The sequence below is a fragment of the Coturnix japonica genome, chromosome 2, assembly GCF_001577835.2.
Source record: "Coturnix japonica isolate 7356 chromosome 2, Coturnix japonica 2.1, whole genome shotgun sequence".
Lineage (NCBI taxonomy): Eukaryota > Metazoa > Chordata > Aves > Galliformes > Phasianidae > Coturnix > Coturnix japonica.
In genome coordinates this window covers 101,783,513-101,855,601 of record NC_029517.1, presented here as the reverse complement: position 1 = coordinate 101,855,601, position 72,089 = coordinate 101,783,513, and the positions used below count along the sequence as shown (strand labels likewise).

Here is a 72,089-nt window from a genome sequence, read left to right as displayed (position 1 = left end):
TTTCATTTTCTGGTCTTTCTTTTCTTTTTTCATCATCTTTATCCATCAACCTAATGGAACACCAGGAAGCCAAAAGCTTTCCAGCTTTGACCCTGTTCATGAACCACCCCCATCCTCAGTGTTTTCTCCTCCAAGCAGCCCCACGTAGGCTGCATACAGCAGCATGTCCTGAGCTCTGGAAAGAGCACCCTCTACTCCCAGATGTCCACACCATCTTCTGGAACAAAAGTATTTTGCCCTGTTTGGATGGCTCTGACAAAGATTTATTTGACCTGTCTGAGGGTAGTGCTAATCTCCATTTCTCAGATTCACTTTTGGAAGTGTCCATGCCACATCTGCTCTGTGCAGAGCCAAAGACAGCTCGTAGCTGCCTGTGGAGGATCAGGTGAACATACTTTCTTAACTTCTCATCTGGTGAATGAAGGTGAGGAGCAGGTATTGGTAGGAAGTCAAATTTTATTCCTGCTCTTAAACAGAGGAAAGCATCCTGCAAACAGGCCAGAAGAAGCAAATGTGGTAACTATGGGCACCTTGCATCTGTATGGGTAGCCTGCCTTACTAGAATTCTCTGCTTTTGCAGAGGAGTTGGCTGTGCTTCATTTACTGCTAGGACTGACAAACTGCATTGATATAACTCCCTCTCCTCTTTGACAGTAGGTATTAAAGAAGTTAATGGTATCAGTATCCCTGTTTCAAAAACATGGAAACTAAGTCTCAGAGGAAAGTGACTGGCCAATGCTTTTTTCACCAAAACTGAAATCCAGGCTTGTGAGACCCATTACAGTGCTCTAAACAGCAGTTGGTTTTTTTAGCACTGCCCCAGACTACTGTGTGGTTATTATTGCCACACTCAGTTACAACGTTAAAAGAACATTTTGTATCCTAATGAATCGTTTGAGTGAATCCATCTCTTTTCCGATTCTGAAGCAATAGCTGCTCCAAAATGATAAACATATTTCAGGGTTTTGAGCAGAATAAACTCAAGTTCGATTTCCTACTTGCTTTATGCCAACTTACATTGACTTAAAGTAACTCACGGCCTACTGTGGAGTGAGTGGAAATAGGATCAAACCTACTGGGTGAATGGTTTTTAAATTGCTTGTTTTCCATTCCTTGTCTTTCAGTTCCTATTTTGTTAACCTCGTGTTTTAAAGTAACTCTATGTTATATTTTCAGAAATTCACTATTGGATATATTCTACTCAGAATGTATACACTTAGCTCTTCCTAATACCAGTGGAAGTCATGAACATGTACTGAATAATACAATGCAGTCTGCATAAATCCTAAGGGGAATCCAAGTTCTGACTACAAGAAAAAGAAATCACAGTATTTCAAAGTGCCAATTGTAACATTGCAATGAGTTCCAGGCACATGTTTGCCAATAATGAATGAAGGGGTGCAGATACAATATTGGAACTGTCTCCTGCAGAGTGATATCATATATAATCATACATACTGTCAGCCTGCTTGATTATGTTCAGGACTGCAACCGGTTCTCCCAAAAACAGGGCAGAATATCTTATGTCCCTCAGATTTAGTTTTCATGAAAGATGTATGGAAGAAGATAATCAGTGACTACAGCAAGGAAAACAAAAGCTATATTTGCATAATAAATATACCTTTGTGAATTCAGTTTAGAAAGATAAATGCACTCTCAGATATATTCATTTCCTTAACTTAAAATAAAAATGCTTGCAGTATTAAAGCTTCATTCTATCATTTTAATTCATAGCCACAATATTTTGTTTAATGTACAGAAGCAGCCCACATTACTAATCCTCTTAGTTTTGCAAAATCCACAATCACAATTCAATCACTAATCAATATATCAGAAGCTCGCTCCATTATCTGTGGTTGGCAACAGGGCATCTCAATTGATTAGGCTGTGGATTTTTGTGGGTCTTGTTTTATAAATTGAACCTAGTCAAGTAAACATAACATTTGGTAATAGTCTTCATAGCAACTGTCAAAATGACTTATTGTTTTTCCAGTCCTGCATTCCTTTAGAATTAATAATACCTTTGTGCCCTTTATAACACTTATTATTAAAGCTATAAAAGTTCTCTGTGTTTAATGAGTGGATGTTTCATTATATGTATGGTTTGCTTGACAGACTGAAAATTTTTCTAATGTGTTTCTCTTTTCCTCTTGATTGAAGGATTGTAAATATGCAATTAGCAGCTGGAGTAGAAGTAAAAGCAGAAAATGTCAGCTGTCAAGTAGCTCCACTGAAAGACACATGATGCTTCGAGCTAAGACAGAAAGACAGAAGCATCTACAACAAGGATGAAGGCTGCAAAATCTCTCTTAAACATTCCATTAATCTCCTCCAAGAAATAAATACAGTCAATACATCCAGGAATGAGGAATCCACTATCAAAACTGCAGTTCACTTTTGCAATAAAGCTCTATGCAGTAAAGCTATACTCCATTACCAGCAGACATTCTGGGTCCCATCTCTGTTATAATTCACAACATATAGCCTTTTATATAACACATGGCCGGCCATATCACAGTAACATTGCTGATTTCCAATAATATACATGTGAAAAGAGTGCAGTGTATCATTGTACACCAGAGAATGTTTTCCTTCTAGACCAAACTTCTAGCTATGCTTTCAAACAGTAGATTTCTTTTAAGTTCTCCGTATTAAAAACACAGATGTGTCTTGGCTCTCACACGTGACAGATGACACTACTTTAGAATTGTGGAAGGGGAATGCTGAAAGAAACTAAGAGGCACATACAGAAATATTAATATGTTACTTCATAAGACTCTATAAAAGGTTTATATAATTACAGAAGACTCAATTCTCCAGACACTCCTAGTTACCCATATTATGAGGAGAGGTTTGTTGTGAGACAAAATGAATAGAATAAGGCTTTTTTTAACATACAAGTTTAAAAACATTGCCAATCCAAGATATTCAGAGAGATGAGATCTTACCTGTAAAGCTGCCCTCTTAGACCACCATATTAGCTCTGACTTAATCTTCGTGTATTTTTCTGCTGGTTTAATACTGTTAAAAATAAAAAGGTTGTTCAATGTGCAGTTTAATATTGAAAGGATGTGGGAATAATCTGCCTACCAACTATAACACAAGCTTTTGGTGACCAAGTGACTAGTGACTCAGTTCCTTTCCCCCATCTTCTTCTTTTTTTTTTTTTTTTAATAATCATTAAAAAGGTAAAACAGGTGCTTTTATTAATCTCACGTGGCAAATTTCCACACTCCACTGCTTATACACATTCAATTTTATACCAAGTTTTTACAGTTATTAATATTTTAGTTTTGCCTGACATGTATTAGATAACACATCTGTTACATTTGAGGTATATAATGTAAAAATGACATATATATTCTGACATCTGATGGGATGACACATAATGAAATGTTTTAAAAAGCATCTTTACAATTTTAGACAGCTCTAGTATGGATCAAAACAGAAAAGAAATGCATGGATTTTGTCCCCATTATATTAAATATAAAAATTATTCCTGGAAAACCCATTGATGACTTTTTAGTGATTCAGCTGTTCCACACTGGTAGGATAGATGAAATTGCTGTGTTGCATGTGCCACAGTCTCCCATGGGAGCAATCGCCAAGGTCTATGAGATGGACATAGAGAGCACAAATATACTGCCTCAGGTGTGTGCAGCAGCTCTACTGTTCTCGACTCCCAGTGTGCTTCTCTAGCTAACTTCATCATAGATTTTGACAGAACTCCATTATCATAGATGTTTAGCTTTAAGTGTGCTTCTATAAGAGCATGTGATAGCTAACACAGAAGAGAATTGGCTTTTCAGAAGTATTCAATATTCTGAACTCAGCAGTTATAAGTTTCCTGACCTTTGTAAAATTTGAAATATCTGTCAGAAAGTGTATTTTCTCAGTACTTATTTCCCTCATATTGCCTAAACAGTGGACAGAGGAATCTGTTTTAAGGTACTAATAATCACTAATCAAAACACAGAACCTTATGGTTAAAAAGTTACACACTTTAGAGGGGTAAATGGGTCAGAGCTATAATCCATTTGGTTCCAAATTATCATTAGAAGAGAATCAAGCAGTAACGTGTTGCCAGGAGCTAAAAAAGACAGGCCAGCAGCAGGATCCATGCACCTGCAGCCAAACACCATCATGGTGGCCTCACATACAAGAACAATGTCCCACTACCCTGAGAGTGGTGGGTAGGACAGGAGCAGGGATGGCACTCAGGGCCCCCTCAATAGAAACTGGAGGTCACAAATAGGGCCAGCATCATCCTGTTTCCTTCATCAGGTGGCCACTGAACTGGAAAGAGAGAAGGCTATTTTAGAGCAAGTGAAGGCTTTCTGTGATGTCTGGTTCCACACACTGCACGAGTTAGCCAGAAGTTGACATAGTTTATATGAAACAGGAGAATAAACAAAGACTGGACTATAAATATGTGCCAGTGGGGAAAGAATTTTGTGAACTAGTTAATGAACTCTGCTGGACTGAAGAGTCCAGGATTAGGTATGGGAGAGAAGGCAGAATTTCTTCAAGACAAGGTGCTAAGCTGCCAAAGTTTGTACCCAAGCAATAAGAGAAACCTGGAGGGATTACAGGGCTAATATGGTAAATGATCATCTGGGAATTACATTAGTAAAAATGCCTGAAGGAGAAGAAACCAGGGGTCAAGAAATATAGACCTTTAGTGCTAAAACATGCAAGTAAACCTGATTTACTTTGAAAACAAAGAAACAAACAAACAACAACAACAATAAAAATGCTAAAAACCAAGAAGTTCTGTAGGTGTACAGCTAAATTTCCCACTGAAAAGTACTGCTACTTTGCAAGAGTGGTTAGACATCTTTAGACATCTGTCTGAACAGCTCAAAGTGGTCCTCAGGAAAAAGTGATACTGTTCGGGATATACTTACTGATAATAAGAGTCTCCTGATCCATCACAGTTTCAATAATCTGAAAGTGACATTAGGTGTAAGTCCACTTTGCCTATTAAAGATGAGGAAGAATTCTGGTACTGATAGGTAGGTGACTCCCCATTTGTTTCTTGTTTCTTCTGTTATTGTTAAGTGTCAGACACTATCAATTCTCGGAGATGAAACCAAATAGTCTAGAAACTAATGCAGAAGGTCCCACATAAAATGTAGCTACTTTGTTTATCACTGTTTAAACAGGTCTCTTAATCATGCAGGTAAAACAACATTCGGATTGAAAAGCAGCGAAGTAGCAAATTTGACCTACTGTATCGACAGAGGGGGGCGCTAGTTGTGTGCAGAACTACTCTCATTATTTCTATCTTGGGCTTTTATTTTTAAGGAAAGATTTCTGTTCCTGGACAGAAGGCTAGATTGGAAAGATGCTCTGCTTTCCACAGTTCATCTTGTCTATTTCCATAATTAAAAGAGAAAGGTCTGCAGAGGAATCCAAGTTCCATCAAATTCTCTGAAGACTGTATTCTCCAGTAGGTAAACTCCTGCACATGACACGTGACTTTGTCTAGTTATTTTGGGATTATTTCTAGGATCTTTCATTTTAAAGCATGAAGTGAACAAAGAGGAAAGTAGGACAAAAAGAAAGAAAACTAGTCTAAAATGATACCTGAGGGAATTACACTTTGCCTTTTACTGTAGTATTTCATCTCAGGAAACTGGGGAAGGACCTTAGTCAGTCAAGCATTTGAACAAATGTTGGTCCCATCTCTGTTGTATGGCCTTGATGGCAAGGATCAGCAAGTTAGGCAGTGCGTCTCTCCTTTATCCACAGTCTTGTTTTACCCCACACCACTTAGGCTTCTACACCATATCCCTTATTTTACCAGGACAGAAGTAAACAGGGAAGAACTAGTAAGTAAGGTAAGTAAAGTAAGTAAGTAAAGTAAGAACTAGTAAGAACAGAGGTTCACAGGAAATGATGACACTTTGATGCCACTAAGAATTTGTTCAAGTATTAAAGAATTTCGAGGTCAGATTTCAAAATTCTGGAGTCATTATTCAATAGAAGAAATACTACTTTAGGCCAAAAGATTAGGTTTTCCTTTTTCTTTCCTCTAAAAGAATGCTCATTTTCTACATTCTATTGAATTTTGGATTGCACCACTTCAGTATAATGTGGACATTGCCTCCAATTCTGATAAAAATAATTGTGGACAAATTATTTCTAGATGGATTCTCTGCTTCTAACTTCTTCTCTCCCAATAGGGACTTTTGTCTACCTAATAAATAATGATTTAAATAATATTTTAAAGGGCATTTTATTTTAAACTGATAGAAAATCTGCCTTAAACCAGGAAAAACAAATGTGCAGTACTCGAAGAAAGATCTAATTTAAACTAGAAAAGGGAAATACTGTGATTGTAGGATTCCAGAATGCCTGACTACCAAAGATATGAGCATGAAACAAAATGTCCTTTGTCTGACTTTCTATTGAGCATTACCACCAACATTGCCAGAATCCCCACTATTATTCATAAACACAATTCTCCAGAACACCATATAGCTGTCATACAAACATTACAGATTATATTATGTCACAAGTAATTTTCTCTTTCTATAACAGCTTGGCACAACCTTTCTTTGTGTCTGACTGTGCTGCCCATTTTCGTACAAATATATGTGGAGAAGAGAAGAAGCCAACACCTGTAGCCACTAACATGCTGAGCTTTCACAGCTGCAACACCCATGTGCCAATCCTCAGAAAAGGTTTTTCCCAGGAGTGGCTGTAATCTTGGGACTGACTGGTTCCCTACTGCCTTCTTTGTTGTGTGTTAATCCAGTGCTCACGAGACCCCACCATCAAACACAAAATGTTACCAACATACTGATAACCTTAGTACCTTATCTAAATTCATCAAGCCATGTACTTCATTAGCAGGAGAGAGGAAAGTCATTATTTAACTGTTTAAAAATGTCTTAAATCAGTTCCTGCCTACCTTTCTGGAAAGACTTCAAAAGCTTTAGGAAATGGATGACAGTCTGTAACAAGACCAAAACCATATGAATCTTCCATCTGACACTTACTGAACTGTTGACAGCCAAAGCCAGATGAAGTTGTACAATATTTAATACAGATGTGTATTTCACATTGAAAGGAACAGCTGCATTTAATTTAAATTTAATTTTACAGTGGAGTCAGAGATTATCAAATGCCATTCCCCATTCACAGTATTATGTAGATAAAACCCATGTGAGGTGGTGTTCTTTGCTGTTACTACTACACATGGGGGAATGTAAGGATAAGTGAGAATGGTAGATGAAGAATTAGGACACAGTGAGAACAGGCTGTATGATGGTAATCAAAGGCTATGTGAAATCATAGAGCATAAGATCAAAGGTCTATCTAGCCTACTATTATTTCTGTAGTAGAATACTGTGGAAAGATTGAGAGAATCTGTATGTGAAGAGGGATCACTCCTAGCTTGCAAGACTTAGGAATTAAGGTTTTCTTGAGTCAAAGAACTATCTAGGTCATCATGATTAACACTGTTATTAACTGATGGCAGAAATACTATAAGATTTATAGTATATGTGTTGTGATATGCTAAAGCATTCAAATCTACAGTTTACTGTTTTAAACTTCCTTTGCAGCTCCTGGCTTTTCTCTGTGTCCTACAACTCAAGGCCTTTCCACAAAGAGACGTTAAAAATAAGGCAGTAAGAATGACAGCTGCATGTAATTACTCTATATATTACACTACAGGTGTAGCTAATTTCTATCCTGTCACATTGTTGTCTTCTTTTGCCTGAATGTCATTTACTTATATAATGAATTCTTAACAGTAAAGACGTTATTTTCTGTCACATACCTATTGACTTCTGTTAGTAGAAATAAAATAATAACTAATAAGGACAAGAAGACAAAACTCCAATCTAGTTATTTGGTCAAAGATTAAAATGAGATCAGGTAAAAACTTTACTGAACTCTCTGATATAGTGAAGCAGAGATACCTAGATTCAGTGTTTTAATTGTAAATCATTACATCTGCTTTATTTCCTCAAGGATTCAGGATGCGGTCTCACTCAATATTTACACATTGGAAAATAATATAATTAATTGCTTGTTGAAGGAACACTTGATATTTGCAGACCACATTTCTTCAAGACAGTCTTGAAAGCATGGCACAAACTTTCTTGATTGATGATGGATGCTATATAAATGAAACTTTGCTCATCTGAGTAAATAAACAAAAGATGTTAATTTGTTTTGTTTTTTAATAGAGAGTGTTATGAGTGAAAATTTAGGGAGTCCATCAAAAGAAAAAACAAGCTATTTGGTTTTGCCATTAATAGAATGTGTAACTGTAATGAAATGAGGGAAATTAAATAAATTCACTCACTGCTTCTTACTAATGAGCATAGAACAATGATGAGCAAAAAGTTATGCAAATAAGTCTAATCATAAACAGTTTGCTTTATGACAAAATTCTGTGAATCCAGGAAAAAATATTTTGTTTCTAATCTTTTGTGTTCCTGTGCTCACCTTATGTGATAAAACTGATGATAAAAGAGGTAGTAGAAAGTATGGAAAAATATTTTCAGTTCGCTGCTAGCAAGAGTGATGAAAGAAGAACTGCTAATAAAGACCAGAAGCTTTAAGCTCTGAGGTTTCTGAAAAGCCTAATAGTCTCTGGCCTTTGCAGCTAATTGAATTTCAGTGGAAGCTGTGCACTATTTAAAGTCACTCACTACATTCCGTTGGCAAAATTTTTATTTTTTGCTGATAGAATCTTGTTCCATTGATGATGCTTCTGAATGTAAATCTGTGTCTACAGAAGTCAGGTTTTATATTTGCCCTCAAATGTGTGTTTTCTCAAAGAAATTATTACGTTTTACCTTGGAACAAACCTAGAAAAGACACGCCAAAAACATTAGAAACTGTATATAAATACTTGCAGAGTAAAAAGAAGTTATTGTCATAGTAACTTGGGCCGCAGATTTGCAGGACTACTTATACTGATATAACCCAGAGACACTCCACTCTCTGCCAGGTAATGTATGACACTGGCAAAACACAAAATCAGGATTTAGCCCAGGGACCTCACATCAAATTTTAATCCCCAGTCAACCTTTACAAATGTCATGCAGAGAAGGATAAGGATAGTTTCACAGAAGTTACATTTTACATTTCATAACGAATCACTTAAAGAAGAATCAGAACAACAAACGTGTCCATTGAATTAGTTATTTTAAATTTTGGTACATCTTAAGACTGATTAGTATTCTGGGGAGGGGTTTTGGCACTTAGGTGAAAGCTGATTCGTTATATAAGATGAGCAGCATTCAAGTGCAGAACACTCTATTCATCTATTGTACTCTCAAACCCAGGAAGTAGTTGCTGATAATGATTTTAGATGAGGTTTTGTCGGCCTCATTTTATAACAGTTCTTCATTCATAAACAACAACTACTGATTAAATAACCCTGAAAGCTGGAAGAAAAGAAAATACTGCTGAATCTTCAAATTCTGTAAGAGCTGGAAGGGGTAAAAATTGAAAAAGTGGTTTTGCCTTGACAGTACTAGAATAATTTCTTTTGAAAGGAGCAAAACCCTTCAGAAACAATAAAAACAAACCCACAAACAAAGCACTGGTTCTCTGTGACCTGATTATGAAACAGCCCTGTACTTACCTGCTCTCTAGCTTTCTCGGAGATAAGAGTTTCAGCCTTCATGGGCTGACAGAGACTGATGGGCCAGAAAGGAACCTGAACAAGTTGTACACAAAATTCAGAACGCAGCAAGTTTAACAAAATGAAACTCTTTTCAGTGAATATACAATTGGCCCTGTGAACTCCCAGTGTATATTTTTAAGCAAGGCAGAATAACACCCACATAAGACAGGATACTTATCTTCCATATAGGAATACTTAGCACCCAGAACTAAGATGTAAAAAGACAAAATTATCCAAACTCCAAATGATTCATTCTGTATTTCAGAAACTGTCTGTGCTACCAAAGTAATTTCATGACACTTTATGTCAGGATTTCATATGTCTATCTGTGAATCAGCTAAAGCGTCTGATACAGTCACTGTGGAAATAGGAAATTGGATAGATGGACTACTGATGTATTTCTGTGTGGCTGCCTCTGCATTCCTGGGTTCTTTTTTTGTATCTGAGCAGCATTCACAATGCAGTCAATAGAGGCTCTTCACTCGGGTGCTTTGAGTGACCATCTGGAGCTTCTGTTGACTCAAATCAGATGTCTGGAGCTGGGCACTGCATTACACATGTTAAGTCTGTCTGTATTTTTTGCTGCAAAAGGTAAATGGGCATACATTAAGGTATTATTTATTTATTTATTTATTATGAAGCATTTCATTTCTGAAATGAAAATAAAGAGAGAAAGAAGGCAAAACTGACTAGTTTCCTGCCTTGCTTTCTGGTGAGAAAATTTTGGATCAAGCTGAAAGTGAGACATGAAGTTTAAATTAGACACAGAGACACCAGGGCTAGAAAAAACCCAGTAAATGCAGTCATTATTTGACTTGATATAATGTGTTTTCAAGTTTACAGCTATGGGATTTCCACTTCAAAATAATGAGAAAGGAAGTGGATGCAAAGAAATTTAACTGTAGAAAGCTGCCAGGAGAGCCACAGTTTGATGGTGTTTTCCCCAGAGAGGGTACTCATATCATAGTGAAAATACAGAGCAACAGTTCTCTAAGTGTCAGCAAGGCCAGACAGCATTAGAGATTTATACTGAGACAAAACCATTCTTCATTTAATTCAGAAATGAATTCAAAAGCACTCAATTTAGATCTGTGATTTGAAATGTTCTTTCAATGTCAAATCTTGTTAGAAAATTAGGACCTGATTCTCATTTTGTATGAGAACATAAATGAGAACATAAAATGTTCACAAAGGATAAAATATATTTATGAGAACACTAAGGTTAGGGACTTATTTTTTTAAACAATTCTAGAGTAACATGAACTGGAATACACAGAGTCAGGAATCACACCCATGAAAAGCCTGAAACATCCAGGATCAGGAGCATAGATATGTGTTATGGAATTAAAGCAAACTGAACTGACAGTGTTAGGCTGTTATCTTCTGTAGGAACAAGTGCAACTTATATACTCTCATCTCATGCTCCTTCTTAAGATAACTCCTCTCTAATGAATAAGATCTCCAGATAGCCATAAGGAACAGCATTTTGTGACCAACCTCAGCTATACTCCTGCAAAATCTATGGATATGAAATTGGATTGAAGGTGGGATCAAATCCATACAGGAAAAAATGTACTGTCTATGAGTTTGGCAGTATAATGTTAGTAGATGTGATCTGACTCCATATAATGGCCTATGGAAATCTATCAAAGCTAGTGTGCACAGCAGTACGATTTCCCCATAATAAATGTAACTAGCAGACCAGTGAGGTTTTTTAGTGTTACAAGCAACAGCAATCACCAAACAGGACAGACTACATGCATATTAAGAAGCTGAGCCCTATTTGGATTTTTCCAGTTTTAATACAAAGTAAGTAGTGTTGGGGAACAAAGAGGTTTCTTAAACCAAAGAGTAGAAACTCTTGCAGAAGAAGAACACAGAGAAATCATTAGAAATCCTCAGAGAAACATGTAGAAGAAACCTGAGAAACATCTATGACTGAAAGAACTTGTGGGCAGAAGTTTGTCTAGGAAGAGCTGTGGAATGGTGTCTGAGTACACTGTGCTCCCTTGCTTCAATCCTTCTGTCTACAGAAATCTTGAACCTAAACAAACATTTGGCATCACTTAAAGTCCTAATTTGAATTGGGAGCAAAGTCAGCTCAGGTTGAGCAACCTGATATAGTGAAAAACATCCCTACCCATGGCAGGGAGATTGAACTAATGATCTTTAAAGGTCTCTTCCAATCCAAACCACTCAATTATTCTTCTTTCCCAAGCCCCGGTGGCTATCTTTGGGTCAGAAGAGATACTAATGTATAAGCAATAATGAAAACAGGCAGAAAGAAATCTAACTGCATAAAAAATTTCTGCTCTGCTGATGCCCATACTAATTGTTTTCAGTGACATTCATTTCTTTCTGGAATTTTCTGTCTCTATTGGCTGTTGGATAACATTTCAGTGGAATTTTATGTAGCTCACATACATGAAGTACAGTAATGGGAAATACAAAAAACATATTGTCTCTGGTAGCTGGTTCTGTGTGTAGAATTATTTACAATGAGTAAGCAATTTTCTTAAGATCAGACATGCACAAAGCTTCTTACACTTCTGAATATAGAGGAAGTGATCTTTTTTATAGTTGCTTCTTCTACCTAAAATGAAAAACAATGCCATTTAACTAAACATAATAACACTGAGTTAATATATTTGTGGAACATTTTAATGAGAGAAAAACATATTTTTCTTTTATTTTTTTACCTTCAAATGTGTGTTTTATTTTGTCTCTACTTTTGCATTCCACTCAGTGAACACAGTTTCAGAAGTTGACTTGCTGTAGAAAACACAATTTAGTGATTACACTAAAACTGTTTTTGTCAGGAACAGATCTGTGAGAGAGTAACTTTGCAGTTCTGGTCTTTAAGATTTCCTTCTTGTCCATTACAGACTGAATTGCAGGCACAAATCTGAAACCTCCCAGATACCTAGAAAATTGTTCTGTGGTTTGAAATCATAATCAGCGAAAGCTCTTCATAATTTACAACCAAATTTGTCCCAATTGTAACTTTGTTGGAGTCACTCAGTCACACCTGGTCACTTATATAATGTAGATAGTGTAGCTGAATAAGATTTTGAGGCATGGAGAATATTTGGAGAAGCGGGATATGAGAAGCTCTTCTTTCTGTATGAAAGCTTCTCCTTAGGAAAAAAACAACAATGCAACACAACAAAACAAACAAAGCAGAACAACCAAAGACAGTGTTGATGTTATGCTACATACTCAAGTCAGCACTGTTAAGCATTTTACTTAGTTTCTTCACAAAATTAAATTTAATATCTAGAAAAGAAACAATGCAAAGCAAACTGATATTCTGTGTGTTTGATGCTGCCCCCTGCCTTCTTGTATGCCATCCCCTCATTTCTCCATTTCTTTCCATAGAGATGGTAGAGCTTGTAGTCATCAACTGAACAGGCTGGAAGGTGGTAAATGAGCTGTTTTGCAGATTTATTACAAAATTGACTTCTTAGGAGCTATTTTCTATACCATAAAAAAGCATCAAAAATATTTTTTGGTCCTCAGAGGACCTAATCGATGTCTTCACAAACCGCATTGCAACCACATTTACAGGCAGCAGTTATGACCTCACTGAGGCCTAGGGGAAACTCCAGTAGAATTTGTTGGGGTCGTGATTTCATGTGTCATTGCTACCCTTAGGCTATTTGCACCATACCAAGCTAGGCCATTAGTGTAAGGGGACCTCAGTCTTCGTAATTTCTTGTGCCTCACTTTATCAAGTGATCCATGTAGAAAAAAATCATGTTATTGCAAAGATGGTATCTTATGTGTTTGCTGTTGCAGAATGATTTCATTTGCTTATTCACTGATGCATGTGAGTGTGAAAAGGACCTGAAATCAGACCATGAGTTCGTGAAGCAAGCAAACATGGGAAGAAGATAGTAATATATATTTACTATCAAGAGTGGTAGCAAATGTTTCATGCTTAGAATTACTTTGAGTGTGCCAAGTGGACTCCTCCACAGCAACGCAGTAAAATAGATATCATCAGCAGTTCTCTGCTCCATTCATATTCAAAAGGCAGAACTGCAGAAGAGGTGAAATTACAGACAGACAAAAATTTACCCTGGCATGAAGCAATATTCCATTTTGCCACAGCAAGAACTGCGCACTTCATGCTAACAGGAAGTATGTTAAGAAAAAGACAAACAATAAAAATGTTTTTAATGCATTTATTATAGTAAACATACATGCATTATATTCAAACACTCAGTATAACTTACTTACCGCCACAGGCCAATTAGATCATCTCCAATCACATGTGGAAAGAGCTCAAGCTAATGTAATTTGCCCAAGAATGCTCCATTTATTTCTGACTTTCTGATGTTTTTATACTATTACAAAATGATCACTAAATATGCCCTCCAGTATGGAGCCTCCATGCACTCAGAAACTCAAGTTCAGAGGACCATCTTTCTAGCTAAACAGTGATAACCAACTGTACTTCTTAATTATGTTATTTAATGGTCAGTAGATATCTGGTACTTAATAAAGGATACTTGACTACCTGAAAAGTGATACTAACATTCATTTGCAAATAAAGTAAACTATGTACTTTTGATTAGAGGAAGAAAAAAAAAGTAAACATACACAAAAATCCACAGAAACAGGCAAACAGACAAACAAAAACAGGAACAACCCACAAGAGCCCCAGTTTTCTTTGTTTTGTGGCATTTGACTTGCAACAGTACAGATCTATGAAGTGCATGTGCTTATTCACTGGTTGGATTAGGCTGACTGGTTGGATTGGATAATTCAGGAATTTGATGGTAGTCTACATGATCTTTTAGTTCTTTGTTATTTATTCTAACTCCAAACTGCATGCCAAATAATCCAAAGCTGCAGAAAAATAGAAAAACGGAAAAGTGCTTGAAGAAGTCTACAGTAACACTGGGTGTCTTGGCTTCTTTTAATATAAGAAATGTGGGCTCCATTGTAAAAATGGCAATGGAGATAACATCCATGGCACTGTACTGAATTGTCCTTAAATCCTTGGACATTTAATGGTTGGAAAAGTTGTTATAGCCTTGGAAAATCCAGACAATGACCACAAATGAAAGATCCATCTTTTAATTCTAATCTAGGCAAGGAGTATACAACACCATGTAAAAAGGTGAAAGCCCAGGTATTATGACAGGAAACATTTTGATTCTTCACGATTCAGGAAGGTTATGTTATCTCATTATTTCTATCTAGTGGCATCAGAGTTTATTATAGAGATAAGGTTAGCCCACAGCAATCTGTTTTTACTCCTTGTTATCTTCACTGGTAGCACTCAATCAGTATACACACAGACTGAAACACTTGGTTTAATCTGGATATTATTTTTCTTCTAATCATACGTTGTATTTCACCGTCATCTGGAAGATTTCCATTCAAGTTGGTCTAAATATTTTGTTGATAAAACCAAGGCTGGGATTGCATTCATAAAAAAAACAGCAATATTTTCTGCAATGTGAGCAGCAGTGTTCTACAGCTGTAGTTGTAACTGCATTAAATGTCTTCAATAAAACTGTATGTTTCCTTGGGATGATTGAAGTAAAACATTATATTTTAGTTATATACTGTGTGTCACATGAAATCTAATGATCTGAACTTGCTGTATGTTAAAGCTCTTTGTCACAGTACAAAGTGAACAGTAGGCAAGGTCTAGTGTATGTTACAGGACATTAAAATGAGCATTCAACCAAGAGAAAATCATAAGCTGTCTGTCATAAATCTTGTGCACCCCTGGTGGCTATTAAAATCCCACCAAAATTCACATATTAATGATGTGATTCCAATCATTCCAATTTATCAACTTTGTGGGCTGATTAAACTTATCACACCATTATGATTAAGTCATTGCTGCTACTGGAAATGGAATTTTGCAAAAAGCAATGCCAGGCTGAAGCTTTGGCTAGCTTAACACTGAGAATTTAATAGGGAACTATAGACTTCAAGGAAACATTAGGCCTGTTCATAAAAATCTCAGCACGACTGAAAAAAAGCTCAGCAAGACTGATTTCTCTTCCTTTACATTTCTACAGTATTCATCTGCTTGTGCAGCTAACCAATTTATAGCATAAAAATTAATACATGCTCTTTGAGGCTAGGAGTGTTTTTATCCATCCCAATCCAACCTACTCTGCTATGGACTTCAGTCTCCTGTTTAAGAAAATGGAGAGGTGTCCATTTAAAGACAGGGAAACAACTCCATTAATCAGAGAAAGAGATTCATTATGTTGAAAAAGGCGTGCTCCACACTTTTTCCACATAAAGATGTGATATTCATGTGGAAATGGCCTGAATTAGTCTTTATGAATAGGGCCCTTGGTGACTAATTCTTTTCTGGGGAGTGTAACAGGCAAATGTTATCCAGATGAATTCCTCTGGAATTATTCCCAGTTTCTGGAAGTGAAAACTACTGTACCTGTAGTACAATACAGAGCAGTCAGTGAAACTTGATATCAGCATAAATAGTGCAACAGTGTTCCCTTCATTTCTCGTCATTGCTGTAAAAATCTGACCTGTTGTAAACATCTACCAAATACCTTCCAGTAACTCAGTAATACCTGTACCAATTCACACGCACATCTGTGTATGAGAGGGGAAAGTTACTCTGTAAAGTAATCCGCCTCAACAACGGAGTCAAACAAAGCTCTTCTACCTTTGAAAGCTTTCTTTGGCCAACAAAGGGAAATATGGGAAAGGGGATGTTTACTAAGGCTACTGAAAGTGATTTTTATGACTGCTCTGTCCATCTGCATAGATAAGGTCAGAAGAGAAACTTATAAGTACAGCACTACAAATAATCACAATGAAACAAACAAATAAAAACGCTCATGTAATATCCTTTTCATGGTTTATTCATTGTGTACTACCTTTCAGACACAAAGACTAAAATACTTCAAAGGAACAGTAACTGCTCTTATACTCAAGGCCTGGACATGGGGCAGGAAGATGTGAAGTGTCTTGCACAAGACATTCAGCAAACATCTCCAGTGGCAGCGTCAAGATTAGCAAAGTTAAGCATTAATAAATCCTTAACAATGAGTTCTAAGTACGGATCAGGCTCTTGGTTTGTCTCCAGGGCAGAGATAAGTGGTTTCTCGTACCTGCTGAAACTGTTTGAGAATACTCTTTCAGAAATGAAATCAAACACTATGGTCGTAGTACACTGTCCAGCTATTTGCGAAATGAGTAAGAAAAATATCATATTCCTGGTGTAACAAAGCCTATTTTTAACCCTGCAAGAGTTACATGTTCATATGTATTTTGATACTTCTTTGAAACTACCAAGCAAGAGGAGATAATATATTTTATATCCTGTCACTCAGACAGTGACTATGCTCAATAATATGATGGTTTACATGAATTATACATCATCTTTGTGTCTGCAATGTTGTATAAGATACAGAGATTAAAGAAAAGTAGATTCTGTACTATTTATTGGCAAAGACAGTAAGATTTTTGCAGTTATTGTGCATAATTGAGGCTAGAAACCAACTACAAAAATTTTGGAGCACATCTAGAAAGAACATGTGGTTCCCTTTACAGTTTTGTTCATAGAATCATTCAGGTTGGAAAAGACCTCCAAAATCATCTAGCTTGATTTCTGACTACTGGGATTTTAAATATTCCTAGTGATTTGGAAAAGGGCATTGATTAGTGCTAGTCAGTTACTTAGTATATTTAGATTGGTAAACCAAATGTTCACTTAACATTGAAAGATAGGTTGGAATAGTGTTGAGAGATTTGAGAGATTCTGAAAATTATATTTAAGAATGTGGAGACTTGTGTCCATTTTTTTTCCTATTGATCTCTGCAATTAATAATTGTGAAAAAAGTAAAAAAAAAAAAAAACAACAAAAAAAGAGTGCCATTTTCAATGCAAAGATAATGTCCAATCATTTATATCCTTGTATGCTTTTAGCAGAATGCAGCATAGCTCAGGAAAAAGTCTGTTATATGTATATGATCAGGAACTGTACCAAGTAGTGTGTTTTTACATCCCTATTTTTATGCAGTAATCTAAAATTAACATATAGTTCATAGTGTACAGTGCTTCAGTATTGTCTATCATATCAATTTCTATCAACAGCGACTATCTGAAACAATCCAAAGTGTCCAGCTGCTTATATGTAACTCCAGACATCCCCTCCCTCTTCTGCTGCACACTCTGGTAAACATCTGCAGGAAGTAAGACTTTTATTTTTCAGTATTCCTCACACTGCAAAGCAACGCTTAAACACTCTATCACATCTATATGATTTTACCAGAGAACCATCTAGCGAAATGTGTAGGTGCTCCTTCACAGAATACGTCTAGGTTAATGCTCATCAGTAATAATATTGTCTCATATTTCTGTCATATTTAAGGGCCTGTATCTTATTCTTTCATAATGAAGCATCTTTAGAAAGAACCTAGGTAGCTGTCTCACAGTGGAGGCCTACCTTAATTCCCTGGTTAATGGAAACCAGGCACTGGGGGCCTCCATGCTCTTCCAGGCTTCTTGGTGAGATGCTTGGTAAGAGAGACATTTCACTGACCCAAAGCCAGAAAATAAGATGCTCATACAGATTAGAAAGTCCATGATATAGCTCAGTAGTTCATATGAAGTTCCAACATAGCTTTGTCATTAGGAAAAGTGTGAGAATGTCATATTTGCAGTAATGTGCTGAGATGGTACAGAGTTAAGTGGCACTTCTCTGAGAAAAGCCACGCAGCCTTGAATCCTGATTGCACTAGCTCTCAATAACATCTAATTGTCAGATCTTTGTATTAGACCACCATTCTCTGAATGCTGAATATCCCAAAACATATCAGCAAATCTCATCTGCTATTGAGTATGTGCACTGATTTTGATATACTCTTTGCCCTCTCCATAGATAGGCATCTGCTCAGACTGTGTGATTTAGATGAAAATGTAAATATTTATGATTTGAAAAGTAAATGATTTGAAAAGTAAATCATCTTTTATTCTTCCTTACTATGTACTTCCTATATAAAAATTATGTTCAGATGTTTTTCATAATGATGCTCTCTAAACCAGGAAGAGATGTTTTCTGAACAAACAGCAGTCAAAGACATTGTTTAGAGCTCCTGCTCTCTAGTACATAAGGATGCTTTGAAAGCTTCAGAATATATCAGTTTTCCTGGAGGATAATTGATCTAATGAATTTAACCACACAGCAATTTATTGTGCAGGTTCCAGTGGCTTCCTTTTTTAACAGACCAAGTTCTGGTCTTCTGTTAATACACACAGACAAGATGCTTCACAGCCTGCATAAGAAATAGTTATTGTGTTCAGGCACTGTTAAATGGACATGCATTTTTTTACAGTGAAATAGAAAAAATGGAAATTTGTCTTAAATCAGATTTTTATTCACCACAGTAAATAGCTGCTCTGTATTTTGCAAAGTAAGTATAGAAAGTATAGAATGGAAAGGCAAAAATATAGTCTGTACAAATATCAATAATCCTGCCAAACACTTAAACAGAGGTGTGGTTCTACTCATGAAATTCCTTTTCATCATGTGCTTAAGTATTTGCAAAAGTTAGATCTTCAGATAAGTACAGTTGGATTTCCAGTACTTAATCCTACTAGGAGAAAAAAGCCTGTGGGTTTTTGTTTTGTTTTGTTTTTGTGTTCTTGTTTTGTATTTGTTTTTGTGTGTGTGTTTTTTTGTTTGTTTGTTTGATTGTTTTTAATCTACAGCTCAATTCTCACAAATATTATCTCATGATATTGGAATAAATTAATTTAAATTAATTTATATGTTGGAGTACTGAATAAATTCCCAACTAAATGCCAAACTGGACATCTCAAAAGATAATTAAAAATCAGAGTGTTTTGTAGCAACTGAAAGAAAAACCTCCTGCCAATATATATTTACTTCATTTCTCTATATCTTTTGCCTTGTTAGTATGCTGCATTTATTTTGTTTTTAGGAATTATAAACTAACAGGCTTGTTTCTCTGATCAGGTGGTTACTGCAGACATAGTCATCTGGGCTGTAGAAAATCAGCTGTCAAATATGCTGTGGAATGAAGTAAGGGTTTAAAAAGGCCTTATAAATGGATTCGCTACTCACTAACATCGAAATGGATTCCTCCCCTTCTCTGACTTAATATAACCTGAATTTGACCTGCAGGGCATATTGCTGGGCTCATCTTTTTCCACTCTATTTGAAAATGGGGGTATACAATAGCTATTGTAAAAGCAGGGCATTGATCGAGCAGGGAGGAAGATCAGTGTGTGAAGAGATGCTTCTTAAATTGCTGTATCGGGAGGTATTTTCAGATTACATCGGTGGCATTTAGAACATATGGAGAAGTTGCTTTTTCACATTTGGAGGAATCTAAATAAGTAAATATTCTTGGTGCTTTTTTATTTGCACTGCTTGTTACTAGCCTGTACAGCCCTCTTCCTACAGTTGAGATTTCTGGGGTCAGGCAATAATCCTGGCAGTGAGGGTACAATGCTCAGTTTGCCAGGGAATATAAATAGGGCTAATTCACTAATATACAGTCCTTACTTACAACTAAACCCTTTTCTTTCTCTCTCTCCCTCTCTCTGATTTGTTTGTTTGTTTGTTTTATTCTGAGCTGTCAAAGTCCACACCTGCCTACAACAGCGAGTTTTTCTTCTTTGTATAATGTATACCTTTTATAACTGCTGTTTGCTTGGCTCTGCTTGTTGAGTGAGTCAGGCACTACTGTCACTGGTCACCCTGGAACTGTCAGTGGCTAACTCTTGTTACTTTATTGCTGTGAAACAATCATGATGTACTGCTAATTAATGAAGGACTGATGCTAATCAAATAGCATGACTCAGAGGTCTATGCACAAGGTTAAGTAATGCCTAAGCCATAAGCCACTATGGAATATCCAATGAGCAAGTCTGGTAGCTCTTTCCCTCCCCACAATTCAAGATGTTCCGTCAGTTGTGTTGAAACAAACCAGGAATGCTCAGGTGCTGTGTGAGCTAGTAACAGTACTAATCACTCCCATTTCAGTGTTGGTATTAAAGACTCTATTCATGCCCAAAGGAGTGCTATGCAGCTGCTCTGTGCTTTCTTATAGAACATGCATGTGGGAGGCAGGTTGCATAATGAGACATAGCCCTATATTATGTCCTCATCTGTATGTGGGAGGGCTTGAACAAGCAGAAGCACATCTCAGTTTAAAAAAGGCTTTGAAGAAACACCTCTTTTGGCTCACAGAGCACATCACATGATTATTTCAGGATGTGTCAACAGCATTTCCAGAACAGCAAAACCCTTGATGATTTTTCTAGCAAAATGGAAGAAAGTTGCTTCCTGGAATTTTGTTTCACCAAAGTAGAGGTCTGATCATCAAGAGGCAGTGCTGCTGCTTAACAGTAGCCATTTGCCATCTGAATCTGCGCTGATAATTTACTGATGATTTTTGTGAGATCAGTACATCCAAAGAAGGACTAATTTCTATAAGGGTATATATGCTGGCTACACTTTCTAGACCAGGTATGTATGTGTTAATGTCCTCCTTAATGTGAAAAAGATTGAAGCAAAGTAAGGTATCAGTGGGCATCAGAATTGAAATCTTGAATAGAGATAAATTCCTGGTGTTGACCAAAATGCACAAAGGCTCCTCTTTCCTTCCCTGCAGAATGTGTTTTCAGGTGTTTTGTTCTCAATGGACTTTGCTAGACAATGCCTGTACCTGCATTTTCATTGCAATTCACTCTGTTTTTCAGATTCCATTTTTTTTTTTTTTTCAAGTATGTCAGATTTTTTTTCCCTCTGAGGCCTCAAAGACTGAATAGCTTTCTTTCAGATCTCTTTCAGCGTGCACTGAGAACCACACATCATGGAGAAGTTCTTGCAGGGTAATCACATCATAAATGGTGAATTGGTATGGAGTTGTACCCACTGCCTGTTTGCTCACCATAGCTGTTGTGTAAATTCCTGCCTAGTTCTCAGAAGCAAACAACAAAATTTCATGACAAACAAACAAAAAGAGAGAACTTCTTAAAGCACCCTGATTCCTGATTTGTAGCACATCTTTTGTTTTTTGAGTCCATATATTTTTTTGCAGGATATCATCTGTCTTAATTTGGGCCAGCAGAAGTTTGTGTGTATATTATGAAAGAACTGTTTTTGCAGAGGAGAGTAGTCAAGCATTGCAATGGACTGCCCAGGAAAGCAGTGGAGTCCTCATGCCTGGAGGTATTTAAGAGACAAGTGGATCTTGCACTAAAGGACATGATTTAGTTATGAAGCTCGGTAAACCAGGCAGATAGTTGGATTTGACCTTGAAGGTCTCTTCCAGCTGAGATCATTCCACAGTTCTGTATACAGCTGAGATAATCCTTATATTAGGCGTTTTGGAAGTCAAATAATACTATATAACCTGACACCACAAAATAGCTTAGTTTTCAAAATTTATGGAATGATTCTGATAAACTTTGGAGAAGAAATAAACCAAAACCATTCCTGATTTTGTTAAACACACATCCATGGAGGATAATAAATCACTTTCTGTTTACTTAAGAACCAGATTTGTATTTCATATAGTTTTTGTAAGCTTTCCATGGAAATGATATGTTTTACAGTATTATCTCTCTCAAAATAATCATTTTCTATTGAAAAACCTTTGAAAAAAAATAATCAAGGTTTTCCCAGTACTGAATCTGATGAACCTTATAAGAAAAGTTAAAAAACACTACTGATATAATTAGAAATATTCCTATTCAATATTTTAATTATATGTCTATTGTTACCTTGACCCAAGATGTGTGAGGTTTCAGAAAAACGATATACATATTTTTTCTCAACAGGAGGAAGAAAGGGAGAAAATGATTTTTAAGAGATTTCAATGCCTTCTTTAACCTCTTAGTTACCCTGTTCTTCAGAACAGGGTTTGGCCCCAAAATAAACCAAAACTTACTGCCTTCAGGATTTTGGAGGGGAATTTTTGTTTCTTCCCATTCACTAGTTTTACTAAGATCTTCACACTGCCTCAAGAAGCACCCTCCTACATTCCACATTCCCTCCCACAAAATATTCAGCTACATGCACATCACCTTGGCTGTGGACACAAAGATATTCCCTGCCTCAGTGTCCTCTGACTTGGTACTACATAATATGGCCTCTAGGGCTAATGCAGAGCTGCAGGCAATACTACATGTCTTGTGTGCAGACTTCAGGGCCCAAGTCTGTGACTGAGGCATCTTGGGCTTGGTAAGAATATCAAGTATGCTTATGTAGGTATACAGAGGTGTTATCTGCTTTTATAATTTGTATCATCATTTGAATTAGCCAAAATGCCCTCAATAATTTCATGCTGAAATTTTTTCAGGTAGTTGGCAGAAAATACTAGATGATTTTAATTATTGCTATTTAGTTTCTAACAAGGCCATTGATCCAATATATATATGCCATTAGTATAGCTTATTTAAATAACATTGTCTGGTTCTGCAGACTATCATAACATTGGAAAATAATCTGCATTGAAGAGCACAACCTCTCAGCTGTCACATTATCAATACCTTGAGTTCTTTATGAATAATTTTCTATTTATCTCTTCTAGAAGTAATCAGAAAGGAGTCACTTTAAATAAACTTCTCTCCATACATGATTGATTGATTATAGAAAATGTAATTTCCTTTCATTTCCAGAGATCTAGTTTCATATGTAACTAAACATTTAACTGTATTGGAAGCAAGCTGATTTTACTGTTCTCATGACAGAAAGGTTAAATCGATGACTTAGAGTTGAATGCTGAATCCTCTCTTATGTCAGGTGGAGTTTCCTTTGCAAGGACTGGGGATAAAAAAACTAGGTAAACACATAGCTTTTACTGGCAATTTCATTCAAAAATATCTGAATGGAGAAAGCAAGCTAGTACATATGCATGTGCATCTCTATAAACAAGGAATCATTGTGACGTTTCTAGCCCAAAGCAATACAATGTTATGTAATAAAATATGTTTATATTGGAAATAACATGTTCTCAGCTACACTGGTACATCCCATTGATAACAGTGAGGCAGCACCTATATAAATAAGCAAAATGTGCCCCTTTACTGCTTACTATGCAGGAAGAAAACCTATGGATATTCAGCAATTTTCAATATGTAAAATATGTGAAAAATGCAGAAGTCTTGCTCTGCTGTATGGGCCAACCAGCAGAGTACTCTCGGGGTGAAGCCAACTGCTCTTCCTTGCCTCTGCTCCAATTCTGGAAACAAGCCAGCCCCAGAGCAGGACACTTGGGCCCAGTGAAGCCAGTGATGACAGTCATCACAGCATGGGGAAGGCCGGTGTCATCCCAGGTTGTCTGGATTAATTTGTTTGTTTATTTGTTTGTTTGTTTTTCTGCTGGGACATCAGAGAACCTATCCCAGCATTCCTTTCACTAACATGTTTCACAAACGCATCTAAAGTGATCCCTTCCATTTTTAACAAATATCTTGGGTCACTGAGCCCTCAGTTTGCAAATACTATGATTACATTTTGATATGCATTGTCAACTACATTGAGGCAGGACTTTATCTCACAGTCTAAAATGGTTACAATTGCAGTTTCTACCCATAGAAGTTTTCCTGCCAAAACTGAGTAGATTGTAGCTCAGACCCTTAGAGAAGGGGAGGGATAAGCCATGCCATGTGAAGAAATAGCCTTTCTTTGTCAAACATAGTTGGTTTCAGTTATGACTCAATATGAAAAGACAGGTTCCTAAAGAAAGTTTCCACATTTTAGTGCTATTCATAAATATTTTAACTTGCTTTTACTTAATGCACGAATGAAAAAACCATAAAGAGGATTTGACCTTAAACCCTTAATTGACAAAGACTAGTTTAAATCCTCTGCAATAGCCGACTAATGCAGTACCATTATGAATCATAAGGAATCTTAGCATGATGCATTCCCATTGTCACTGAACTAGTTAAAGCCAGTGAAGCATGACTAAATTGTTGTGACATTTTCCCAGCCCTACTATTACCTGTCAGATGGGAAAAAATCAAGGCGTCAGGACAAGCTTCCATATTGATGTGCTTGCTGTTGATATTAATTGATGTAAATGGATAAGCTTGTCCATCAACAGTAACAAGCACATCTGCTCATTGTAAGAAAAAAAATCTTCTTAACCTTCTGTTCTTACCAGACTCCTTTGATATGAAAAAAGACTCAGTTCTATACTCAGCAAATATGATGTCTATTGTATTTGTTTTTATATTCTTTTCTAATTTGATGACAAAATGAAATATGAACTATTCTGGTATTTCATGTTTTTACTCACAATGGATTGAGTTATATAAAGTAGGACATGGACAAATTACAAAAGCCAGAACAAGCAGAGTCCCTAATAGTCTTATATAACTGCAAACAGTCTGCATCTGCTTTAATCCATCATCTTCCTTATTGCTCTGTAAAAAAAGAAGGAAAGAAGAAAAATCTTTTTCTTTCTTTCTTTGTCTTCATTTTAAGTTTTCCATAGAATAAAAGATTAAAAATTATCCAGAGAAGTACTACAAAAAATGATAGTAGGGAATCTTTTGGTTTATTTCCTGAGTGAATTTACTAATTCCTGAGGAATACTACATGGTGTGATAGAAATAGAGCTCTTCTAAAGATCTCATTGTCAGCACAGTACTTGTGACAACAAAGCCTGCTCATAGAAGGAACGCATTTTTTCCAAATGTCTTCCTCTGCTTTATGATTACTTTTGTCTTCTTCCTGGTAAAAAAAAAAAAAATAATAATAATAAATAAAAGAATTAAATATATACTATATATAATCATGCCAAATTCTGTGTATTTTCATTCAGTTATGATTTGAGTTTAATTAGAAATGTGGTGTCTCCTAGCAGAAATAAAGTATGCACTGAGCATCGTGTTTGTTGTTTTGAAATCATATTAATGAAGGCAGCTACTGCTGTAGACTATATTTAGCATTTCTGTTGATAGAAACAGATAATAATTCAGAAATATCTTCATGTTTGTGAAATATTTACTGGAAAATAAAACCTAACATACTGAGAGAAAGGTAAATGGAAATGTAATCAAGGTAAACAAACAATTTCAATATAGTGCATAAGGAATTTGAGATATCTGGAAGGGAAGCAGATTTAGATGTTTTTGAATACCTAACTATTGCCATCATCTGATAAATATGTTCTAGCTATTTTCTTATGTTTTATCTAATATAACTGTCCTTCAAAGTTTGTCTAATCTGAAAGTAATGCTGATGTCTGAAACAGATGTGAATACCGATTAAGGGTAAAAACATGCTAAATTAAACCTCAACTAATATCCTCTTTGTTATAAACTATGTTGGCATATGTCTTGATCTGGAAAGATCTTCAAATTCTTCCAGTACTGTGCCTAAAAATCCAGACGGTATGCATTTCTTGGGAATAATTTAAACAAAGAGAACCAATTAAACTATTGCAAAATTTTCTTGGTTTTGCTTTGTACCTCACTATGAACTACGAACACACTTTTCCCCACATAATGAAATCTCATTCTGAACTCTGAATGTTCCAGTTAGTCACTATTTATAACATTTACATATAAGACAAAATGTAGATAATTCAATAGTGTCCAGACTACGCTCTGGCATATTATTGTCTTTCTGGTACAGCTAATAGAAGCAAGTTACTAGGAGGATCTTTTCAGTTGTTTGAGAGTTATTTAAAAGAGCTGGGAAAATGTTAACTAACATAAAAACACTGCAGTGTTCGATGTGATGTTAAAATTTATTTGACTAATTGTTCTATCTCAGGACAGATAAACAAATACAACACTGGAAATGTATTTCTTTACTGCATGTCTTTTCTTCTGGGTCCCATGGGAGTGTTTTAATGAGGTCAAAATTTTCTGTTGTAAGCAAATGAAAGAACAATGAGGAATGGCATTGATGATGCATATGACATAGCCCAAAGCCTTTATGAAGTAACAAGTGTACTAACTATTAATTTCCTACATTTTAAAAAACATGATTGAAACAATAATAAAGATATATTGATATTACACCTCAGCAGGACACACTATTCACTGCAGAGGTATAATCCACTTGCAGTATTAGTTCTGTGTTCTGATTCTAATGGTTTTAAGGTATAATTTTTTTTTCCTTATAATTTAAAATAACACTGATCTGTAAACCTTCCCAATACATCTAAAGTAGTTTAGGAAATAATGAAAATAAATATCATTGATAGGAAAGAACAGGAAAAAAAAAGTAAAAAAAAAAAAGTAAGGCATAAAAGAATGGGAAAAAAAATGTAGGGCAGAAAAGGATAATTATGGAATCGTAGAATCATTAGGGTTGGACAAGACCACTTTCATCCAACCACCTTTCCAGCCATCAGCCCATCACTACCATACGCACCAAAACATGTTTCTCCGTGCCATATCTACATGGTTCTTTAACTTCATCCAGTAGGAGGGTTACCTGGTCATAGGAGACCTAGGACTAATTGCCTGGTAGTCCTACACATGGTGTTTAATCTCACTTAAGATGTTCTGCTCCATGACCTGCCCTGTCAGGTCAACCTGAGAAGCTGACTGTAGTTTCCTGCATGCTCATTCTGCCCCTTTTTGTAGATGGACAACGCATTGGCAAGTCTTCAGTCATCAGGGACATATCTGATTGACCAGGACTGCTGACAAATGATGGAAAGTATCTTGGCAATCATATCTGCTAGCTAAAGTGGATCTCATTCATTCCCATGAACTTCTGTATTTCCACATGGAGTAGTAGGTTACTAATTGTTTCATCCTGAACTGTGGATTTTTTGTTTTCTTTCTTTTTTCTTTTTTTTTTCTTTTTCTTTTTCTTTTTTTTGTTTTGTTTTGTTTTGTTTTGTTTTGTTTTGTTTTGTTCCCCATTCCTGTTTTTCAGCTCAGGGGTCTGACTGGGATAACCATTCTGACTTTTAAAGACAGAAGTATAGAAAGCACTGAGAACCTCAGCTTTTTCCTCATCCTAAGTGATGATATTTCCTGCCTCACCCAATAAAGGATGTAGCTTCTCCTTGGTTTTTGTATTGCTGCTAGTATATTTGTAAACATATTCTTAATTATCTTTAACAATGGTGTCCAGATTAAGTTCTTGCTGGGCTTTTGCCTTTCTGATTTTCTCTCTGCATATCCTAGCAACATCCTTGTACTCTTCTCAAGTTGTCTGTCTCTTCTCCCAAAGATAGTGTGCTCAAATAAATAGTTATCAAATAAAAAGCAATAGATGGCTACTTTTTATATCTAAAAGTTGAGATCATATTTTATGTTTTATATATCTACATTAGTAGTAACCATGTGTACAATGCTAACAAACACTTGGCCACATTTCAAGAATTAACAGCAATTGTGCACAGATACTACATTACACATATAAACTAATCAGAAATGATTCCTCACAGGATTTTATTTAACCTAAATATAAATTAGATAAATTAAGAAATATAGAAGGAAATAGCAGGTTCAAGATCAGTAATGATTTTTAGTAATTATTGACATCAACTGTATTTTGACTTAAAGCATTAAATTGAATGCTGCCTCATTTCCCTAGCTGTCTAAACAACATCTTGAAAACAGAAAAAAAACTAATGATAGTATTTAATTTCTATCATGGAAACTGTATTTTGAAATATGAAACAAACACTGCAAATAGTCAATGCAGTAATCATGTAGGTGTTCTTGAGTACTCAGTGGGTCGTGTCAATATCTCAGCTCTCTTAATAACCACTAACACAATAATCTAAACCTTTAAATTTTTTATTTTGAGGCAAATTAATTAAATTTAGAACAATTATTTAGCTCTGACCTATTGTAGCTCAGAGCAAGAATTGTTCTGCTCTTTGTGTGTATTTGTGTGCATGTGTTAAGAGCCTATGAATGGAAGCATTACTTTCTATTGAAGTTCAATCTACTTTTTACACAACCATATGGTTCAAGTCTTTAAGATTTATGATAGCTATACATGCTAAATGTCAAGCAAATTAGAAGACAAAAACTAGGGATGAAAATCTTCCTTACTTAGACCAGAAAATTTGGGGGGGTGGGGACCTGGGGTGGGGGGAGAGGGGGAAAGACAACTATGAAAGGATCTGTAACTTTTTTTAAAATGCATATTTCAAATGATGAAACAATCCACAAATTCATGCATAATTTATCACTTTTTTCAGTAAAAACATTTTTAAAAGTCAAAACAATTCACTCTGACATTTTCAAGTGGAATGTTTTGATTTTTTCATTTCAAAACAACCCTTCGTTTAGAAAAAGATTTACCAGTTTTTATGATAATCCCCTGAAAATGTAATACTCAGTCTGAAAATAATTTCTCAGATCTCAGCTCTTTGAGAATATGAAAAAAATTTCAACTTCTTTTTAAAATTAATTATTCTTTGCCCACTTGACCACAAATGCAAAACACAGAGGTCTTCTGTAAGATTGCCAAAAAACAATTATGATAGGCCTAATAGTAATTTCAGCTCCAGTTAAGGAACCTGATTTAACTGTTTTTATTCCAATCACTGATGTTACTGCTCTGTAAATGTAGCTTTGGCCAAGAAAGGACTCTGAGCAGGAATGCTGCAAAAATCAATTGCAGTAGGTGGAAGCAATAAACTAATTCCAGTAAAACTCGTGCATTCAACAGTTCTTTTGCCAAAAGCTTAATAGGAACAAAAAATAATAATTAACTAAACACCGACAAAAATAAACTAAACTAAATAAATAAATAAGAAGAAGTACATATATAGATAGGGATATATTGAATGCAATTTATATACTAGGGCTATTACACTACTGTCTTACTGTGACTCACAGAGCTGAGCTTGTAGTCAATGGGTGTTTCTGTTCTCTACTGGCATTTAAATTTCTTAGTACAACATTTCCAGATAAAGAGTTAACACCATTATACTGCATGTTTTGGACTTCGTTGTTTTTTAGAGTACATGCTGAAGTACGTTGACAAAGCAAATCCCAAACACTTCAGGTAGCGGTGATTGAAAGTGAACTAAACTATGTAAATCTGTTATCATTCCCCATGTCTCTGAAAGTCAACACCAAAGAAACAAGGAGCTTTTCTCTTGTTACAGCTTAATCTGAAGTGCCATGTGATATGGTGTGAACATCTCTGTGGAGGTGGGCAGCTCTCCTGGATTTGGATTTGAGGGCAGGAAGTGGAGATACAGCTTAGGACATTAGCAGTATTCTCACATCCTAAACAATCTTCAGACTCTCCTTATTGTTTTTTTGTTTGTTTGTTTGTTTGTTTGTAAAATTGCTGAAATTGTTTCTACATGTAAAAAGCAAAATCAAAATTTTGCAAAGATCTGCAGGAGACAATGAGTTAAATCCTGACCAACTGAATCAAAATTCAAAAGAACCATTCACCTTTGCTAACTTGAAATAAGATCATTTCAAAGCTTGTAAGTGAAGTTGATGCTATTCTTTAATGTGCCACTAAACAATTCATAAAGTTCATGGCTGGAGTTGACCCCTGTTACTGTGTTTCTAGGATAAAACTATTGCACTGCAGTAGGAAGCTCAACATGGGAGAGCAGAGGTTTATTAGAAACAAACCAGTGATTACCATGATAACAATCATACAGATGTGAGCCCAACATTACACTGCATATCAATATCTACAAACCTGGAATCTTTTATAATGGGAGATTTTCAGATTTCTATTATCCCTGTAATCAGACTCTTCATGTTTGTTTTTTGTTTGTTTGTTTTTTTCTTAAATTGGATATGGAAAAGATTTTAAAATCATATGAAATTACACTCATGTAGTGAGTATAACAATGGGTTCCTTTGTAATTTATTCTAGTGTTTTTAAACCAGATTTATTTTATGCCAGGGAGCATATTGCTATAATACTTGTGCCAAAGCAGTTGGAAGTTACCAGGTTTTAGAGATCGATCTGCCCTTTCTTTTTCTGTATGCAGATCCCACTTGCTTATCAATTACTTTCTATTTGATAACTGGGGAGCACACAGTTTTTAGGGAAAACAGATAAGACATTTATCACTTTTACGATGCCAAGAATATGCTGAGCCAGTTTCAGGAAAGGCATTGCCTGGAGCAACTGTGCCAAATTGTGAGAGCTCAAATTCTGTGGGAAAGAAGGTGATGAGAAGAGAGCTGTACAACAGATATCCAGGCTTCTAGAATTACAGCAGATGCCTAAGCATAGCACAAAACACAGAATGTGTAAGGATGTTACTCTCTCTCTCTTACAGTCATTGAAGTACTTTTACTGTGCTAATGAATAAACACAAGTAATTCCAGTGGCCCTTCTTACACTTAATGGTTCAAATGATTCAAATATTTGCCTTGTGTATTCAGCCAGAACAGAGTCTGTCAATACAAAACCTGAAATCAGCTTTGAAAGCTAATAGTATGCTCATATCTAACTTTGTCCATATCACCTTGTGGAATGGTACCCTATACCCACGCTGCTTGGCATTACAATGGTACTGATGTGAGCAGAACTGTGTCCACTATGGAATAACCAATTAGGAAAGAAATCAGCCCAGAAGTTTTCCAAAACACGTTCCAGCTTGTGCCATTAAATTCATGAAGAACACAACACACTGTGGTATTAAGAATGACAGGTAAAACAGAATTTGTGTGCAAATCTCCTGGCACAGTTAGATAGCATTATTTAAAAGCTGGATTTGGGGGCAAAAAAATTCATTAATGCAGTTAAAAAGCCCTATTCTTTATTTTCTTTCTACTGGATTCTTCTCATTTTTCTCTTTTTTGTACTTTTGTTCACACTCCAGGAATATCATTGTACCAATACCAATAGTGATAATATTGTTGTGACAAAACTTGCTGTAGGTCTGAGAATTTTTAAATTGATTTCAAATTTTTTGATCTATTTTTGTTCAGTTATGAACAGCTTCACTTCTGTAGAAGTGCTTTTCTGCATAGTTTTTAGCATTGCCTGAATCCAGCTGTCAGATTTCTATAGGGTCAATGGAAAAAATAAGCTCCTCTAAGAATTGATATAGATTTTAGGCAGGTTGAATCATTCTGTACATGAGCTTTTCTTTTCCTATGGAATACTGAAGAAGCCTAGGAAAGGTATTCTCTGTTTAATTGCCTCGAGTAGGTTGGGTCATTTCAGGATTATGGGACAGATTAAAAAGTTCAGTCCAGAGCTGAATCAGAACCAAATTGCCCACTGAGTTATATCCAATGAAAGTCTGTCAATAACAGAAAAGCAGTAGACAGTTTGAGAAAAGGAATATGGTTATCACCTGACTAAATATTCAAACAGAGTATAAATATGATATTTGCATATATTTGCTTATATAGATATAATTGGTAATGTAATTCACCATCTTGCAAGAAATAACAAATAATGGAATACAACAATAGGCTGCACTTATTAGTTGATGATAAAGGTGACAGACTTTGAAATGTAATGTGAATAGTGAGAGTTTGGTCATTAAACATCTATTTTCTATCCTCTCACTAGAAATCTGTTTCAGTACCATGAACTTTATCTAGCAAGTGATCATTATATTCTTTTAGAGGTGGAGTTTCAGGCTAAAGCTTTTGTGTATGTTTCTGCTAAAGAGAATTGTAACTCCAGTTGTCAGCTTCTAGCAGCCAGTAGCAAACCTATGCACTTGGAAATTTCTCTGATTTTAATTAAGTAATTCATATACTAGTAAGGGTATGTGCTGCACTTAACTATTATTATGTCTGAATTTGTGTTCATTGTCTTAAGATGTTGATGCAGTTCTATGCTTTTACAATAAAACACAGGAAATAAAGATTTTATTTTTCTCCATCCAGTTTTCCAGTATATCAAGATTTGTTTACTTGCATGCTTTTTCTCAAGCATGCATCTGTTAAGGAAGATATCTAATTAAGTCTGAAAAAGCCTTCTGCAAACTTACCTGCAATGTTACTCTACTACTGTTATTTCATATTTGTGCCTCTGCAAGGATACATATGTACTTACACATATGGCTGAACATATGTTTAGGACAATTAAAAGACAATATGAGGCAAAAACAAAAAATCAAGACACCTCTCCCTTTTTTATGTTCTTTTTAACACGTGCTTTAATTTGAGAAGGATATTTTGCAGATAGGGTAACCAAGTAACTTTCCAGGCAGTAGTCCAGTGGTCTTCATAAGGTCATTTTAATAATTCATGTCTTTTACAGGTTATATGTGAATGGTTAACACTTATGCAGCCAAAAAGGTCAGGGAGTGCAAGTTTAAAAAAGCTTGAACACATTACATTTAGAGCCTCCTCCATTTGGTATTTCTAGTTTCTTATTACCCATTCTTTATTTTTTTTCGCAGCTCGCCCTTCATGCTGGCAGTAGGAAACTTCTCCGTAAGTATGTCTTAACCCTGGACCTATGTCAAACATACCAGGACAACAGTGCAAGTTTCCAATCACACTATAGGAAATAGCTCTCTGAAAGTGTCCATCATAGCATGTCACTTTGTCACATTTGCAGGCACACAGCTATCCAAGGCACCCCCAGGTATGTATACATAATTGGCATTATAATTCTAATCCATTGATAGGCATGAAAAGTTTTATTTAAAAAACTAATTATCATAGTGGAAAATTGTATTTTTATCCGGTGAGCTGGAAATCAAACAGAGGCTAAAAATTGTGGTTCACAGAGAAGCTAAGATTTTCTATTTGAAAGGAAAAAATTGTGAATATATGTTACTGATCTACATCATAGATGGTTTAAGACCTCTCACATAATTTGATTCTTTGAAAAAAATCTATGCATTCAATAAGTAGTTTGTAGTAGCAGGAGACTCGTCAAGAATAAAGAGTACAATAAGAAGAGTCTGACACTTGAAAGGTCTTTGACAGCCCATGGCCGACTGCTGATAGTCTTTAGAATAGACTTATTATCACTGCTGGTATATCTTATCAGAATGAATAGACTTGTCCAAAAATTAAATGATATTTAAAAAAAGGCTCACACCTAATACTTTTAAGTTTTGCATTAAAATTCAGACTTCTACAAATTAAAAGAACGAAAATATTTCTAATGCTTTTTTTCTTTTTTGTTTTCTTTTTTTTTTCATTTTCTGTGTAGCACAGGCGCACAATCAAACCACAGCATTACTGAATTGAAAAACTGAATAAAGATTTTTATTTAAAATAAGGAGTTTTGCAAATGGGAAGAAAAATACAAACAATTTTTTTTTAACCTCCTTTTGTTTGTTCCTTTGTTAATATCTTGCACTGCTAGGTTTACAAATCCTAAATAAATAGAAATTAGTGCTCCTTACTTTGCAGTCCATTTGCTTTAGATGTTTGCCTTGAGGGACATTTGTGTATTCTACTAATGGCTGCAGCAGAGTGCTGTCTCATTTTCATTCTGGCAAAAAAAAGGCCGTTTCCATGGTTACAGTTTCATTTGCTAGAGAGAAACTGATGGCTGTTAGTGATCCCATCATAAGCAACTTCTGTCAGATTTCTTATCAAGTAGACATATTTTGACAAAGTGAAAGATAACACCATAATAAGAGAACTAAGTTGCTACTCCAAGTAATGAACCATTTAGCATTAAATGAAATGTGAAACCACATTCTTAAGACTGAAGGTGGAGAGGAAAAGGTAATATTTATAATTTACGAAAATAAAAATATTCAGTGCTGGAATAATGATAGTCTGCTTGCTTTCTGTTGTCAAGGTAAATCTAGTAGCATAAAATTGATTTATATTTTAGGGTCAGATACAAACATTTGCCATCATCTGTTTCAAAGAAAGATTGCATGGAGCTATAATGAATTTTAGGTTTTCCTGTGTTACCCCTTGGAATGGCCCAAGCCTGAGTTAAGGTCTAAACACATGGATAGGAGGTCAATACAACTCATCCTCAATCCAGCATATAAAAATTCGTGTTGTATTTTGCCCCACAAATGTATGCCATCTGTACTCATCATTTCATCTACAGGCATTCTAGGTTCATTTTATCTGGAAAATCTAAAAATCTTGCAAAACAAATCCACAGAAGAGACAAATAAAATAAATTGAAACATTAGAACAGCAACAAAATAAGTGGTTGTGGAAAATGAATGAAATAACAAAGAAAACAATTGTCAGGTAAAATTAAATACTAACACACTGTACATAAGGTAGGGTCTACTTGAAGATTTGTTAAATGTGCTTGTATTAATGCATATCAGACTTCTGTTCCTTAGATTCTACTACATTTAACCATCAAAATGCAGATATTTAAAATTCAATCTCACTTGAAGCAGTATATCAGGTAATTATCAGCAATTGTTTTGTGTCGTCAGTCAGCTTTACAAAGGATGATAATGCTACCAGACTAAAATGATAGTGTTTGATTTTGTCTAAATTAAAATTTTATTTATTTTAATATATAAACATACACATTTATACATATATATATTTTTCCAGCATGTTTGGAAAAAAAGATGTAACTCCTTAATCAAGTAATTTATTGCTTTGCTTTGGAAAAGCATTTTGGAATAACTAGAGGCCAGTAGTGGCTTAGATATACTTTGCAATCAAGATGCATTCTGGGGTCAGGGCTGTACATGAATTTGAATTGCCTTCAAAAAGCCTTCAATGTCCCAAAGGCTGTTCTGAGATACAAAAGCAGTTGATGTTCTGCAGATTCATCTCTAATTCTCTGTTACTGTAAATGCTGTATAATCCATGGAGGTTTGAGAGTGTTTACTTGCCCACTCTGACTCATACTATCATTTAGTAGAATCCTTCCTTTAAACCACACATTCAGCACTTCATGTTGTCTTTGTCATTTCAAATGTTGTTTGTAGCCACAGCATGTAATAGTCTCTGGAACTGTAGGCATCAGAAATCAAAATGAATGACACTAAGCTCATTCTAACAACATCTTTCACATCCTGATTCTGCAGTGGGACTGTTAACTCATCAATTCCTGGAAACTTTGAGCAGCAGAGCCTGTGTCAATATGCCTGGATTTGTGATTGAAGCCAAAGTTTTCCTCTGAAGTCCTGTTTCTGAGCCGCTCTTTCTTTCACAAGAGACAGTCATTAGTATTTTTCACATCCAAGGTCACCATTGACTTGAATCTAGAATGAGTCCCTTTGTAGTCTTTCTTTCAATTATCATAACAGATTAGATCTTCTACAGCAGTTGGTGTTGCCCTACTTCATGTTCTACTGAAGTTAATGACAAAACTCTCTCTTGTTTGAACTTGAGGAGAGTTAGGTTCATGGTACATGCTTTTGAAAAATCCTACTCCACATGGTTTCTAAAGAGTTAGTGATGAACAAAAGGCACCGAAGTAATCTGTACCTTTCATAAGGGATTTCTAACATACATATAATAATATCAGTGACACAGGAATTGTATGCGTAGCTCTCTATTAAATTCCAGGAGTGATAATGTCATATTTCTAAAACTGAGGGAATGTTCATATATATGTTTGCTCTGCAGCTGGGCTTTGCTACCACCTTGAGAATATATCTCTTTATGAATTTGAGTTAGATAGAGGCAGGATGAATGCATCCATAGTGTGAACGGGGGCTGAATGAAAAAGAATGTGTGGCCTGCATAACCCAGGACCTGTAACTTCAATGGGAAATACTCCTTGGAAGAGATGCAGCTGCCTTAACACCTCTAATAATTTTAAATCATATGTACAGAGAGAAAACAGATAAATTATCATAGTTACTCTAGAGTAACTTTCTTTGTACATCAACTTCTGGAAATTCTTCCTTTTGGAAGAAAAACTTTCTTTGTTTTTTTGTTTTTTTTTTTTAGAAAATTTCAAACTATCATGGTTCTGCCTTTACTGAAGCTGCTGCAAGGAACACAGATGGATTTGTCCTTCTTCTTTTCATCCCATACATGATGTTTACCACAATTTACACAAAGACTGAAATAGTCCTTTTTCAGAATAATTAGCAAAAATAACTTAGCTGCATTGCCAAGATGACCAGAAATGGAAACTTGAGATGAGCCTTTTTGATAGCATAATCAAAATACCTAATGACACAGACTCAGAGTTGCCAGTGCAGTTTGGTCCTACTTTCAGTATCTAAATAAATGACCCATTGTTAGGAATACTTTATCACAGATTCTAATCTGAGCAAAAGTTGTTCTGTTGTCAATTCTCATTAACAGGCAAACCTAACATTTATGTGCTCAAGAATTTTATATGTTTGACTTTCAGTGGGATTTGAGCACCTCATTGCCATAACTCTTTCTAAAAACCACAGACAAGGTCTGTAATCATTCCTCATTCTTCTCAAGAAGAAACGTTCTTGTGTATATATATTAATTTGTTAGTGTCTCGGTGAAAGATACTGTGTCACCTCCTGGTACCAAGAATCTTCTTGGGCAAACTGACAGCCATGAGCAACAGCTAAAACTGACTTCATAACCTTGCCAAACATTAGGAAAAAAAAATAATAAAAAATAAGGCTTTTCACTTTTGCCCAAGCTGCATAAAGGACTTTTCATAGCCCAGTATCCAGTTTGCTACTACAGCAGGAAAAGGAAAATTCCTGACAGAAGGCTTTTCCTGTTTAAATGGGAAATAATACAACTAAGTCTTGTAGCATTAAAAGTATCCTAAAAATCCTGGATCTGGAAGATATGAGGCTGGTGCAAACAGAAGCAGTGTAGCACCTTCCAGCTTATATGGTAACTAGTAAGATTCAATTTGATTGTTTTCACTGGGGGCAGGGTATGACACAGGCTGGTTTCTTTGGTGTCTTTTAAAAAATGGATCTCATTTTACATGGAACTTGAAAGAGGAAAAAAAAAAAAAAAAGAAATCTGTGTTTAAGACATTCTTGATGCAATGGTGACAGTTCTACAGTAATTTGCCATGCAGCAAAGGCTATGACATCAGTTTTCACAGGACATGTAACAAAGTAAGATGAGCAAATGTAGAAAAAAGTCACTTAAATAACTATTTAAGGTCAGACAAATACTTCTAAAGGCTGGCTTCTTTTAAGGTATTCTTGATTTTATTAAGATGTTACCTGAAGTTCTAAAATATAATTTTTTTTCTATTCCAAATTGTTCCCACAATGGATGCTTTTAGAACTATCAGGTATATATAATATAGAAATAGAAATAGATAGAGGAGTAGGTGGGTACATAAGTAAGTGGGTAGGTAGGTAGGTAGGTAGGTAGGTAGGTAGGGAGACAGTTAGAATCATAGAATCATAGACTCATAGAATGGCCTGGGTTGAAAAAGACCATAAGGATCACCTAGTTTCAACCCAGCTGCCATATGCAGGGCTGCCAACCAATAGACCAGACTGCCCAGAGACACATCCAGCCTGGCCTTGAATGCCTGCAGGGATGGGGCATTCACAACCTCCCTGGGCAACCTGTTCCACCAACCTCTGTGTGAAAAACTTTCTCGTAATCTTTAACCTAATCCTTCCCTATCTCAGTTTAAAACCATTCCCCCTTGTCCTATCACTATCCACCCACATAAACAGCCATTCCCCCTCCTGTCTGAATGCTACTTTCACGTACTGGAAGGCCACAATGAGGTCTCCCAAGAGCCTTTTCTTCTCTAAGCTAAACAATCCCAGTTCCTTCAACCTTTACTCACAGGAGAGGTGCTCCAGCCCTCTGATCACCTTAGTGGCCCTCCTCTGGACCCACTCCGAGAGCTCCACATCCATCCTTTATTGGGGGCCCCAGGACTGGACAAGTACTGCAGGGATGATAGATAGATAGATTGATAGATAGATAGATAGATAGATAGATAGATAGATAGATAGATAGATAGATAGATAGATAGATAGATAGATGATAAATAGATAAGTAATTCTAATATCAAAAGCAACAGACATTTTGTCCACGAGGATGCACAGAAGACCTGCTAATTTCCCGGCATCTGAGAACACATTAGGTCAAGAGCCAGGAGAACAAAAGTTTTCAAAATGTTCCTGCATACTGGGACAGATAAAGTTTCCTTTATACTTAGTATATAGCAATCAAATTTTGGAGCAAAGGTGTTTCAAAATCTTTCTTATTGAAAACACCATCTGTGTCATTTCCACACTGTACAAATTTCTCCCAGCTCTCCTACCCCTCACCCCATACTTTAAGAAAAAAAAAAAATATTTATTATTCAGGATTTTCAGAAAAACCGACTCCTTCAAACAAATTGCAAGCTTAGAATTTTCCAATGAGAAAATGAAATTTCCCAGGTAACTTTCATGTATTTTCTTCCCTCTACTTCAGTCACTCCTGAAGTGGAAAGTAACCATCTAGATATGTAAAACAGTGCTACGCAGTACTTTAGTGACAAAAAGTGGAAAATCATGTATCTTGTGGGGAAATTACACAGTTAGCTAATTAGACAGTGTATTGTGACATATAATTAGTTTATGTTTGCTTGCTACTTAAAAAAAAAAAGAAAAAGCAAAGCTCTTTATAAATGTTAACCATTAATATTTAACCTAGGCATATATAATTAACAAAAGCCTGTTCTAGGGAAAGCTTTAGCTCTAATTAATAGCTCTACTTGCATGAGAAGTATTATCACATCCTGAGATATTATGACCTTGCTTTTAAGAACAAAATGCAGAACCTACACAGTGCTCTTAAATAATAAAACAGAAATTTAAAGATGGGTGTGGTTTTTGTTTTTGTTGTTGTTTGTTTGTATGTTTTGGAGTTTCTTTTTGATGGAAATGTACTTCATCAACTATCATTTAGCTACTCTTTGAAAGGGTAGATAATATCAGGACAAGGGGAAATGCTTTTAAGTTGAAGGAGGGAAGATTTAGGTCGAATATCAGGGGGAAGTTCTTTACTATGAGAGTGGTGAGTTGCTGGCACAGGCTGCCCTGATATGTTGTGGTATCCCCATCCATGAAGGCACTGAAGACCAGGTTGGACGGGGCCCTGGGTATCCTGGTCTAGTATTAAACATGAAGGTTGATGGCTGTGCCTATGTTGGGGAGGCTGGCGCTTCATGATCCTTGAGATTCCTTCCAGCTCAAGCCAATTTGTGATTCATTGATTGTATGAATCTAAGCACTTTTGTTTGTGTGTTTTTTTGATTGTTTGTTTGTTTTTGTTTTTGTTTTTTTTTGTTTTGTTTTTTTTTTTTTTTAATGATTCACCAGTCTTTCTTCTAAAAGTTGATGAGAATACATAACAGAAGAGTTTGGCAACAGTCTAAGCTGCCCCCTCATCCTCAGTTCATTGTCAAATATAAACAATCTAAATCTACAATGCTGGTGTGGTCACATCTGCATCAACCATAGAAAATGAGAATTGAGTCTGGCCTATCACGACCAAGGGAAACAAGAAACTTGGGAATTTGGGATATGACTTAGGTAGTGAGGTGTTACGGGAGATCTTAACTGTCTTTGCTTATTGTGAGGAAAGAGGAAAGTCTTTTTTTTTTTTTTTTCACTTCTACGACCAGAGTTCAATTCAAAAGGCAGGAAAAAAAATCCCGATCTGCAAAAATGAAGTGGCGAAAGTGTCATGTGTAGGAGTTTTACGTTTAAGCCAATTTTTTTTTTTTTTTTATGATATATGATGTTTATATGAAGAATAATGGCTTCCACTATTTCCATCTAGCTACTCTAGCTAGTTTTGTTCCACTGTAAATTCTTCTTGTTAAATGAACTTTAACACCACATTTAACAATAAAAATGTTGTGCACTGGCGTTTTTGTTTTGCTTCATTTCTTCAAAAAATGCTTTAAATTTTTATTTTCTTTAAAAGAAACAGAATATCATGTTCCAGTACAAAAAATTAGTCATAACTAAAATTAAATGTTGTGGTTTGTATGGTATGAATTCTCCTCAAATAGAAAGGTATTACTCTGCTGGCCAAAAGGTCCCTTAATCCACATAAGATGAGCAGTACATACATATTTATTAAATACTGAAATAATAATAATAAAAAAACAATTTAGCAGAGTCTTCCTAATCAGCAGGATTAAAAAAAGAATCTCAAAGGATTTATATGCATGGTATTTTACTGAGAAATTGCACAGAACACCCTTAAAGTGGGACAGCAACAGAAGAAAACAGAGTGTAGCAAAAAAAAAAAAAAAAAAAGGCCCTCCATGACACATATTAGTGCAATGTGAGAAAATAAAAAATGCAATAAACAAAAATAGATTTTGAATGAAATCAGTGCCTGGAAAGCTAAGGGAACAAAATGTGCCTAATGTCCGTCCTGCAAACCTTTACTTAGGGAAATGTTCTCTGCTCATGCAAACAGCTCTATTTTTGTTAGCTGGACTGTCCCTGTAAGGATAAAATTTTGCAGCTGAGTTGCTAAAAGACTTTAAATATTGCTCATGTCTCATTAATATAATGTAATCTGCTACTTCCAGTTCCTCATCCTGGGATACTCAAACAAATCTGAGTATTAATTTTGGAGATCCATCAGCAAAATATGTTTGCTACATATACACTGGGGCAGAATTTTCAGCTTGTTTTAAAGAGCACTTATCCAGCTCTTTTTTTCACCAAAGCTGGTAATTGAGGACATGACCCTTTAAATTTCTATCCATTGAGTCTTAGAATCAGAGCAGTTTTATAAACCATTTCACAAAAATAATCCAGCTAATATCAAAGAAACCTCCAATATATTCAAATTTCCAGCTTGATCTCTGCAAGTTTTGCATCTTAAGCCCTGAGGAATGCATAGCAATGTTATTTTTCAAACTACTGTTTCAGTTTTTTTGGAGTTATGGTAACTTTAGATAAATGTATACTTTCATTCCAGCTGATAAATGATCTTCCTTTAGTCTGAATCTGAATTCATTACAAAGTATAGATATATGCAGAAAGTGGAGATAGAAATCAAGTGGTCTTAACAGATGTGAACTCATCAGGGTTCCATTTGTTAAAGGAAATTATTGAATATTAACTAAAAGTTAATTAGACCTAATTATGAATTAGAAAGAAAAGGTAATTTGAAACTAACTACTACCCATTATTACCTTCTAGAAGCCTGGATCTTGAGGAGGGTCCTTGAATATGCTACTTTTCTATTTATTCGCCTTATTATGCTAAGTCCTCTGCTAAATTCTATTTCACTGAATGAAGTCTTGCAGAACATGGTACTTCCTTTACCTCAAAAATACCAACAGAAAAGACAATCAACTTGTCTTGACATACTTGAAATACTGAAGTACTGTTGTTTTTTAAAAACACGATGGTAATGATATCAAATACCAACCAACAAAATTGCATCCTTTTCTTCTAGCTTCGCTTCCTCCATTGTTCATCTTTTTCAAAAATAGGTGAAGTGATACCATACTATTTCAAGGGCACAGAGTATGTTGAAAGTGAAGGGACTTGGATATGTCCAAAGGTAATATTCTTGCTAGTAATGGAGTGGACCACAATGTGTATGCGTAGTCCAGTTCCATCAGTCTTTGGATTCCTGACCATTCACTATACAGTCAAGATAACTTACATGCATGATGATAATAGAAATGGGAAGTAGGATATGGTGTCTAGTGAGCACTGAACTGAAAAAAACCCTCACAAACAAACAAACAAACAAATACAAGCAACCAAAAAACAACCTGGAGAGACAAGAACTCTTTACACATGCTCTTCAAGTACATGTAGGAAAATAAAATACTGTGACAGCAAATGTACCTGACAAAGAAAGGGCAGAGACTGACAAGGATGCAAATGAAGGCCACAAGGAATCAAGCTCAGTCCGCAACTGACTTCTTCATTGAGCTGTTCTGATCCTACTTTCAAAATTAGTGTGTGATAGAGTTGCAGAAGAATTTCCATTTATCTCCTGTACTTCTCTCGGTTCTTAAAGAAAACTTGAGGTAGTCAAGCTGACACAGTCAGTCAGTGGGAAAATAACGCAAAATGTCAGATTTAGAAACTTGACTTTGGGGCTTTTCTTATTTTATGGTATTTCATATAATAATTCAAGTATTGCTGCTTGACACATACATACAACAACAACAACAACTAAAAAAACCCACTGCTTTAGCTTTCCTGCTCCAGTAAGTTTTATAAAGTAGGATATGTGATAAGTTTAAATTGTCCTGAAGTCCTGTGATTTGAAACGATGTTCGGTGAGTCAATGCAATTTGCACTTTAATTTACAGTTTAAAATTATAAGTCAACTTCTACCTGTTACTTGCCATTTATAGGCACTCAAGATACAGACACCTTTCAATGCAAAAATCCACAAAAATCGTTGTACTCTCTTTTCCTAAACCAGTTTCAGCACAGAAAATTTATCACCACTTTAGTGAAACATCAGCTGTTACCCCAAACATTAGGCTGGTTTAGAAATATCTATGACCTGCTTGAGAAGGTGGGTTGGACCCAGTGATTAACTCTAGAGGTTCCTTTCAATCCTCACAATCCTGTGATTCTGTGAAGGTATTATAATATTATAATTCTACATTTTCTAAAGTAGGATTTGATGGATGTCTTTGGGCATTTTTGAATAACTTTACATTTTGGATCCACATTACTGAGTTCAGTTTTTATTAAAAAGAATTATTAGTTCTAGCCTTAATACTGCTATGGGAAACTTTTAAAACAATGAATAGAAATTCACATCTCAGGTTGCATTATGATATGAAAGACCCGCAGATGGAAAGGTGACGTGCAAGGTCTGTCCCATATTTCTGCGTATTAATAGAATTTCTGACTTAAGAATCTGGGGAAATATTTAATATTGCTTTTTAGAATAACAAAGAAAAAAATATATTTTTGAGATCTCATTTTAAACTGACTGTCTACGGTCTGGACCTTTTCCAGTTCCACAATGAGCTTTCTGAAACATAATATCTATTCTTAAAGGCAAATTCCTGTGCAATTCCATAGAAACCACAAAGAAATTCTGTGGCAAAGAATCTAGCCACTTCTGTACTTGTTTTATGGCTTCTGTGTATAGATACAGATAAAACAGCAAAGCATCAGTAAGAATGAGATCAGCATTAGAAACAATACTTAGAGAAATTGCTGGAGAAAAGTAGGGGCAGCAAAAAAAAAACCATCTATCAATACATTACAAGAGATTGCCTTCCAGAATCTGTCTGGTTCCATAAATACAAGAAATACAGAGATACATTTGGTCTCTTATTCTTCTGTACTTTTCTTTCATGCTCTGTGACCTCATTCAACACATATTTACTTATCTGAGTCTGAGTAGTTATGTTCTCTGTTGATCAAAATATCTCAAGAAATCACAGAGTATATTCTAATAAAACTGTTTCATATTGCAGCAGTATCTTCCAAGTTTTTTGTTTGTATATGCATTTTCTTCAAATGGCTCATGTTAACTAAAAATTGATATGGAAAATGAAAAGTAAGGGTACAAAACTTTTTGTTGCATAAGAAAATTTGTCTATGGAAAAACAGTGGGTGAGTGCTATTGCTTAACAAATTTATAGGTACTATTTGAAAGAAGAAAATATATGTGACTATTTGTAAAAATAATCCTAACATCTCGCAAAATGAGCTACCAAACAACCTTGTGTGGAGCTGTGTAGATACATCTGTAGTATCAGTATTCTTACTTTTTTGTTTGTTCCATGCACGTTAAGCTTCACAGATATTTTCCAGTCTCAGAATTCCTAAGGAAATTCTCAAGCAACCAAAATTTCAAAAATATTTTTTGTTGCACCAAATGAGGAAAACTGACTCCTTTTTTTTCTTGTTGTTGTCAGTCAGTAAGCACCTGTCTTGCCAGAAAAAAAAAAAAGAATCCATTATCTATTAGCAAAATTGCGTCCATGACAAAGAGGCTTGCATATATAACTTTTTTTTTGCTCAAATAGTCATGACACATTGGTTAGGACAAGTTACATGTAACAGAGAAGGTGAGAGAATGTAGACATGAAGAATTAATTAATCAATTAATTTTATTTTTTTCCTTCTGGCTAAATTTCTATTAGGATTGAGTGACTACATGCTCACATGGTATTTTGTAGTTGAAGTTATACTTTCCACTCTGCTACTTAAGCAATATAAAGCAGAATAAAAGTTTAAGAAATATCTCCCTCGTGAGCTTCTTTGTTTCTCAGGCTATTGCTCATTTATAAATTAAAAGCATTTCAGTTACATTTTGTGTGCTGCAGTTTCCAGTATGTAAGTCCAGTGCTGGACTCAGTTTTAGCATAGCTGCTGAAGTGATGTCCAAAGGGTCCAAGGATTGACAGGTGGATATTTTAGTGCCTAAGGCACAGGTCAGCTAGTTAAGGAAAATTTAAAATAAAACCAGGGTTTTATGGCTTTGTGTAGAGCTCACTAATGTCAAAGGGAAGATTCCCATATGGAAGCATTTGAAAACACCAGATGATATGAAGAAAGTGGAAGGTTCTTCGGCTCCTAAAAATAAAACATCTATAACTTAGACCTTACCATTGGCAATAAATATGAAAGAGATGTTCTACTGAGAATCTTGATGTAGAACTTAAGATGGGATGAGTGACAAAAACTTATCCAGCAGCGCAGAAATTCAGTATAGGGTGAATGCTAAGCTGCATTTTAGCTCTTTGGGATCAAATCCAATTTTACTGTTTGCTTTATTTAGTACCCTTTGTTTTTGGGCTTTCAAGCCTGTTATTTGCATTTTGCAGACAATTTCAAATTGCTACAGATTTTTATGCCCATTGAGTACTTTTTTCTTTTGATTACTTTTCTTTTCCTTTATTTATATATTTATTTTAATTTGCTTTCTTTTCCCTAAGGTAATGAGGCTTGACAGCATGATTCCCTCTTGGGGAAATTGGACACATGTAGCTTTTAATTCCTTCTGCAGAAAGGAACAGCTAAATTAAAAGTAGCAGGATGTTTCTCACAAAAGGAAAAATTTTGTACCCAGATTGAGTTGTGGCTCAACTTGAGTATCTTTGTGGGAGAAACCACAGTCCCTACTGGGCCATAATTACCAGTGGCTCAGCACAATCTCAGTGGGCAAGTCAATTTAGTACAGTTTCCCTACACCTTAATTCCAGACTTAGTAGAGTCACCATTGTGATGCAAGAGGCTTCATGTAAGATGGAAAGTCATAGTCACTCCAAGAAGAGTGCTCTTTGGGTGAATAGTTTATGATCTAGCTTCCAAAAATTCCAAAATGATCTTTGATAAGGCCTTAAAGAAAACCTTTGATTCCAGGTTCACTCTTCACTTTTTGTATGGCTGTGACTGAGTCTCTTTAGTTTCTCCATGTTTCTGATGATACCATCAAAACTTTCTCTTACAGAAGTGTTCAGATGAGTTCATTAATATTTGTGAAGCACTTAAATGCAGCACTCACTGAAGTAGAAATAATTCAGGGCTGGGCACCTGGCTGCACATTATTATTCAATTCTATTATCAGTTATTATTCTATTATGCATACTATTACACAGTACAATCCAAACCAAATCCCTAATTGGTTTGGAGCACTGAGGAAATGTTCTTCCATGCTCCCCAGATGGCGGAAAATCTCAGTGTACACAAAATATCAATAGAACAAGCAATAGAGCTTGAAGCAGAAACTTTGACGCTGTGCCTCAACTTAACAAGAACCATCTGCTCATGCATGAACAGTAATAGAAGACTTGAGAAGCCGCAAAGCAGAGTGCATACACAAACACAGGTTATATAAGTATCAGTAGCATTCACTTCATTGCAAAGAGGTGGGAATAAGTTTATCAGGCATACTCAAGAGTAGGCAAACAGGGCCAATTAAGAAAAAGTCCTCAGCAAGCCTGACCCTACAATTAATCACAATGGCTTTCTGAAGTAAAAATTAACTGCAGTATAAATGGTAGTCTGAAGAGCAAGCAATTTTCTGGGAGACAAAATGCATAATCTGGGAAACCAGGCTTGTGAATTTAATCATTTCTACCTGCAGGTAGTAACTCATAAGATATCTTTCACATGTACTGCAGAGTCAATGTGACTGGCCCAGTTATCTGGCCCTGAAAGACCTTTGAAAATCAGGCTCGCAGTCAGTTTGAAGGGATACACATTATTTGCCAAACATTACTAGAGGGGAAAAAAATTGAATTTTAATATATTGTTCAAAAACCTGATATGTTTATTACAATTTTTTTTTTTTTTTTTGCATTGTCTTCATTGTTGTAAGTCTTCAGTATTGAATTTACAAAGAAAAAGTACTTGTGGGGAGTGTTCAATGAATGTAACCAAAAAAAGTGTTCTAAGTTTTAGGTGGATACTCTTGAGATGTAAGTGGCAAGTGGGCTTGAATGAAATGAATAGAGAATTTGAATCATGTACAATTTATTTCAAGATTCTAGCAATATTGTCAGTGTTCTCCAGTACATTTGATTTCAAGTAATATGTTTTATATTTCATTATTCTATTACACTAGAACAGTTACTCTACAATTAATAAGACCTGATTACTTTCTCTAATGAGTCATTGTTTACCATCATAGACTATTGGTTTAGCTTAGGGTCTTGAGCCTAAAAGCAAAATTTTTGCAAAACACTTAAAGCAATCATAGAGTCCATAGAAGCTTTCTGTGTAACCTATTTTACTGACAAACAATTACATTTCAGATTGAAGAGGTGAAATGATTAAGAATATTTGACTTAGTTGCCATGACAGCATGCATTTTTCATCAGGCAGAGTGTAATTACTACAATTTCAATGATGTAAAATCAAGAAAGATGATAACAAACAGCAGAACCATGGAGATATTGCCATTGCAACCACGTTGCCATGGCAACAGTGATAATAATCTCAGTGATAGATGTTTTCTCTTGCTCTTTCCATTTTGTACGGTTATAACATTCAGAGCCAGTTTTTACCACAGCTTTTTATAGTTTATTAGACTGTCAAAATAGTTTATGAGATGTTGTTGCAAAGGAAATGACTGAGTTCCGCAGCCTAATAAAAATGCCAAATACTCTGTTTACATACTGCTCCAGCATTTAACAAACATTAAAAAATTGTATGAAAAATGATTTGATATTGTATCTGTATTAATCAATTTGCAAGGCATAAGCTCTGTCACTGAAGGTCAAATGAATACCTTCCAAGCATTACTTTTAGAGAGCTCTTTTAAAGTTTATTCTTGACAGTATTCTGCCAAATCCTTCTACCTGGGGTGGTGCAAAACAAGCAGCTCACAGAAAATAATTCATAAGAAAAATAGTGCTCATGATTTAAATAATGTAGATGGTACATTTAATAACACAATACGAAAGAAGTTGACAACAAAGATTAAAGAATAATTCAGTTACCAGAAGTCTACCATGAACACAGGAGATAGCACATCAAACAGTAAAATAATGTATGCATGCTATACATTTATATATATATGTATATGTACCTATATGCAAATATACTGTATGCATATGCTATTTCATGTAATGTTTTCATAGTGTATCTATGAAGACAGGATAAATAATATGTTCACAATGTTATCTTCTAGGCTCTAACGGCATCAGTACTTATTAGGGGAAACACTGAAATTTCCTTCTGAGGCAGAAATAAATTCCCTTTTTATAGTTCTAGAGACTGAATTTCTAAATCTGGAACAATAAATCTCTCAAAAGCAATGCAATTTTAATGGAAGGTTTTAGGATTGTTTGTACAGGAAAAATTTAAATAAATTCCTCTTTTCCTGTTTTTCCCTATCTTTTTGTCCCTAAACTTAGAAACAGCCACCTTATATGTTAAAAAATGATAGACATACTCTGATGTACAAACATATCTAAAATATGAATATTGATTAAAGAAAAGTATATATATATATATAGAAAACATACGTATATATTCTTATATATATATATATATATTGTTCTTAAGTGGCATTACCCCAATTTTGTTTGATTATCAGAAAGAATTGCTAGAGCTGTGGCTTTTCCCACTGTTCAGTTTGGCCAGCTACGTTATGCATCCTCTCTGCGCCAAGAGCTTCAGTGCAGAACAAAACCCAGAGAGAGATAGGGAAAGATTCTTGAAATGTCGCGGTTAAACAGGTGGGTAATGGGACAGGAGGACTGAGAAAGAACATGAATGATTATTCAGTGCTTTGAGGTGCTAATGCAGATTTGAGAACCAACATGGGAGTCTCGCAGCAATATCGAGACACTGTGGCTGGAGGTATCAGTTTCAGTCACATTGCTCCCCAAAACAGCTCTGACAAGGGGCACAGCCCCTTCATTACATGGTCTTAATTTTGCTTGTCCCATAACACAGATACAAATGTACATACTGTTTTCTCCAAGCAAGGAAATTAATTTCCAGTTTACAGAGCAGTGAAGAGAATGGTCCTAGAATTGTTTTTTAAAATATTGGAGACAACTCTATTCCACATTTAGCAGTTACGATCTATAGTAACAATCTAGGTTGCTTTTATTTACAATAATAAAATAAAATAATAAGATGAAGGAAAAAAACTGAATAAATTGTATCATATCATTTGTTAATAGAGCACTACCAAGTGTTACTCATAGCTTATTTCTTTACTGTTTATACTCTTTGGTAAACTGGAGTATGTAAAATTTTAACTCATGCACATGGAAAATAATAAATTAATGGTTATTTCCTGTTCAAAACAACTAAAATTTGAATTCATACGCCTCATTACCACTAATGGATAGCACCAGTTTTCTTTGTCGCATATGTTAGAAATGTATACAGTGTGTGAGTGTGGCAGGAGAGTCACAGACTCCATTGCTGGCGCAGAACAAAGACCTTTACTGTATGTGTTTACAACCTTTTCTACTCGTGCAACAACCCCTTGGTCACATGTACCAATCAGGTGGCTCATGTGTGTTTACATCTGGTGTGAGTAGCTTTGAAGCTTGTTTACTCATTTGTAATGACTTTGTCTGTGTAGATAGGAGAAGTTCTCTGCGAAGATCCATGGCAAATGTTGACAAATAACATTTAGCAGCAAGAGAGTACATAATCATAGACAAAATCAGAGGTGTTTGAAGACCTAATAACTTTGTTGACATTACAGAACTACCTCTAATAATTCATTTAGTAAAATTTATTCCATTCATTTTTATCAGATTCTGACAGTGGAATATATATATATGTATACATATATGTATATTTATGTCAAAATGTCTTGAGCTGTGAGAACTGGGTCCCCTCATTCAAATGTTTCCTTCTCTTAATTTCACATGATTACTCTTCATTATGCTTCCTTACAAACAAACAATTCACTATAAAGTCTTGCTGTTAAGTATCCAATATTTGTACTTCCACCTTTATGGACAAACTAATCTATATGACATCATCAGTTTAGTAGAAACACATTTCTCTCTCAATTTCCTTTTGCTTTGTGTTCTTGATCATATTACATATAGACTTTACAAAAGATTAAGATTAATGAAAAAAAAAATAGAGGAAAAAAGAAACTGGTGAGAGGTGTTAAAGGAAAAAACTACCTGGAGCTATTTTAATTCTTTATTTGAATCTGAGCATTTTTCAAAATGATGTCATCCCTTTAAATATGCTTTTCTTCCTAAAGATACTCATCCCTTTATTTAACTCACCATTTCTGTTTTTTTTTCTTTAAAAATCTTTCAAGATTTTAAATATACTTGATAACAAGCAGGGAAAACAAACAGACAAAAAACAACATGCTGTGGTTTGACTGGGATGACACGGGAGCTGTAGAGAGGCTGTTATTTGCCTTCTCCACCTTATGATTTTTGTGACCCATGATGTCAGAGGCGGATGTTGGTGGTATAGCAATAGAGGTTGAACCTTCCCACCAGTATTCCATTACATGTTGTTGCTGTGTGACAGATGGCAGCAGAGGTGCAGTCTGACAAAATGGAGTCTGACATGGTAGTGTGTATGAACCAGTGGTGTGTCACTGAACTCCTCCATACAGAAAAAATAGCACCCACTGACATTCACTGATTCTTGTTGAATGTTTAAGGAGACCTAACAGTGAATACTGATGCAGTGGCTGGTGTGATTCATCACTGGGGTCAGTGTCAGTGGGTCAGCAGATTTGAAGAACAAGGCATGAAGGCTCTTGTTCAAAAAACATAGCTAATGTTATTAAAAATAACTTTTAGCTAATTAATAGCTAAATTAATAGCTATTAAAAAATAGTGCTTTGTAGCTGAGAATTTGTTATATTAAACTGTGTTATTGTGCTTTTTGTGTCTGCTATAGTTTCCATAGAAATAAATTGGATGCATTATTTTCAAAGCAAACTATGCAAATTATGATAAATTTAATTTGTCTTTTTTTTTGTTGTTTATATAGTGACAGAGAACAGTTCTTTTTGTCTGTTTCTCCTTGGCCTCAGAGGTGTTTAAACTTCTTACAGTCTTTGAATTTCCCAGTAGACCTTCTACTGATGAGTTGACAAAAATCATGAATATCTCTCTATAATTATCAATATTATTTGTTCTGCATTAGATTTTCTCCAGCTCAGTGCACCCCATTCATCATTACTTTGTGTTTATTGTAGTTTTGGTCATTTTTAGATCTCAAATCAGTCTCTTTTCCAACTTTCAGAGGTTATTATTGGAACCCATTCTGTTTAACGTATTTGTTGATAATTTGTATGAGAGAATTGAGTGCATCAGTAAGTTTACAGGTGACAACAAGTTGGGAGGAAGTGTGGATCTGCTTGAACATAGGAAGGCCTTATAGAGGGACCTGGACAGGCTGGGTAGTTGGGCTGAGACCAATGGGATGAAGTTCTACAGGACCAAGTGCCGAATCCAACACTTCTGTCACAACAGCCCCAGGCAACACTACAGGCTACAGGCAGAGTGGCAGAAAGATGTACAGAGGAAAAAGATTTGGGGGCACTGGTCAACAATCTGATGAACAGCAGTGTTTGCAGGTAGCCAAGAAGACCAATGGCGTCTTGGGTTGTATCAGAAGCAGCATTGCCTCCAGGAGCAGGAAGGCAATCACTGTTTTCATCTCTGGTGAGGCTGCTGCTTGAATACTGTTTAGTTTTGGGCCCCTCCCTACAGCAAAGGCACGGATGCCCTCAAGCATGCCCAGAGAATGGCAACAATGCTGTGAAGGGTCTGGATCACAAGTCTTATGAGGAGTGGGATTGTTCAGATTGGAGGAGACTCAGGGGAGACCTTACTGCTGTCTACAACTCCCTGAAAGGAGGCTTTGGTGAGGTGGGGGTCAGTCTCTTCTGCTGTGTAACTAGCTATAGGATAAGAGGTAACTGCCTCAAATTCCATCAGGGGAAGTTCAGGTTGGATATTAGGAGGAATTTCTTCTCAAAAAGAGGGTGAGCTATCTAAACAGGTTGCCCAGGGCAGTGGTAAAGTCAACGATGTACTTTATTGGGCAATGGTGTTGGTAGGTGGACGTTTGGACTGGATGCTCTCAGAGGTCTTTTCCAAACTTAATAAGTCTATGATTTTGTGATTCAAATATAATTCTTATTACTATCAAATTCTGATTACAAATACTATCTATCCCTCATCAACCAATTTTACGATTTGAAGACAATAATAAAGGAAAAAAACAAACAAACAAAAAAATTCATTTGGAAAGCTGTATTTTTGGGACTGTTCTAGTTTTTAAGGTATATTTTCTTATGCAATGGTACTATTGCAGAGATTCTCAGGTCTGTTGTTTGGAATATACGCACAATTTCTGCTAATATCATTTAGCATAAATTATGGCCTGTAAGTGTCTATCTCTGCTTTCTGACATGGCATTCAGCACATATTGTCTACCATTCTACAAACAGCCTCTTGTAACTTTTGCCCCTGGAGATTTTAAATTGGTGAATTTTCTGGTTTTTCAGACAACACATGAATTGTGATAATGTGAATATGCAGAAGTAAATTTAAGTACAGAAATTTCAGCTTTTCAATGCTATTTAGTGAACTTATTTGACAATTCAGGGACATTCCATAAGCTAGATGAGTTTCCGAGTGTATGAACAGTAATTTGGATTAGTGACCTACCAAAAAAAAGATATAATAGATTTATCAAGATTTACCTTCCTGCAAAGGAATGAGCTTATCTTCTCCAACCCCTCTTTTTTCAGGACCAACTGTTGATTTCAGAGTATAGCTGATACAATTTTATTTGCTGAGCATCTAAGCACACACTGCTTTCAAATGGAATCATGTTATAGAATACGGGATTTTCACTCTCAACTTCCCGTGAGAAAGGGGGGAATCAGAAGCAATGTCTCTAGAAGCAGCTCTTGTCTTTGAACAGAAAAATACAGGTGTCAATAAAAGCAGCGTAATCACTGAAAAAGAGTTGCATTCACATCAAACTTGTGATACAAATGTGAAAGTTTGACTTTGCTCTCAACTGCCAGTGTCCTGGGAGACTAAGTCTTTGCATGTGATATTCCTTTGGGAGTGCTGATGTCAGTTTGGAGAATAGTTTCCTTCTTTGCAGTGTGGTGAAGGAGAGAAACTGTTTTGTCCAGGGCAGTAAGTGATCCCCTGATCTTGGTTCCATGCTGAAAACTGATACACTTTGAGGCATTTTAATCTGCTGACTGTGTGCCAACTTCTTCCGCTATCTAAATGCGGGACACATCTGCTTATGGGTGTGTATGTGACAAAAACTCGAATTGCAGTAATTGAGTAAGATAGTGTTGCTAAAGAGCTTATAATGGAATTTCTTATTAGAGAGAATTTCATCAATAATTAAAATTCCCACCTGTCCACAGTCCCTACTTTTAATTATTCTGGATGTCTCTGTCCCACAAAATACTGATAAATGAAGTCACTGCTTGTGCCTTAATTTGAAGATTAATTAATTGTTGCCATTGTGTGCAGTCTCATTAGGAACACTGTTGAAAAAATCGTAACAAAGTCTGAATACAAATTCTAAAATATTAGTGGTTAAGTCCTCAGTTGAAGTTGAGAGCAGCATTATTCAGCAAGACTGTGCTGATATCACCTACTACACTAGCAGTAATCACTTTGTACAGTATGCAAGCTACATGCATTCAGAAACAAGAATCCAATGTGTTGTAATGTGTTTCAAAGCCTGAACAGATGCTGTGCTATCATTTTCCTAGATGAAATTCTTCTTCCCACTTGTCTTTTCCTGTACCACTTAAAGCACACAAACAGTGGATGTTGGCATGAATGATAGAAAGATCTTGTGATGACCCTCTGCACCTGAGAGAATTTTCCACCAGACAATATTTGAATGATTTTTAAAACAGATGTGAAAGTCTTAAAACCCTCATCCCAACTGCCTGAGATAGAGAAGAAAAATGAATTAAAATATAGATTGAGAATGTCTTTTGATATTAAAAATCATTTTCTGAGGAAGATTTTAGAGCAATTTTCTGTCTTATGCATTTTATCTTGCCACTTTTCCCATTGACTATTATTTCTCTGGGTCTCTGGTGGATATATCCTGAATAATATTCTGGAGAATATTAAGCCATGCAGGAGTAAGAAAGAGCTCCAGGAAACTACTGCAGCTTAATCTGACTCATTCTACTTCTGATTAAAATGGCTGTGGTATTTAGTTTTCAGCAATTTTAGCTCAAATTTCTTCCTCCAACTTATACAAACTTTCTATGGTTTCCATTTGGTAACCTACATAAAATTCCACACCACTGCTTGATGCCAAGTTTTTTTCTTTTCTTTCTTTTTTTTTTTTTTTCTCCAGACAACCTGTCTTTACTTGTTAATGATTCTGGATTTGTGTTTTTCCCTTTGTCCTTCCACCAGAGAAAATGAAATGTATTTAATGTTCCAGCCCGCAGAAAATCTGCTGGTAGAGAATCTTAGAACACCTGAACACTTAATAAGATCTTTCAGTTATGCTGCATACAAATATTTTTGTAATTTTAATGATCCAGTTTTTAAATTCAGACAAATTTCAGTTGAACTGTTCTTTTAAAAGCCCCAGTATTAATAAAAACTGCTTGTTGTGCATTTTCACATGTAAATTTTATCTTTTCCATTGCAGGTTTTGCAAATGATATCTCTCCTAAAGTCTATAAAGTAGCACGATAGTTCTGCTGTGATTTGATGTGTTATTTCGCTGTCATAGGTTACCTAGGAGAGTACATATATTGCAAAGGCTAAATTAGTTTCATTTCAAATGATGTAAAACAGCTAAGAAAGAACAAATGTATATCATACAGGACAGAATGTAGCACTGCATGAATCATATTTGAATATATTTCAGTGGCTGTTTTTTCTGTTGCAGCTATCCACACATGTAGAGATTACTTGTGCCTGGAAGTGAGTATGTCGAGACATCTAGGGAGCAATTTTCAATGATCATATACCCTTTACTCTATCCCAACAATATGGCATCTCTATGATATCTTGCATTCTCATCCTGGATATTTCAGTGAGGAAAAGTGAGCAGTTTTGTACCTCCTGACTGGGATCTGCAGCTGATGAGGCAGTCCACTCATTCCAGTTTTTATAGCAAGCTTTAGAGCAGGTACACTGAAGAAAATGGAAAAAATGAATAGCAAATGAGAAGAAAGAAAAGAAAAAATGGCACAAGAATCTTTCTGTGTGTCATTTCCAACATATTGCGTGCCACAGAAATACTGTATAACTAATTGGTTGGTTATGCATCTTCTGAATTGCATCAACACAAATATTACAACTATCGCTGACCCTTAGCTACTTCTGGAAGATAAAACTTTTCTGAAGTAATTCTGAACATCTTTGGCCTCTGAAACACTCAGAAACATAACTGAACTGTACACACTAAAGAAGAATCAAATTGGGATTTTCCTACCTTCAACATGCCACTGGAGATGACTGAGTGAGATGAGTATGTCTTGATCTTTAGACAGAAGGTGAGAAGTAATCCTCTCCTCACTCTTCTCCATCTGTAGTCTGGATGAGCACTGTTACTGAGGGAACACTTTAGTATATACTTGCTTCCAGATTCTTTCCATAACTGAAAGTCCCAAGCATTACTTAGAAACAGATAAGATATCAGCATTGCCTAAGCAGCCAACCATTGAAATATAAAACCAGAAATGTTAAAAGGGAAACATTATCAAAGAAGGTTCTATCAGCAACAACTTGCAAAACAATTCTGTGTGTGTACATTCTGCTTCATGGTCATATCTTGTTCCCTTGTCATGATGGGTAAAGAACCATTACACCACAGCATCTTTCTCTTCTCAGAAGTTTTTCCTTGGACGCACATGCCTTATGTCATATACTGACTCTCTAATTGTGCTTGAACACTACTGTCCACAGTGATCCTAAAGTATTTCACTTGGAGAAGGTTCAGCTGTCTTCAAAACTGCTAATGATTTTATAAACACTTTTAAGTTATTTGCTTGAAGGTGCAGCTATCTGACTGCAGATTTAAAGCCATTTGCTCCTGATAAATTATAATGGTGTATCTAAAAGGGCCTCTTCATTTAAACACTGGAGAGTGAAAGTTCTATTTAAATGACATCTGACTCTCCATCTCTTTTAAAGTTTCTATTTGTTGCTGATCTCTCCTAGCTCCCATTGTTTACTCTGCTAAATATGGTATTGAGATAAAACCATATTCCACTCCATAGGCTTTTTCTAAGATTTCCACAAGCAGCAGGAGGTAAACAGAAGAGTCAGATAAAAAGAATTACAATAAGGTGTTGTTTATGCATTAGAACGTGTGGAAGAACAGGAGAATAAGAGGAATATTCTTAAAAGAAGGTAAAATTGAGCTCTACAAGAAATACATGATTCCCTAAATGGTTCTGCCAGTCTAAATGTAGAAGATAAGTTCCCCTTGAAAAGAGAAATGATATTTAGAAATATTTTTCTTTCACAGTAAAATAAAATAACCTATGGGAAATAAAATGTTATTGTAGAAAACAAGAACTCAGTTTGTGAGACATTTCCTAGTGGCATAATATGAAATGCTTCTGTCCCCTTCCCAAAGTGCTGTATCTCCCCATTGTGCTCGTAGATCGCTGAGTTAAGGCAGAAGTTCTAAAATGACACTCACGAAAGCAAGAAGGGAGTCTTCATTTAACAAGCTCTTACAAGTCAACTCATACTACAGAACCTAATCCCTCAGCCCTTTCCAGTTAGCCAAATATTTTACAGAGGTTCAAGGGGGGGTCTTTTGCTGACACTCCAAGGTGCTTCTAACTGTTTTCAACTAAGCTAAAACATCCAGTGCCCAGATGAATAATGTAAACCATGTTTATTGTATTGGCAAAACTATGTTGAGAAGCTGATATAAAAGAATTGTTCATTGTGAAATGAGCAGTTTCTGAAAATTTGACTTCACAGAATTCTTCTAAATGCTGTCAGCTGTCCAACTGACAGCAAGAAAGTTCTCAACTCCTGGAAAAGAAATACTGATGACAGTCAAATGCACAATCTGAGAAAAACCAAACTTTTTTCCTAGGGAACAAAATAAGATTGCTTTTCTTCTTGGATGGATGATAAAGAGGTTGGTCTCCTAGTCATGCTACTTTTCAGAACACAATGAAGTGCACACGGGCTTGTTTGGAAGATGAGCTTAGCTGTCTGTACCTTTTCTACTTGCTGCTATATAAGCTAGCTATGTATCATTTGCTAGTTTGATTATAGGTGTGTGTTTCATAGTACTACACTGGAAGAATAAGTGAACTGAGGATATTTTGATAAGGATGGTAAATTCCAAATGACTTCCTTGAATTAATCAACAGACTATGTTGTTTCCACCTTACTATTTCCTTATATTTCCATTGTATTTTCTGATGCGTTTACAATTCCAAAGTCTCAGTCACTGGGATGAATTTAAGATCATCTCATTTACCCTCAGGCACTTAAAATTTTCTCTCATGTTAGTAGATATTAAAATAAGAAATGGAAGACTTGCAAGGCCTGTAGATTATAGAATGGAATCTTTGGACTAGATGATCTTATAGGTCCTTTTCAGCCTCGTGATTCTATGATTCCATGATTTTTCTGCAAAATAATATCTGCCATGCAGTTAATAATGCTTCTTAAAATTCTTCAATACTAACACAAATTTCAGACTACCATAACTACTGTCTTTAACTTAACAATTTGATTTTTCAAATTGTCAGTCCTTACATGGTATCTCTAGGTAACATTACTCAAATATCGGAATATATTACTATATGAACAATTGGGTATGTATAATACAGTTATGCTCTGCCAAAGAAAATGCCATGTAAAAGTCAGAACTGGATGAGGACAGATAGAAGTACCTGTTTAGACAAGCAGTTATGATGTAGGAAAAGTACAGTTATTCAGAGAATCTGAGGCACTTCATAGTTAAATAATGTCTACTAAAAACATTTATAAAAATTTTAAATCATTTTTACATACTGATGCGTTCTATATATGAGGTAAAACTTCTTCACTATAAAGATGAGCTTTACAATTAAACTATTAAAAACCAAATTTTTATGATCTTAGCAACTGCCAGGGAATCAGCTCAAAAATATGACTGATCTGCTTCATTCTCTCTCTCTCTATATATATATATATATTTCCATTTTATTTTTAGCAGGGATGAGTTCTTTTAGAGGAGTCAGATATCTATTTTTTACACTCCTATGTCATTGGAAATCCACATAGTTGAATCTAAGATTCTGTTGCGGGAATCCTGGACTCTGTGAGGCCAATGGGGAAAAATGCTTTTGTTTTCTCTGGGCTACAGATTTCATATGATGTGTTCAGCCAGGATGCAGCTTTTTAACAGAAACAAATAAACGTCTTATTAAATAAATGAAAAAGAAATTAACCAATTATAAAAACACTATTGCCAGCACTAAGATTTATTTATTTATTTATTCATTCATTTCATTTTGTACATATGAGAAGCTTATTAAAAGAACATTACATTTGCACAGTCAGTTTCTGGAAAGTTGCTCAGTGCCAGGATGACATCTACATATACATGTTTGGTCAGAAGTAATACTATATTTTAATTCTGTGTCAACAAATGTTCAGAACACTTGGAATTATAAGCCCAGTACAGCCTTGTTTTATGCAGGCTTATTCCTCTATAAAAACAATCTTAAGCTTTAGAATTGTTCAAGAACTTACAAACTGCAAATTCTGAATTTAAATACTTTGACTGACAACTGAGCCTCAGTTCCTTGAGAAAAGAAAAGAAAAAAAAATAATTTTTTTTCAGATCATTTTCCATTCTCTTATATGTACACTACTGAAACTGCAAACTGTGCTGAAGTGATTGTCTTTTACTGAGCAGGTGCAGATTGTCTCCTAAAGTGGTATCCATGACTGGGGAAATACTTCTATGTACTGCTGTAATGTAAATTAATGAAAGGAAAAAGAGCAACTTGTTAGAGTAACAAGATTTTTGAAGATAAACAAAATATATCTCACACCTCTTGGAACTAAGCTCCAATTCTAACAGCTATATGGTACATATTTAAGGATGCTATGACTTTTTAATGACTTTCCTAGAAGACATGAGGTACACAACAAATCTGAAGGCCTACTTCCTGCACTCATTGTGAAGGATGCCATCAACATTTGCTTTTAACAGTAAGATAAGGACTGCTTCTCTGCAAAATCTCAGAAGCCAAAGGCTTAATTAAAGCAAGTGTAATAAACAACTACTTATTATTTTAATTTAGTTTGAAATGTCTCAAAATTGATTAATGATATTTGCATGTTTTTATGCTAAAATAAATTGTTGGAATTTTTGCTGTATTTCTCTGCTTTTATTTCTGTTAAAAATAGAGTTTCCATGCAAATCTTAAAAACAAATTAAAATCCAGGACAGATTCAATGAGCAATTTAATTATCTGTGTTCTGTTCAACTAATTGTCTCATGGACACAACATGCTTGGTAAGAATTAGGCATGAAATATTACTGAAAAATTAGTGAATTATCATGTCTTGAACAGTTCAGAAGAAGATAAGAACACAGGAGACTGCCTGTAAATGTGATCTTTTGTGTTTAGTTCCCTTTGCATGGTGTCTGAATTGAGGTTGTGAGGCACCTGAACACAGCAGGTACCTGGACAGAGGCTTGTGGACCCACGACTGGTTTGGGCATAAAAACGTGCAAGGAGAGTGCTCTAGAGTTAAGATATCTTTCCTGAGCCACTCTGAGTTTGACAAAATAGAGATTTTGACAAAATCTCTTGGAGAGAGTTAGATGGGAGCCTATCAGCCGTCACTGCAACTGTTTGACCTAATTCTGCCACCAGATGAAAGAACCAAACAAAAGAATAAACTTCCTCTGAGATCACTACATTGAAAGCACCAGAGAGAGATGATGGATACAGACAGAGAATGGGAGCCCTGATAAGGCTAGGAGAACCTGCACGACAGAGATCCTTCAACATTTTTACAACATGAAAAGTGTTGATTTCTTAAGAGTAAAATCTCCTGAGAAGGACTTGTCAGTAGCCAATTTTCTGCTTGGTAAAAAAGCATGGGAAAAGTTTGAAATTGTCAAAATATCCCATCTGAATTATTTATAAAGAAAGAAAAAAGTTGTTAAAAAGCAAGCTTTTATTCACACTTTAGGCAACTTGAAGAAAGAAAAAATACAGAAATCCATTTTTAAATTTTTTTTATTTTATTTTTTCTTTAGTATGCACAAAAATGCTTCCACTGACATGCCCCAGAAAGGTGGTATTTCTAATGTCTTCATTCCCCAGAAATATTGAGCATTCTTCTTTCTTTTATCCCTAATGAGATTGGAAAAACATTTGGCCTCATGTATTCTCACAGGATCAGAAAATTCTTTGTCCTAGAAATCTGCAGATTAGAAGACAGACAAGCTGAGGTTGCTCTGTGAGAAGGCAGTGATATTTTTCAGTGTCAGAGTTTATTTGTAACAAGGCAGTAGATATGGTAACAGTTGTATTTATTGGGCTTTCAGGCAGAGAGATAGATGTAGATAGATACAGGTAGTTATCATATTATTTTCCAACTTTTACAAAAATGGGATATATTTTATACAGCTTTCTTTGCAAATAGCACAGAGAAAGTATGGTTCGTACCCTGAAGAATTGGGACATTCATTTCAAAATGCACTGAACAGGAAATTTTACATAAAGTAGCACCAAGAGTTCAGTCTCAAAGCAGACTTGAGTGGTTTTGTTTGCTTGTTTGCACGTATTATTGGAAAGAAGGTTTTCATCATCTTCTTTCTTAAGCTGGCAGTCACTGACAAAGCTTCATGGAAAGGTTTGTTAGGAGGATTTGCCTCAGGGGGTTGCAAGCTGATAAGAAAACAAGGGAAGGAGTGCATACAGGGTTGCACAGGCCTAATCTTCAGTCCTAATACTACAAAAGAACTGAGAAAAGTTATTTTTCTACGAGGAGAGGAAAGGAGAGAAGAGGAGAGGAGAGGAGAGGAGAGAGAGGAGAGGAGGGAGAGGAGAGGAGCAGGAGAGGAGAGGAGGAGGAAGAGAGAGGAAGGGACGGAGAGGAGAGAGAGGAGAGGAGAGGAGAGGAAGAGAGGAGAGGAGAGGAAGGAGAGGAGAGGAGAGGGAAGTGTGGGAAGGGGAGGGGAGGAGAGGGGAGTGGTGGGAAGGGAAGGGGACGGGGCAGAACAGTAGGCACACTACATAGGTACTAGCAGAAGATGCTTTTTGGGAATGAGAAAGCTATTTTTATTCTTCTGCTCCTCCCCTGCTATTTACTGGAGTGGTTTTTCATGCAACTGTCTTCTTGAACTATAAAATCCTATACTCTTCTTATCCCCAAGAACATTATTTAATCTACTCTTTACAGCAACATGCACATACATCCCTTCAGTGTAATTCAAACAGACATTGTGTAATCCAAAACACACCAGAAATAATGTTTCCTGCACCCCTGCGTTCAGGAGTCATCTTTTGTGTAATTATGAAGAAACACTGCTGGAAACAAATCGAAAAATGTAGTAATCGTTTTGCTTCCCATGATTTACATGGAGAGAACCCTGACAGCACAACAGCGTTACTAATTTTAACGATCCAAGTAACCTTCCCTTTCAGGCCAGGCTCCATCTCACTGCACCCTGTAAGAGTGATATCTAAGAAAATCACCTATAACTTGTCACTTCAGAGCAAAAGCAGTGAGCAGCCTGTATTGGGCTGCTGGTATCTCTCTGACAACCTCCCAGACTACACAGATTGGTGAGCACTGCGTTAATTCAGCCTGTCGTCAGCCTTCATTTCTACCATTATAATAAAGTACTTGTGACCTCTTGCAGGAAGACACTACTCTGGAAAAGATGTCTCCAGGTAGATGGGGTTCCAGGTCCATGGACACCCAGTTATGTGGGTAATAGCAGCACAACAGGACTGTCCCATAAGCTAACCTGACAGCCACGTGGAAAAGTAATAGCGGTTCAACTATATACTGACTGTATCTTGTACAAAGGGTGAGGAAAATTTATTCTCCAAAAGAGCAGTGAAGCCCTGGCACAGGCTGCCCAGGGAGATGGTAGATTCAGTGTCCCTGGAGCTGTTCAAGAGTTGTGTGGGTGTGACATTGAAGGACATGGGTTAGTGTGCATAGTGTGGATGGACAGACAGTTGGACTAGACAATCCTAATAGTCTTTCCAGCCATAATGTTTCTGTGAATCTGTGTTGCAAGACACACAGTCAACCATGTACACTGATGTGGAGTAATTGACAGGAGCTGTGGCATGAATGTGGGAGGCTCCAGTAAGACCAAGTAACAAGATGGTGAGGCATGTGCTGGCATGGGAATACAACTAAAAGCCACAACAACACTGTTGCAAAGGCATGGGAAAATGTGACGGCACACTTAATTTCTAAACTATTACATGCTACTGTCTTCACACTGCAGCTTGTTCTCTCCAGAGTGCTACAGAGCACATACTCTGTCCCTCAACATACAGTCTTCTGGATCCATTTTTATGTTGTTATTTTTATATTTTTTCTTTTTGTTACAAAAGAAAATTCACAGGAAAGTAAAATCCATTTAAAGGATAGAGGTTGTAAGATTAGGTCAGAATGTTTGTTTCTGACTAGGGAATTGTTAAGCACAGAGCACTGCAAACATGGTTGTTGACAGACCATCATGGACTCAGGGTTAGCTCATGCCAAAGCAGCACAAAATTAGCATTACGCTAGAAAAAGGCTTCTTTTCTCAGGTTATTTCATATCCATATATTTGTTCATCACTATGCATTGCAAAGTAACAGGATGACTAGCATTTGAGGAAAAACACACTATTTTCAGATCAGATACCAGCTGTCAAGTTAGATAGAGAATACTGCATCAGGAATTTTACAGCCCAGTTCACAAAAATTTTATGTGTCTATAATTCACAATTTTGTGTGAAATAGTTGCTTGAATATGCCATGCACGGTGTACCCAATAAGTACATGCATAAAGACCAGTCAAGGATTGTCTTGGGTCAAAGAACTGTCAAATGCACTCTAAAAAGTAGAAATAAATGATGGCAAAATGCCTCTTATTGAAGTGGTGAAAGTCTGTATGTAAGTTATTAAATGGAATTTAAATAGATTTCTCTTATATATTAAATATATATATAAGTATATATATATATACATACATTATTTTTCATAATATTTTAATTTTATATTTTTAATATAAAAATTTTTAATATTTTTTTAATTCTCTACTTTTTTTTTTTTTTTTTTTTTTTCCCCATTACATGACATGAATGACATGAAACAACTGACAGAAAGGTTAAACCATTTTAAGAGTCAGGATCAGATCTTAGGATCAGATCTTTTGTTCTTCCCGTATTGTCTCTGGCACTTTTCAGGTCAAAGTCTCTCACATAACATGCTTCTCCATTAAACCCCCCTGTCTAAACTCTATGGCAATATTTAAGAAGTTGTTTAAGGAAGTACTTAGTTGTTTCTTAGTTGAACTGACTAAGAAACAGCATTTGGCCAAAAACAATGACGCCAACCTCAGAGAACCTTGGTTGTTTTCCATTATTTCTTTGTGTATATGAAAAGACATTCACATTATAATATACAACTTTGTAACAGGCTCTGACCCAGGAAATTATATATTCTTTCCAGTGACCTCTGATAAGTCTTTGAATTTAGATCACAAATAGGTTGAGCTCAAAACTATAAATACATTCTGAATGCAGTAGGCAGGAAGTAAATAAATAATATTTTGCGCTGAATGTGATTTTTTTTTGCTATAGCCATAGCTGCAGTAAAAATGCTGTACCAACCTACTTGTAACTGAATAGCATTAACCTAATCTGAAAAATAATGGTTCTAACAAAACTGACTGTAGAGCAAGCAGTCAGCATTTCCAAGAGTTCCCAGAAACACCCTATTTTGGAGGTTATGTTTGTAGAATAAGAATAAAAATGCAGAAAGTTCTTCTCAGTTCTGATAAGGGTAGAGATAACAGATCAGCTCATTCGGCCTCACTGAAGATAGAGCTGTAAACATGCATTCAACTGAACCTGAAATTGGCATCTCAAAAGGCCAGCCAGTTTAATAGATTTCAATAAGTCTATGTATATTTTAATTGCAGTCACTCCAGTATGCAAATACTGGCTTTCTAGACTCTGTCCTGTTTCCATGTCACTGCCAGGGGGCAAACTTCACCCCATGAAGCCTTCTTTTAGCCCAACACTCTTGAGTTTTCAGTTGGCTGCTCAGAAAAATCTACCTGCCCTTCAAGCCTCAAACATGCAATTCAGAAACATGAGCACAAATAAACAAATAGAGGAATGTTGCCAGAAAGAAACACTTTTTTTTTTTTTATTTGAAAATAAAAGATGTGTGGATTATTTATTTATTTATTTATTTATTTATTTTCGTTGGATCATCTGTAGATGACAAAAGTAAGATAACTGGAAATATATTAACTGATTCTTGATAGAGATAACTCCTACAGTCACAGGATGGTAATGGTGGCAGTTCTGTGCTCAGATCTTCTTAGCACTGAGAACTGTGGGTCTAGTTCAGCAAAACTTGTACACGGGAAGAGGAGGCCCTCTGACTTTCCTTAGAGCATGCATGTGTTTAAAATGCTTTCCTGGAGAGCAGCCACAGTACTTAGCATCTTACAGGAGTAGCATGTTCTCTTCAGGAAAAGCATGACACAGTCCTCTTAATATGAATCTTAGTATTGGCTACTATCAAATCAGATTAGCCCCACTGAAGTGAACAGAGCTCTCCTGACTGGATCATTACATCAGCCCACTTGATGCTAAAAATCTACCCAACCCCAAGCTCAGTTAATTGAATGCAGAATACTCAATGCATTTTCTCTCGCCTTTTTCCTTTTTTCTTTCCTTTTTGGCAAAATGCCCTTATTATTTTGTATCCTGAAGCACTGCAGCCTAATAAGGAGAGCAAATGGAGGAAGAGATGGAAAAGGAGTTTGTTTGTACTTCACTCTCCATTGGCCCATTATGTTTAAATCTATTATGCAGTTTACCTGACGTTGTGTTCAGAGCAACTGAATGCTGAAGTTCTTTGAAATACTGACAATTTCTTAACACGGTTTAAATTTAAAGCCTTTATTAGTCCAGAGAAGGCTGATCACAAAACAATAGTAGCTCTGGGAGAGTAATTATTTCTGTTCCATTGTCTGGGATGTTAGAGCTTGCGATTAGTTACACTATACAGTATTTAACAGCTAACCAGCCTCACCATGGTTAACAATACATGAGATTTTCGCTGTCCCAGCAGCACTCCAAGTACTCCTGAAATGTTGGCTCTGTCTTTAATCTTGTTATTCACAAATACCTCCAATTTTCTGGGGTGTGTGTGAAAACTACTGTACTGCCAGCAGCTTAGAACACCATGCGGCAGGCTCTGCTGGGAAGAGATCTCTGTAAAATGGATGCATGAAACTGTGGGTTGTAAGCCATTAAGCTTTCTCAGTACGCTTCTAATGAGCTTATGATAGCCTCGCAAAATGACTGTTTTTACTGCAGCCTAGTAAATTATAGTATGTACAAATTAAATCAGTGGGACCCAATGCAAGCTGTTCCTCATCAGGTTCAACACTTCTTTTAAGAAGTGAAAAATTATGACATACTGGAATAGCTATATGTTTCAGTCCTGTCATATGCTGGAAGTGTAGTGTACTTAGCTAATTTCTACAATTATCTGTATAACACTTTTCATTGTGTCCCACAGAAACCAAGTACTTCCTCTTGTGCTGCTCCTCTGTGCAGCTACGTGTTTCAAAATCAGTTGTAATGTGAGTGAATAAATTTGCCTCAGCTGTTAAAAGTTAAAGGCCAACAAAATAGCTCACTGAGGTCTTGATCCTTCTCCCACGGAGGCCAGTGGCAAAATCCCAACTGATTTTTTGATCACTTGTAACCTTCTGTATTACATTAAAACTGCTTTCATATATTACCCCCTTGGCAGTCATAAGGCATCATTAAAAATGTTCATAGATGTGATTGCCATATTTTCACATATTGCTTAAATTTTTTTCTTACACCAGTTTTGTTCTGGTGTGGCTTGAATGAATTAGCTCCTGGTGTTTACCGCTCAAAGTGACACAACTATGAAAGAAACCTTTTGAGGAGTTGGTGTATGTATCGAATGAAAACATGGTTCAGTGTCTTTATTTTTTTCTCTGGCTGTCTTCCCACTTCTGTTTTACTACTGTGGCATCTGATCAACATTAATTACAGTTTGCTAAACAGCATGTACTTTTTTAAAGTTGCTGCTACCTTAAGCACTACTGGAACTGGAATTGCCTTGGCTCAGCAGAATACAGTAGAGCCACATCAGTTTATGTTGTCTGAAGTCAGCTTTGGGTTTTGTTTTATTTTTTAAACTGAGCAGGTTATATGGCAGCAGTATGCAAATTCCTCAGAAAGCGTCTTACGGTGATATTAATACTCAGTAAACATGATATGCATTTGTTCAGGTTGCACAGACAGCATTTTTAAGAAAGCTGTTACTACAAAGGCTGGGTAATAACAAAGGTCCTGAAGGAGGTGGTGCAGTGCAGACAAGCTGGTAGTTCAGAGAGGCTTTCCAAATGTTAACCCCCAGAAACTTGTCCCATGTCCTAGGGCTGGGACTTTGCTTCAGCTTGGTCCCGTGCATGCAGGAAGGTACACTGGTTGCACAGTTCCTCTTTTCAGAACCATGCTCTGGCTTCCAAGGGAGGAAATTGGGTGCCTCAGGCAGGAAGGAGAGCTGACAAGTCTGTGTGGGAGCCAGAGGTAGTAAATGGCTGAAGAACAAGTATTCACTCTAAATGTGTTTACTGCAGGACCGTATAACATACAGCTTCTTACTTTTTTTGACTGAACATGTAGCAAAGTGTGGGATAAAAATGTCACTCCACTGATTTGGCAACTTTTCATACCATCTCTGTTCTGATTCTACTGCCTCTACTGGTAGAAGTAGCCATAGTGATAAAAAAGGAAGATCACTGAATTTTGTTGCAGATCTGGGGGCTTGGTTTCTAGCTAATTAGAAGTAAAGCCCATGTTTTCAGAGCTTTCAGGCTGAGGAAATGAGATTCTAATGCTAAGTCTTCCATCTAAGTCACCTCTTGGCACTCTCAACTCTGCTGCAGTTTAGCTGGTTGGTTAAACATGAGCAGAGTGGAGGGAAACTAGGTGAATTTCTAAAGGAAACTTGATCTTCAGGAAGTGTGGTGAAGGTGTCTGGATTCTGACTGAAGGTATTCTGACTTGAAGGTTTTCAGAATCAGCCAATATCTCCAAACCAAAAAGTTTTAAGGGAATTGATGAACATTTTGAATGATAGTGTGAGGTGATGAGATTGTGAAAGATCATCATAAGCAACTTCAAGCATCTGACTAGCATTAACAGATCCTTTATCTACCTGGAGTCATGAAACTTTGACACTTAGAATATTGTGCTTTGCCTACTTGCTTTCAAGCCTCCTGCTTTCCATTTTTGAGCTTTACCTAAAATTTCCAGAGTTTGAACCTACCTTTAAAAAGCTACCTATTCACATAGTCCTCATATATTCAAGCAAGTAAAACATCAAGAAAAACAACAAAGGATATTTATCCTTAAATATCCTTAAGCCTGTCTGAAAAGAAAAAAATAAAAAAGAACATTGGAAAGAGAGAGCAACTATGCTGTGAATATTTGATTAAAGCAACACTGACTGCAGTGAAAGAGAAAGATGAAGAGAAAATGGCTGTTACTTTCTTTGCCATGTCACTGCTACACTGAAAATTAAAACATGTATGCAGAGCTGGAAAGAAAGCAAATTAATTATGTAAACAAACAAACATCAACAACAACACCTACCTATTTCTAGTAGCATAAATCCTGAATTAATTAGTGATATGAAGATGCATTTGAGGTGATTTTGTGAGTAGTTAGGAAAACTCGGCATAATATCACTTCCCACTGCCATTGAAATTACAGCACATTTGAACAATTGTATTGCAGCTGGCAGCATTATTTGGAGAAGCCTTCTCATATCCACAGTATTAAGCCAATGGAACATATTAGATTTGTGCATTTTTCATTTGCATATTGATCTGAGTACAAGTAATAATATTAGCATACCAACTACCACATGCTTATTTTATGCACGACAGCTGCTCCAAAATTAATGCTTCTTATTTTATTATGCTGGCCCACTACATTTCCATACAGAAAACAAAGTAGTTTGCATTCATCCTTTTATTTATAAACAGATCTATCTCTCCACTACTGGGCTGTACCTGCCATTAACTGGGCCCTGAGAGATCCTTTCCACCACCACTTATAATCTGATGTTATGAAGTAATGAATCAAAAATTAACACTTTTCCTCCCTCCCTCCCTTTCCCCTCTCTCCCTTCCTCCCTCCCTCACTTTCTCCCTTCCTTCCTTTCTCCTTTCCTTCCTTCCTTCCCTTCTTTCCTCCTCCCTCCCTCTCTCCCTTCCCTCCTTCCCTCCTTCCTTTCTTCCTCCCTCTCTCCCCCTCTTCTCCCTGATTTCCTTCCTTCCTCTCTTCCTCCCATTCTCCCTTCTTTCTCTAAGGAGACCTGTTTTAAAACCTGGCATCATATACCATGCATATGTGAAACATCAGAGATGATTAGTACAGACAAGAGATCGGAAAACCATGAAGCACTTTTGAAACCCTGATAGGAAGTGACTCTTCCTGGCTGTTGATTTATTGATGCTGACAACATTGTTTTTTTCTCATTTTTAGCAAGCTGAAAGAATCTCAGTACTTTGAAAAATACTGAAGCCAAGTAAATAATGGAAAAAAAAAATAAATCTGTAGGACTGAATATCCCTGCTCCTGAAAGAACTATGTGTATCAGTTAAAAATAAAAATAAATAAATAACAAAAAGGAAAAGAAAAAAGAAAGGTTAAAAATGAAAGGCTTTCAGAAATGACTCTTTAGAAGCACCCAATATAATTTTCAGATGCTTACAAAAATCCAGCCCTGAAGCTATTTTCTTTCTTTAGAACCAGAGCCATTGTTATTCAACCTCTGTCAAGTCAAGGTCTAGAAATAACACCATCTTTTCAAAAACTTCCAATGGCCATCCACCAATAAACTGGCTAATGAGATCATTTTACTTGAAAGTGTCTGCAGCTGAAGACGTGGAGTAGTTATATTAAGTTTTCTAATTGCCCCTGCCCCCCACCTTTGAATTCTTAGTAGTCCTTTAAAAGCCATGTACAGAGCTGTTTTAGATTCTCTAAAAACACAGAAAGATGCAGTGGATGTGTCACTGGATTGTGAAATCCAACAAGCCTTCCACAGCCTCAGTTTACTCCAGGAACCAAGTGCATTCATCGTAGATACAAAGACAGTAAAACTGTGATCTTTTAGTCTGTAGAAAAAAACAACAACTATAATTTTGTGGGAAAAAAATCAAATCAAATCAAATGGACAACTAAACTCTTCACAGTATTTAAGACAATCATATGATTTTTGAGCACTTAAACTTGCTCACAGATAGAAATTGTAGAGTCGTGGAATCATGGAATATCCAAAGATAGAAGGATCCAAAAAGGATGATGGATTCCAACTCCTGGCTCCACACAGGACACCACAAAAATCTGACCTTATGTCTGAGAGCATTGCCCAGATGCCTCTTCCGAGCTGGCAAGCTCAGTGCCCCACTGAGCACTGTTCTCTGGGAAGTCTGTTCCCTGGGAAGGCTGTTCCAGTGTCTGATTACCCTCTTAGTGAATAACCATTTCCAGATAAAAACCTGACCCTCCTCTGGCACAGCTTCATGTCATTCTCTCTAGTTCTATCCCTGCTCACTAGAAAAGAGATCGGAAGCATGTATGCTTTTAAGGAGACTTCCTCTGGCCTCATATTGGTGATCACACATGCCACCTTGTTTCACATCAAGTGACCTTAGAGTTTTAGGCTCCAACTATACCAATAAACCAAGGAGTCCCCAGACTCCCTAGCACTGTTTCAGTCCTGATGTACTTAGGTGCCTTAGGTGATTTTCAGGCACATCCTGGGAGTTGGCATGTTCAGGGCAGCATGTATTCATTCTGCTATGGATTACAAGAAATTCACTCAATGTGAAAGTATATCTTTGAACAGGCAGACCTTTGAATATGGAGGTAGCCATCTGGTCTCCACATGTGCCTAATGATTGTAAGAGCTCTAAGAGTATATTCATAGTAGTATATGCTCTGTCTAGGTTTCTGTGAAACTTTTCATAAGACATTTTGATGGTAATAGGCTTTTCTGATATTATTTTTCAGATGTCTGATCAACATGCTCAGATATTTACCTTAGGCAAGAAACCTAGCTAAGGATTTGCTTACTCAATCACATGAATATTTGGGGAGTAGGTAGAACTGTACATCTTGAAACCCAGTTACAGCAGCAAAGGTCTACAGATCTCTCAGTTCTTCAAAAATGTTTTCTCTAATGGTGAAAACCAGAGAAATTTCTGGTATATTTTCCACCTTACTGTTAAAGAATCTAGAAAAAAATAAATAAATGCCATTCAAATCAGTAACAGAATTCCAGTTGTCTTCACTGGGTTGATGATTTTGTACATACAGCCAAAGCTGCTTAGAGAACCAGATTTTCAGCTGGTGTCCGTTGACTTTCATGGAGATAGGCCAAGTTGCATCAGCTGAAGAGTTTGCCAGAGATGTTGACAAAGAGACACAGATGAAAAAGAGTCAGCTATGCAAGGCTTACAATTAACTTGGCACATTGAAATGTAGCTGAAGCACCACTACAAAGGATATATTTAATGCAAAGTACAATAGGGAAATAAAGCAGTTCAGAAGTTGAGTGGGTCAAATACTCTTAGAAAGCATAATGATATGTCAGGCTGAGATTTCTCCACATGGAAGCCATGGTCAGGATGATGTAGTTCCACCTTAAAAGGTTGTCTTTAAATTGCCCCCTTTCTGCTGTAAGATTAGTACCTCTGGCAGCCAAACCAAGAAAACTGCACATCTCCTGAGACAACCTTTCAAGAGCATAGCACCATCACTTCAGTGATACAAACTTCAAATCTAAAACCAAAGCTATTTTTTTTTTTAATTTTTTTTGTTTTATTTTATTTTTTTTTTTAATCTGCTGAAGAGCAGAGCATGGCCCAGGAGTTCTTTGCTTATGTTGCTAGCCCAGAGCCCAAGTTACAAGGCTCCCACGTACACCATTTCTTTGTACTTCCTGTCATGAAGGAAGAATTGGAGTAAAACAAAAACCATAGACAAAACAGTTATTAAGAAGCCAAGTATGTAGGCTGCTCCAAAAATAATACCTCTTATTTGTTTCCATGAAAACTAAAACAGACACAGAGAGCACAAGAACACTATTTGATGAAACAAATCCTTAGCTACAAAGCACTATTTTTCAATATAGTCACCACCATTATCTGTGCATTTCACCATTAATGACAAATAGTCTGCGCACTGCGCTCATACAAGTCTGTATCAGCAGAGGCGACCCACTTTTCCATAGATTCTATATTGGTGTTGTTGCTTGGAAAATGTTGCATGACAAACTTACATGCAGTGTTTTTTCTGTTCCTTTTATGAGAATTCATGGGAAGTGTCAGTGGGTGCCTTTTTCTACACAGAATTCATAGATACCACTTTGCTTCATTATCACTTTCATGTGAGAGGCTATTTGGTCAGACTGCCCCTGCAATGCCATCTATCTCACAGCAGCAGAATGGAACAGGATATTGGAGGGAAGATTCAATCTCTACTGCCATATCACTAACAGCTCCCTTTGATGTCATGGGCCAACATCATGTAATAGGAGGCATTACTTTCAGAGCAGCCCTTGTAAATATATAATTGAATTACCTACCTTTAGCATAATCTAACTTCTCATTAGTGCTTTCTGTAGCATTGTCAGTGATATTATATTATAAGAGCACAATCCTTCAGCTTCTATGTATCAACTACTTAAGAATTTTCTTTCAAAATATATGAATGAATATCAGAAAGGATTAAAAGTTTTAATGAGTTATACCCTGAAAAAAATTATACATTTTACTGTAGATGAGAAATTAGATAAAAAGTGTGCTGAATATTGTACTGAAGATATATATGAACTTGACTATGGTATAAAATTTCCTAAACCAGATGCACATAAGTCTTCTGATTTTGCACTGGTCCTATTCAAATTCAGCAA

The 72,089-nt window shown here is 36.0% G+C and overlaps 1 long non-coding RNA gene across 1 annotated transcript; it reads right to left on the bottom strand.

Annotated features, from left to right (window-relative positions):
- Positions 1-24,911: 24,911 nt before the first annotated feature.
- On the bottom strand, positions 24,912-55,434 carry LOC107310173. The gene is made up of 3 exons (XR_001553509.1): positions 55,319-55,434; positions 54,943-55,017; positions 24,912-25,374 (listed from the first exon to the last, which is right to left on the bottom strand). It is a non-coding gene; the product is annotated as an uncharacterized LOC107310173 (long non-coding RNA).
- Positions 55,435-72,089: the final 16,655 nt, after the last annotated feature.